The sequence below is a fragment of the Vigna umbellata genome, chromosome 4, assembly GCF_029865625.1.
Source record: "Vigna umbellata cultivar VRB3 chromosome 4, Vumbellata_1.0, whole genome shotgun sequence".
Lineage (NCBI taxonomy): Eukaryota > Viridiplantae > Streptophyta > Magnoliopsida > Fabales > Fabaceae > Vigna > Vigna umbellata.
Genome location: NC_142168.1, coordinates 46717837 through 46789925, shown reverse-complemented (window position 1 = coordinate 46789925; position 72089 = coordinate 46717837). Strand labels below are relative to the sequence as shown.

Sequence of the window (72089 nt, the reverse complement as noted above, 5' to 3'; positions counted from 1 at the left end):
AGAAAAATGTTAACTCACTCATCATAGGCATTTCAAACTCACCCTACATTATGCTAGCAAACCCTTCACATAAGATGTTATCAGTTGACCCTAAAATTTTGTCATCAAGATATACTTGAACAAGCAAGATATGACTTCCTACTTTCTTTATGAACAAGGTTGAATCAACCTTTCCTCTAAAGAAATTATTATCAATAAAAAATTAATAAGTCTTTCATACACAAACCTAGGTGCCTGTTTAAGGCCATACAAAGCTGTAAGAAATGTAAGCTCTAATTCTCTTACCAAGAGGGGGGTGAATTGATTTTTAATAAAAGTGCTTTCTTTTTCTATGTTTTTGGAAATCTTTAGAATGATCTTTAATGCACAAGACAATAATAAAAACAATGTAGTAAAAGAGTCAAAGGATAGAAAACAAACACATATTTTTATATTGGTTCGGCCTAGGGATGGCAAAAAAATTCGCGCCCGCGAATATCCGCGGATAAAATCCGCGACGGATAGTTGATATCCGCGGATATTTACTACCCGCAATCCCCGGGTAGCGGATATTTTAATACCTGCTTATAAACGGGTCGGGTGCGGGTATTATACTATCCGTACCCGCGGACACCCGCTACCAGCAAAAAATAAAAATAAAAATTTAATTTATTTTTTATTAAGTTAAATTTAATTAAAATTAACATTAATTTATATTTTACAAGATTAAATTTAATTAAAATTGAATTTAAATTTATATTTAATTTAATTTATATTATATTTTATATATTTTTTGTAATTCTATTTAAATTTTATTTTAATAATTTATTAAAATATATTTTTTTAATATTTGCGGGTATCCGCGGGTTTTAAAATACCCGCGGATATTTTTTAAGCGGGTATCCCTGCGGGTAGCGGGTGGATTTTTTTTTGTCGGGTCGGGTTGCGGGTAGGCACTATCCGTGCCCGACCCGACCCGTTGTCATCCCTAGTTCGGCCTCAATGCCTACATCCAGTCCCTTTCCATCAACTTGACATTGAAAGACCTTCCACTATAAAGATTTGAGTTTTTACAGAAAGGCTTACAGAGACCAACTCTCAAATGTAATCTCCTATCTAACTCACCAATCTAATATAGGAAAACACCTTACAGAAAGAACAAACCTCTCTTCTGTAGTACCCCTTTGAGACCCTTCTCAAAGTCACAAGAACAACACGTTCTCTTCTTGGTAACACGCACAAGGAAACCACAATCTATGATTGTAAACAAATTTCTGATCAGGAAAGAAAACACCTCAAAGTGCAGTAGATTGATCAGCCAATAACAGTTCAAAGTAATCCTTCAAGAATCCTTCAAAGTTGCAAATCTTTCGTGTCTTGATTCTTGGAGAACCAGAGTACCTGCATAAATCTTTCTTGACTCTCTTATGTCAGATTTAAAAGTTCAAATGATCAAAAGTTGTTAATGCAAAGTGTTACGCGTCAATATATAGATTTTCATATGTCTGACACTTTTTAATCGATTACTAAAATAATGTAATCGGTTATACATTTAACAGAGTTACACCAGAATTACATTAAAACATATTTAATTGATTAAGAAATTAATCTAATCGATTGCACATGAATTGTAAGTCAAAACATTTGAAAATGTGACTGTTATGACAGTTAAGACTTATCATGAAAATAGTTTTCTAATGATGAACTTAATTGATTACATAACTACTGTAATCGATTACTTCATACAGATATGTTTTGTGCATATGGTTTTAACATTTGAAATCATTAGTATGCATACTACAGATGTAAACACTTGTATGATCATAGTAAGTTTGCAAACCAAACTTTCAGGCAATATATGTTTTAAACATAAAGAAACATTTTTGTTACTGTCATGGAAACATATATATAGTTGTCATCATCAAAAACCAAACACATAAGGGATTGGGTTTAGCATTCACATTGCTCCCCCTATCAAAAAAATCTTTCTTAAGTTTATAAACATAATTAGGAAATTTAAAATCCTCAAACCAGGGGGTTGTTAACAACATATACCTCTTCTTTAAAAAAGTCATTTAAGAAAGCAATTTTGACATCCATTTAGTACATATTAAATTTCATCAAAGATGCATAAGCAAGTAATAATCTAATAGCATCTAACCTTGCCACCGGTGCATAAGTTTAATCATAGTTTATACATTCTTCTTGGCAATACCCTTTTTCAACAAGTCTACCTTTGTTTTTAGTGATATGTCCATCTGCATCCAACTTGTTTATAAAGACCCATTGGGTTCAAATGACTTGATAGTTTTCTTCTCTAGGAATGAGTTCCCAAACATCATCCCTTTCAAATTGATTAAGCTCTTCTTGCATTGCTACGCACCACTTATCATCTTGAAGAGCCTCACCAATATTTTTGGGTTTTATGTGAGACAAAGGCAATTGTCATGCAAAAGTTATTTAAATTGCGTCAAGTAGTTACCCGTTTTGAGATGTCTCCTATTATGTTGTCCATAGATAGACCATGTGGTTCTTGATAGCCCCTAGGATCATCTTCTTCTTGTTATACATGAGGAATTTCATATAGAGTGTTCTCATTGATGTACATTTCTTTAAGAGCCTCCCTTAAGTAATTTTCATCACCAGTAAGTGGCTTATTTGACTCAAGAGGGTTCTCCTCAAGGTCTACGATTTCATCAAAAACAACATGCACAAATTCTTCAATTATTAAGGTTCTCCTATGAATAACAAGTAAGGTTTTTCCTCCTCTACACCATCAACAATTATGTAGGGAATAATAGGACCATTTACCACAGCTTCCAAGATGCCCCTGTCAACAAACCCCATGAATAGTTGCTACGCATAATTATCACCGGTAAAAAAAGGGGTTTATTGATGGAGGCACCATCAGCATACACTTGGATATGTCCAACCATTTTCGAAAAGTATGAAAGAATATAAAAGCAAGCTCTGATACCAATTGTAGGAATTGGTATCGCGCAACAGAAAGTTAAAATGAGTGTGTTCGAAAAAAAAATCATAGAGGGGAGGGGTGAATTGGTTCTATTAAAATTTTTTTTTTCCCTTTTAAAATTTATTTGAAGAGAATAAAGTAAAGTAGAGAAAGGATGAGAAGATTCACACAAGCAATTTTATACCGATTCAAACCCAAAACATTCTACGTCTAGTTATTAATCACTCTAAAAAATGATTAACCTTTCACTAAATATTAGTTCAAGATACGATACAAGTGAAAACAATATGAAGTAGAAAACACTTCTTTTAACAGATAAGAGATCTTAACAACACCTTCCTTCGACACACTATGGAATGAAACAACTTGAATCAGCTTGCTAGAGAAGCGCTACCACGTTAGACACATTAAGATTAGCTTTTCCTTCTTCAAGCACTTGATCAAGCACACTTAAACTCTTAGAGTTTCCTTAGAACCAATTTTGTGCTTTGTAGTTGTTTAGATAACCTTCTTAGAGTTTTAGAGAACTCTATTCATAGCCCACGGTTCGAGCAGGGTCATAAACTGAAAAGGCAGCTCTCAACTGCAGTGATAATCGATTACCAAAAGTGATAATCGATTATTTTTTGTCGTTATAAGTTTTCAAAATAATGATAATCGATTATCCTTAGTGATAATTGATTATTGTCGAACCCTAGTCAATTATAACTTTCAGTGATAATCGATTATTGCCGAATTGAAGTGTTTTCTCATTTTACACATGATAATCGATTAACCCCTATGATAATTGATTATTGCCACAAGTAAGCTATACTAAAAAGCAAGTTACAAGGCTCTTAATGGTTTACAAGTGAAAGTAAAAGCCTAATACAAAGTTTTCTACAAAAAAAATGCTTTAACAATGTATGTAAATAATTTTTCATGGTTTCAAGTACATCATCATCAAAATCAATGCAAAGCATCAGTGCTTCACATTGGTAACACATGTTACCTCCTAGGTTACAATTAACTCAAAGAAGACAAAACCACATTTGTGAAGTGGGCCTTGAAAGTTTTCAAGGAAATTCTTTCAAAATTAAAATAAGGCCTTCTTTTAACTTCTCATTAAGAAATATTTTTTTTGTGAAACTAAGATTTAGTGAAATATTGATTGGTGATTACTGTATATGGATCTTCGATCCTGGCTGAATGATACACAAGTTGACCAATAACAAGAAAATAACTTTTCTCATGAAGAAACATCAATATTTGAGGACAAATCCTTTTTAAGAGGGAGGGAAAGATTACATACCCCCTAGCCATGACCAAACACTTTCAAGAAGAGTTGAAGTCATATATGGAAGATGGTCCTAGACTTTCTCTCTTGGGCCATTATGAAGCTTCTAGTAGGGTAAGAATAATTTTGGGCGTTGTAATTTGGGCCAAATAGAATAAGGTTTAGACCACTCAAGTCAACAAAGGGCCAAGGCCGATTGTTGACCAAAGTGGAACGTGAATTTTGGCCCTATTGATCAAAGGGTCAAAGTTTCATCTAACTTGATGGACAAGGAGGAGTGGGTAGTCCATGCCATGTGTCATCACCCTTTTGAAGAGTTTTTGCTCCTAGTTAGTGGCCACATGTCACTCTAGGAATGGAGAGGATTCTCCATAGGTAGTGGCTACATGTCCCCTTCTCATTGGAGAAGATTTTTGCTACTTGTCCTTCTCCTAATGGATAGGATTTTCTCCTTGCTCTCCAAGTTAGCCAAGGTAGGGTTTATAGGTCTAGCTTTTAGAAATTAGGAGACACATTTAGCCTATAAATAGAGGTGTCTCCCACTCTTGTATTCACCTTTGATTTAGAGTAAATTTATGTCTTCATTTATGTGTCATACTACTTTTATTAGGTCACCCTAGGCTAGAGTAACCCAAGTGGCCTCCTCTAGCCACCTTCCACCACCTTCCTCCAAGAGTTGGCCCAACCTCTCTTAGAGCATCATCAAACACCACCTTCATCACCATAAAATAGCCCATGACTGAGACACTTAGTCTCTTCCCCCACCATTGTTCTGCACATTATCAACCTTTCACCATGACCATAGTTTGTTTTCTAGTTTTTTCCAACCTAGCTAGGATATTTCCATCAATATCTTAGGTGCCTCTTTCGAGTCGATGAAGAGGATCTGCCTCCTGTAAATCCTTCGTAGATTGTGTTTATGTGGCCGCAAAGGGGACACTCTCGGCTTCTACTCCTGCTTCTACTTCTACGCCTCGTCCTTCTCTAGCTCTCAATATGTTGAGGTCATCACTTGGGACTCTACCTGCGAGTAGGACTCCACTCAGCCCGGTCAACCTTCACATATCGTTGAAGATGACCCGCACAAATTAACTACTCAATTTTGTCCTGAAGGGTCGTGCATTCCTCTATCGTGTGCCCTAAATTCTAGTGATATCGATAGTGTTTCTTTTTGTCGACATTGCGTGGGGTTGACTTCCTTTTCATGAGTGGGAGAAGGTCTGCACTCAATGCATACTCCAAGATCTTCGCCCTTAGTGCATTCAGAGGGGTATACTGGTAGAAAAACGACCCTGGAAGGAGGTCCTTTGGTCGTGACCTATTCCCCTAATCACTCCTTATAATGGGTTTCTTCCCCTTCTTTTTTCGCCGTTCACCGCTTCTTATTACTTCTTTCGAAACTCCTGCAAGTCCTTCACCCACATGTACTCCACAGTTGTCTCCCTCAACTCCTCCATAGTCTTTGTTGGCTTCAAGCAAAGACTATAAACAAAGGGTCCAAGCCTCAAGGCCGTGATGATGTGATGTAGGGCAAACTCTTGACTAAGGTCTTTGATTTGCCGAACATTTTTTTTCGTATCGATCCATGAATGCTCGCAACAGTACATATTTATCCTACAAGATGTTAATCAAGGCCAGGGTGGTTAGGTTCTATGTTTGGCTCACCACAAATTATCTATTGAACAATGAGTGCACGCTCGAGAAGTTGCCTATGGTTTGATCACAAAGAGTTTAACCACCCTAAGACTTATCCTTTCAAGGATAGAGAGAAGGCTTTACACCATAGTGGATGTAGAAGGCCATCAGGTTGACGAACATCCTCAGATGCTCGTTGGGGTCAGTTGATCCGTCGTACCCTAGTATAAAAATCGCGTACAACGTCGAATATTTTGGGCTTTTAACGGCGAATTCGCAAACGATATCATATCTGGAGACGTTAAATTGACATCGATTTTAAAAAATTCGACGTTAAACTAACATCAAATTTTGTCAATATACGACATTCATCAATATTTTTTTTGTTTTTTCTTAATTAATTGTGATCCTTTTTTACAACTCTACGAGATCTGAAAAGCAGAAAAACAACAAATTTCAATTTTTGGTATTTTATAAAGCAATAACTATGAACGTAGTATCAACAACAAACAACAATAACCAACAACAAACAAGTTCAATCAAACAACAACAACAAACAAGTTCAATCAAACAACAACAACAACAAACAAGTTCAAGTAAACAACAACAAACAAGTTCAACAAAGAAAATAACAAATAAGTTCAACAAATAAGTTCTTCAAAATGAAAATGAAAACTAACCTTCAAAAGGTAGGTTCGTCGAAATAAAGTGTCGTCACGAGTGACAGAGAAAGCAGAATGCGCCTATGAAGGACAAGAGCACGCAAATAAGCGGTCAAAACAAACGAAAATCATACATAAAGTAGTTAATTAACATGCATTTGTATCAAATGAAAGAAATCTTACATGTGATGGTCGTCAAACTTCATTCGAGAAAAGTTTGAGAAGAGAAGAGGGTCTCGCGCGCTAAGATAAAGTGAATGAATTTTCAATCTTCCGCTCAATTTTTTATTGAATTCACCAACCTTTTAACGTCTAACGCTGGGGAATTCGACGTTTTATATCCTTTTATGTTGAATTACATTTCTAAACGACGTTTAATAATTGCATTTATTTACAAAAATGTCACCGATCATTTTTAACATTGGTTATTTAGTGGTTGAACGTTGAACGTGTGACGTTATACGCTGTTTTTGTACTAGTGGTACTTCTAAAAGGTTGGAGGCATGCACCGCTTAGGCATGGGCGTTTTCGTGATTTTTGGAGTGAAAGGTAGTAGACCGACCGTGTGGATCATTTACACTAAGAGATTGCCCTTGCTGGCACCTGTGCTTCCTTCCTGCACCGTCTTGCATAGTTTATCCTTCTACTTACCAAGGATAGGATTACTAGAGCCGCCTGTCACAGATTGTTGGACGGTCTGCTCCTATCGGATGACCGTGTTCTTAACCCGTAAAGTCACCAACTTCTCTTCATGCTTACGCTGCATCTCTTGCATCTAGCATTACATTTGCTCTGATCATGTCCATGGGATCCTATTGGCTACCTGATTCTTATGGTCCTACGATGCTCATATTTCATGTTTTCACCATTGGGTTGTTGTCTATTGAATACTCGTGCCCCACGGTGGGCACCAAAATGTTTCAAGTGTGGGGATCGAGGTCAACAGTTTGTTGTCGTACTTATTCACTAGTGGTCCAAATGCTCGTCCTTAAGCTATCATTCGTACCTATAGTTCGTCCATTATGCCCGGAAGTTACTTGCATAAGGTACTCTAATGCTAAAGTTAGTAAAAATTGGACAACTCAAGCTATTAATGTGTATTAAATGTGAAATCACCTACCTCTTTAATTAAAACCTATATTTATAGAGTTTGGGATGAACTTTTGATTAGCAACAGCGTAATTACAACCCAATTGATAATAATTATATTTTGTCTTGAATTGATTAGTATTTATATCTAGGTTTAATCATTTTCTATATCCCTAATTTTGTTGAAAAGTCTCAAATAGGTTCTAAGTTATTTTTTTTCTCAATTGGGTCCCTATTTTCGAAAAATTAAAGCAATTAGGTCCTTACTAATATCGTTAAAAGAGGGGTTACGTGTCAATTCATGGCAAATGAACCATATTTAGTAAAAGTCATGGTGTAGGAACAGAACTGGTACCAAAGGCAAAAAAAGTGGGTACTTCAGGTGAATGTTTTGCACAAGAAGGTAAACTATGAACATGAAACTCATTTTGGAGTGCCTAATTTCTTTGACCTCATTTTTTCCACTTATAAGTAATGTGGAACCAATTGTTATACAATTTATGAAGAAATATGTGGCAAAGGAATCATATTTAGTAAAAGTCATGGTACAGGAACAAAACTGGTACCAAAGGCAAAATAAGTGGGTACTTCAAGTGAAGGTTTTGCATAGGAAGCTCAACTATGAACATGAAACTCATTTTGGAGTGCCTAATTTCTTTGTCATCATTTTTCCACTAATAAGTAATGTGGAACCAATTGTTATACAATTTAAGAAGAAATACGTGGCAAAGGAACCATATTTAGTAAACGTCATGGTGTAGGAACAGAACTGGTACCAAAGGCAAAATAAGTGGGTACTTCAGGTGAAGGTTTTCATAGGAAGGTCAACTATGAACATGAAACTCATTTTGGAGTGCTTAATTTCTTTGTCATCATTTTTTCCACTTATAAGTAATGTGGAACCAATTGTTATAAAATTTATGAAGAAATACGTGGCAAAGGAACCATATTTAGTAAAAGTCATGGTGCAAGAACAGGTGGTACCAAAGGCAAAATAAGTGGGTACTTTAGGTGAAGGTTTTTCACAAGAAGGTCAACTATGACCATGAAACTCATTTTGGAGTGCTAATTTCTTTGTCATCATTTTTTCCACTTATAATTAATGCGAAACCAATTTTTATACAATTTATGAAGAAATACGTGACAAAACAACCATATTTAGTAAAAGTCATGGTACAAAAACAGAACTGGTAGCAAAGGTAAAATAAGTGGGTACTTCTTGTAAAGGTTTTGCACAGGAAGGTCAACTATGAATATGAAACTCATTTTGGAGTGCGTAATTTCTTTGTCATGATTTTTTCAACTTAAAAGTGATGTGGAAACAATTATTTTCATCATTTCCACTTAAGCCAATTTATTTTCATCATTCTTTCTACATACAACCTTGTACATACAATATTTCATAAATCCTGATATCGAAATGTAGTGCGGACTGCAGTGCAAACATTTTAAACATTGATCATTCTGATATTCAAATTTCATTAACAATAAATGTAACAACTACTTTTCTTTCAACATTTTAAAGAACAAATATGTATAGTTAGCATCAATACATATTGAAAAAGTTCTAAACAAACCATAAATAACATTGTAAAAATCACTATTCCCCAACATTCTACACAATGCCTAAATCTTGCAACACTTGATTTCTCCGCACATTGTCCACATCCAAAATCCATTCACAAACATATTGTTCCCTAACATGTTGCAGTTCCTCCTGCAAAGACAAAAATGCACAACATATCAATAAAATGCAACATTTCTATCAAAGATCCACAACATGAAAATTTTTACAACTTACAGTTGTGTAAGTGGGCATTGTGTTGCCTTCGTATTTCTCAATGTCATCCCACAACTCCATAATTTTCAAAACAATTACTCCACAATGAAATCTACAACAAACAAAGTCCAACAAAATAATAATGATATTTAACATATCAATGATACAATAAAATATTATATTTACAAAAATAAACATTACAAACTTACAAGTTTGGTTGGATTGCAAATGTTGTACCTCCAACGACGGTTTGTTGTCTTCGGAACAATTCAACAAATGTTCAAAAAGCAATGCAAGATTTTGTGCCTGCAAAACAACATAGTCTCCTTAACTATCCAAACTACTAAAAAAATTTATAATTACAAAGTAAACATCAATTACTACACATACAATGACATTGTCAATCTTTTTTCGTTCTTTTCTTTTGTGCCCAAAAGAGTCTAGTGCAAACATTTGCAGTGATGGAATCTTCACAACGTAGCACCATCAATGGTCGTCATGGATAATTGGGACAAACAACTACAAAAAAAAAAATTTTGTCAACAAATGTACAAATAACCATCAACATAGTCTGAAAGTACATCGTATGAAATCTAATTGCACTAACAAATTTGACATTAACAATGTCATCAAATCGAATGATATCGGACTGGAAGTAGTTAGAGTAGTCATTCAATGTCCAAACTTTGCAATTAGTCTTTTTCTTTCTTGAGTCAATTAAAACATAGGTCTGCAAGGAAATCACATAGTTAGCTTTCATTTCTCATGTGAATACAATATTCACAACATAAAATGACTATTATTTTAACCAACCGTATATAATGGACTAAAACATATCATTTTCACTACTCCAGTACTCCTTCTTTCAAAGAACATGAACACGGATGTGGCAAACAAAATCCCCTACAAAACCAACAACTTCTTAATACTACATAATTCAACCAACATATAAACTACAACAACAATAACCACACCAAATTTCATTATTACCATGTTGCCAAGCTGCATCCTAGGTCCAAAAGAATAACACTCCTGGGTGCAAAATGTTTGACCGAAAAATTCATAAACAACCCTTCAAACAAAAAAATCACATATGTCATCATGTCTCATCATCACACTATTCAAAAAAAAAAATTCAACAATTAAAAATTATAAAATAAATTACCTCCAAGGAAGCTTAAATGGAATAACCAAGTTGTACAAGTATTTTGGATTTACATTCAAAAAATGACCATCCTCATTCTGGTGTTGTCGTGCCAAGATGCCTACAAGAGGTGCAACATCCAAAACGTCCTCCTTCTCTTCCTCCAAACAACCACCCACATCAGTATACCTGACTGTTTCAAAACATTGGGCTTCCTAATCTGCTCCACCATGAACATGACCATCATCTACTTTACCATCATCTCCTTCACCATCATCAGGTTCACCATCATCAGCTTCATCATCAACATCAACACCACATGTACCACCCTCTTCAAAAAAATAAGGTTGTTGTCTTTCTTTCTTGCCATAACCTACCATGACAGCCAAAGTTCTTAACTCTTTATTCATTTCAACCATTTTTCTTTGGTTGTCTTCAATTTCTTCATCATCACTTCTTCCCAAGTCATCCCAAACTCATGTACATCATCTTCTGGTATTGGCCCTTCATCCAAATAAAGGGTCGCACAGATGATTGGGTTACCACGGTCCTCCTTCCGCAAAAACCACTCCCAACATATTTATAAACATCCAAATAAGTAATCATTCAAAAACACAAAACACATGTCATGGCTTACATATCAAATAAATGTACAAAAAAATAACAACTAACTTACATCTTTCTTCTTAAACAAGTCTTCTATTTTTTTTGACCTCAACTTAAGCAAAGACCAATTTATTATTCTCGGAAACACAATGTGATGTTGATCGCCCGCTAAACCCAAACGTTCAATGACCCAAAGCTAAACAAACATAAATTAACCAAAACGATATATCATTAAAATTGTATACATTAATTTAATATTGTTTATGTAAACTTTAATTTATAATTATATTAATTTAGTTAAAACATAATTTATTAAAAATATCATAGTTTTAAAAAAAATTAAAAGATAATATATTTTTATTATAACTAAATAATAATTATATTAATTTAAATAAAATATTATATTAAATTAATTAATATGTAAAATTGTAAAATAAGTGTAATATTTATATTATTTATCTAAGTGTAAAATTTATCATTAAAGTAATTGAAAAGTAGTCAGATTGCCGTAACCACCTAGGTTTCCACTTCCAAACCTTACGGAACTAAATGTGATCAAGCTTCTCAGCAAGCGACACGTGTTTTACAGTGATGTGACCTATTGTTGTATGTATGCACAAAGTTTATAGTTTTGATCCGAAATATCTTTGACCAACTTTCCTTTTTTATAATTCAAGAAACTATAGTTATAAGCAGCCATGTTTTGTCAAATTGATACTGCGATGATCTAGAAGTGGTCAAAATTCCTTTATTCTATATTAACATAATGTTTATGAGAATCATGTGCATTCCGATCATGTTGAATCAAAACTGGTTTCGAATTAAAATTAATATGGATAAAATTTTATACACTTTTTAGAGTAAATTTACTTTTACATATAAAATATTTAAATATAAATTATTTTACTTCATTGCAAATATAATTTAGTTTCAAATAAATTTCAGAAACACTTCTTCTTTTACTTTCCAATTATAAAGTATTTCAATATTTTCAATTATACAATCATCCTTTATATAATATATTATATTATATGTATTATTTAAACTCATCTTGATATTAATAAGAAGTACTCGAATTCACATGTGTAATTAATACTCAACATTTTAGATTAAATATAAGGGTAAGAAAAATGATGTACATAATCTATCTTACCTACACATTCTCATTTTAAATAAGTGAAATAACTATTATATATTTAGTACTTTAGTTTTTAAATTTATAAAATTATAATTTCTTTATTAATATTTAACATTAAAATTTTATAAAATTTTGATATCTAATTTTGAATAATATTATGTATAATTTTTCTAAAAAATATTTAATAAATATTTATAAGAAAGACACTCATTATTTAATAAGAGAAGAAAAGAACACAAATAGCATAAACATCAAGTATTGGAGATATACATGATTCTTTTACTTTTAGAATAAAAATGAGAACAATTATAGTCAAACTCAAACATAACTCACTCGTTGTTGTCACTAATCTAATATGTAAACTTTGTTTTTAAATTAATTAGTTAATAAATGTTAAAAATCATTAAATCGAAATTATTTTAACCGTAAAATTCAACACAAAGTAAAAATAGTTGATTTGATTTAAATTACATAATTAAATTCAACCTAATCAATATTTTCTTTTAAAATTTGATAATTTTTTATCATAGACTCAAACATTTAAAATAAAATAATTAATGATATTAATAACTATCACTACTATCACTATTATTTTATAATAATAATAATAATAACAATAATAATTATAATAAAGTTGAAATATTCTAAAAAAATTACGAGTTCAATATTTTCATATTATATTATTTAATAAATTAATTATAATGTTATTGAAATTGTATTTCTTTATCTAATTCCAATTTTATTATAATAATATTATTTGTCATTACTATTATTATGAAATGAATCAATATTATTAATAATAACATTTTGTAATAAGTATAATAAACATATATAATTAATTTTTAAAATAATATGTCTAAACTTTTTAGAATATTAAGAAAAATAAAATTATAGAAAACACATAATAAAAAGGAGACAAAAGTTGTTTCATTATATTAATAACTTGGCTTAATTGATTATTTGTCCCCAAATTTAGCCTTTAGTGTTTTTTAGTATTTACTTTTAAAAAATATTTATATTACTTATAAATGTGTTATAATTGTATAATTATATCAATCAAATCCTATCAATCAAGTTGGTATGTGGCAAATCATTGAGCCAACGTAATAAAAGCAAATTTAAAAAAATTATTTATCACGTTAATTTAATGATTTGACACATCATCGATCATTTCACTCCGCTGTTACTAAATGAATAGAATTTAATTAATCATATTAAAATGCAAGCATTTTTTAAATCATATGCTAACTAAATACTAAATAGGGGAAAGTGGAGACCAAGTAAATAATTAAGTGTAATGATTTCTACAAGATAGGAGAAACCATAGATAAGAAGAGGTAAAAAGAAATTTAACAACTATCCCAATAATTGCTGTTCCAAAAAAAATAAACTATCCCAATAATTTTCTTGGGTATAAGAATACAATTTAGACCATCTTTCTTTCTTTGGTATCAAGGAAGTGGTCAATTCTCTCCATGACTTTCCGAGGTGTTGAGGTTGGATATACAAAGAAGGTTTCATTGTAAGAGCATAACAACTCAGACACAACTCCTTCAAAATTTTCTTTCTCTCTTCCTACAAGTAAACTCTCACGCACACAAACAGTATCATTGAATTGATCTGTACCTGCTACTGTTTCACCTCTTGATGGCTCCTTCAGACTCTGAAACTTTGGGGCACCATTCTCAGATTCCGACCTTTCTCTATTCCTGTCCCTCTCCGCCGCAGAAGAAGATGGAAGCTTCAAGCTTCGCGGTTCCTTCTCCCAGTGAGAAACGCAGCATAGAGATGTTTTCGCCGGCGTTCTACAGTGCTTGCACCATCGGAGGAATTCTCAGCTGTGGCCTCACGCACACCGCCGTCACGCCTCTTGACGTTGTCAAATGCAACATACAGGTCTCCTCAAGTTCTCTCCTTATGCACTTTTTTCCCTGCCACGCCATTGCATTTCAAATTTTAAGCTCTCATGACATAATTTATATTCTTAAAAAATAAATTTACTTAAAGCATTTTATTATTTTGAATGTAATTATATGTTACATTCTGATTAAATCCATACAAGGGAGCCCAGAACCACGTCAGTCACACAGCCTTCGATTTTGGATTGTTTACTGTTATTTTCATGGTCCTTTTTGACTTATAATTATGAAAATGTCATAACAATGTTTTTGTGTTTGTATTTTATATGGAATGGAATCCCTTAAAATAAAGTGATATATTCTGTAATTAGAAATAAGAATAAAAACAAAACAAAAAATGAAATTTGAGAAAGTATTTTTTATTTTAATTAAAAAATGCCACTTTCTAAATATTTGTGTAAAAATGAAATAAGTTTAAAACTAGCTAGTTTCGACAGCAAGAAATAAGAGTTTGTAGTCAAAAGTGAGAGCAGAAAAAAAAAAAGAAACAAAACTAGCTAGTTTTTATGTGTCTACAATTCTATTGCGTCTTTAATTCTAGCTATATATAAGTTTCGGCAACCACGATTACAGCCACAGTTTTTGTATGACCAATTAGTCTTTCGAACATTGCATTCGTATTTATTTTTAAAAGGAAATGATGGTAAGCTTTGACGTGATTTGGTGCTTTTGGTTTCTGTTAACATTAAGTTAGTTATCATTTTCAGATTGACCCTGTCAAGTACAAGAACACCAGCACAGGATTTGGAGTCATGTTTAAGGAGCAAGGACTGAGGGGGTTTTACCGCGGATGGGCACCTACCCTTGTTGGTTACAGCGCACAGGGTGCCTTCAAATATGGATTGTATGAGTACTTCAAGAAGTACTATTCTGACATAGCTGGTCCAGAGTATGCAACGAAGTACAAGACATTGATTTACCTAGCCGGTTCAGCATCTTCTGAGTTGATTGCTGATGTTGCTCTTTGCCCATTTGAGGCTGTGAAGGTCAGAGTTCAAACTCAGCCTGGCTTTGCTAGAGGCCTAGCTGATGGACTCCCAAAGTTAGTCAGAACTGAAGGTGTCTCAGGGTATGCTTATGATGTTATAATTGTTGTTAACTTAAATCTTCCCATTGTTTTGGTAAGAAGGTTGACTGAAGCTGTGGTTCTGGATTCCTTGCAATTACTTTTCCATGCATTCTGTTAGGAGGTTGAAAGTATACGAGAGACGTAAGAAACGTGAATAGGCTAACTGCCTTGGCAGTTAGGAAGAGCGGGAAATAACTTCATATAAATAGTTTAGAATAAACGTTTTATACAGTTTTGGATTAATTGTGAATTCTGACAGGAATTATCATCCTGTGGGGGAGGTTAGGCTCTCTTTGTTTCTGATATTCTGCACTTTGGGTTATTGTTAATAAAAGGAGGAGGTTATTCATCAGTTTATATTGTGTGCTTGGTGTAGTCTGTGTTTGTTTGTGAAGGTTTCTTGAGAAGAAACCTATCAATTTGGTCCGACCTGCCGGATCCCAAATTGAGTGCAAAATCCAAAAAATGGAGGTAACCACTGAAGGAAGACTGGAGGCACTGGAGATTACGATGGAGGGTATGAAGGAGGAGTCCGCTGCTGTACGAAGAGATTTGCAACAACTAATGAGAATGATGGGGGCTCAGACGAATAACAACGACGGGCAGTCGGATGGAAGTCAAGCATCCGTAAATGGGAATCAGCGGAGGCGCGAGGAGGAAAATGGAGGTAGAAGGAACGGCGATCAACCGGAGGTACAGAGTAATTGGAGGAAGAAGGTGGACTTACCCACATTCGAAGGCGTAGAACCTCTCAGTTGGATCAATCGAGCGGAACGGTTCTTTGATATTCAGAAAGTGGCGGAAGAGGAGAAGGTAGATCTCGCCTACATAAGCATGGAGGGTAGCGCGAGTTACTGGTTCAAGTTCTGGAGAGAGAAGGCTACCAATCGTTCGTGGGAGGGCCTGAAAACAGCCATGATCGGCCGTTTTGGAGGCGGATATCGGGGAACTGTGTTTGAACGATTGGCAACGCTGCGACAGGAGGAAACCATCGAGGATTATGTCCGGGAATTTGAGATGCTGGTGGGGCAAGCACGGGGTGTTTCTGATGAGCAGATGTTGGGGTATTTTCTCGCTGGTCTGCGTGAGGATATTAAGGGACAGGTCCGTATTCACGATCCTCAAGAATTAACGGTGGCGATGAGAATCGCGAGGGATGTCGAGGACGCTGCACGAAGAGCCAGAGGAGGAAGTTGGAATGGGTTCAAGAGCAATCAATCGGGGCCGCGAGCGATGGGAGTGGTAGTGCGTAACGAAATTCCGAGACCCAGCATGAATCGCCCAGGAGGAATGGAGAGTGTCGGTTCAGTGAGGAGAGAGGGCGTCGTGACAAATGGCAGCGTGAGATCTAGCAATGTCGGGGGAAGTGATAACAGGGGAAGATTGGTGAGGAATCTTCCCTACCCGGAGTTCTTGAAGAGAAAAGAAGAGGGACGGTGTTTTCGTTGTGGGGGTCCATTTGCCCCTGGACACCACTGTCCAGAGAAGAGTTTACGGGTGGTACTCCTTGCGGAGGATGAGGAAGAAGATGATAATGTAGAAATAACCGACGTTGACCAGAAACCCATGGAATTGTCGGCATGCTCGGCGGAGGGGATAACGCAGCCCAAAACAATGAAATTAGTAGGGAGGATTGGAGAAAGAAGCGTACTAGTACTCATCGACAGTGGCGCCAGCCACAACTTTATTAGTTGGGCACTGGCGGAGGAGCTGAAGTTGCCAATAACGGACACACCCCCATATAATGTAAGTCTGGGTGATGGACACCGAAAGAGAACACGGGGGTACTGTGAAAAGGTAATGATTACATTAGCGGGGACCGACGTTGAAGAGAGGTTTCACTTGTTTGAGTTGGGAGGTGTGGATGTCATATTAGGGGTGGAATGGTTGGCAAAGTTAGGAGAAGTAATGCTTAACTGGGGGAAGATGACTATGGTGTATAAACAGGGCAACGAGAAGGTGATTATTAAAGGAGATCCCACTTTGACTAGACGAGTGGTGGGGCCCAAGTCTTTATTAAAAATTACAGAGGTGGAATCATGGACCTTGGTGTGGGACCTAGGTCACGTGGAAAAGAAAGAGGATACAGTAGTATGTCAGGGACTGTCTGAGAAACAACAGGCAGAGATGGAGAAAATTCTGGACTCACACTCCCGTGTTTTTCAAGAAAGGGGTGGCCTACCGCCAAAAAGAAATATGGTGCACCGCATCACCCTTAAAGAAGGAGAAGCTCCTGTAAACGTTCGACCTTATCGTTATCCGCATCTATTGAAAGAGGAAATTGAGAAACAGGTTGCTGATATGTTGAAAGCAGGGTTAATTCGTCCAAGCATCAGCCCATATTCAAGTCCCGTTATTTTGGTAAAGAAGAAAGATGGAAGCTGGCGGTTTTGTGTGGACTACCGGGCCTTGAACAGAGCAACGATACCAGATAAGTTTCCCATTCCAGTAATAGAAGAGCTCCTGGATGAGTTGAGAGGGGCTACCTATTTCTCAAAAATAGATCTAAAAGCGGGATACCATCAAATTAGGATGGAAGAGGAGGATGTGTGTAAAACAGCGTTCCGAACACATCAGGGCCACTACGAATTTTTAGTGATGCCCTTTGGCCTCACCAACGCACCTTCAACGTTTCAAAGTGCCATGAATAGTTTACTACAGCCATATCTAAGGAGGTTTGTTTTGGTCTTCTTTGACGATATTTTGGTGTACAGTTCTACTTGGGAAGACCACCTGGAGCAAGTGAGTTTGGTGCTGCATAGGTTACAGCAGAATGAATGGGCGGCCAATAAAAAGAAGTGTGAATTCGGGAGAAGACAGATTAGATACTTGGGGCATCAAATTTCAGAAGAAGGGGTTGAGATGGACCCAGAGAAAATTAAGGCTGTCTTGGAGTGGGAAGAACCGAAGAGCCTAAAAGCTTTGAGGGGATTTCTTGGCTTAACCGGCTACTACAGACGTTTTGTACAGGGGTATGGAAAAATTGCAAAACCATTAACAGAGTTGTTGAAGAAGGGTAACTTTGTATGGTCTGATCAAGCCACGGCTGCCATGACAAGGCTGAAGGAAGCTGTTACATCTGCACCGGTGCTGACATTACCAGATTTTTCCCAACCCTTTCATATAGAATGTGATGCTTCTGGGGGAGGAGTGGGAGCAGTGTTAACTCAGAAAAAAAAACCAATAGCCTTTTTCAGCAAGGCTCTATCAGATAAATCTTTAAGCAAATCAATCTATGAAAAAGAGTTAATGGCTTTAGTAATGGCTATTCAACATTGGAGGCCATACCTGTTGGGACAGAAGTTTATTGTACATACTGACCAGCGGAGCCTAAAATATTTACTCGATCAAAGAATAACAACTCAAAATCAACAAAATTGGATAGCAAAACTATTGGGCTATGATTTTGAGATTGTGTATAAGGTGGGAAGTACTAACAAGGTGGCGGATGCCCTGTCTAGAAGAGGAGAAAGAGGTGGGGAAGAAAAGGAACTGCAGATGATTGCTAGACCATATTGGCAGGACTTTCAAGAAGTCCTCAAAGAAGTGGAGCAAGATGAAGGGCTGAGAAAAGTGATATCCGAAATTCAAAAGGACCCAAATTCGCATACGGCTTATACGTTAGAGCATGACAGGTTGCATTACAAAGGAAGATTGGTAATATCCGCCCAATCTGTGTGGATTCCCAAATTATTGGCTGAGTTTCATGTGACCAACACAGGAGGTCATTCAGGGGTCTATAGAACTTACAGGAAGGTGGCCCAATCTCTGTATTGGGTGGGAATGAAGAAGTCCGTTACTGATTTTGTTGCTGAATGCTTGGTGTGCCAACAGCACAAGTACTTGGCAGCTTCTCCTCAAGGGTTGTTACAGCCCTTACCTATACCTCATGCTGTTTGGGAAGAGGTGAGTATGGATTTTATTGTGAAGCTGCCCAAATCACAAGGTTATGATGCAATATTAGTGGTGGTTGATCGCTTGAGTAAGTATGCTCATTTTTTGTCACTCAAACACCCTTATACAGCACGGACAGTGGCCGAGGTGTTTGTTAAAGAGATAGTGAGATTGCATGGGATTCCAGTTTCGATTGTCAGCGATAGGGACCCCTTATTCCTCAGCTTGTTCTGGAAGGAGCTGTTTAAGATGCAGGGCACCCAACTCAGGATGAGTACAGCTTATCACCCTGAAACAGATGGTCAAACAGAAGTTTTAAATCGGATTGTGGAGGGTTATTTACGGTGTTTTTGCTCTGAACAACCAAGAAGCTGGAAAGCAATGCTACCCTGGGCCGAGTACTGGTATAACACCAGTTACCAAGGAGCAACAAGATGCACCCCTTTCGAAACTGTTTATGGCAGGGCTCCCCCATCTTTGAGTAGATTTGTACCAGAAGAAACACCTGTGGAGGCGGTGGCTCAGGAGCTAAGAACAAGGGATGAAGCACTTAAGCAATTAAAGTTTCATTTAACTCGAGCACAAGATTTGATGACACAACAGGCGAATAAAAAGAGGAGGCCAACAGACATTAAGGTGGATGATTGGGTCTATCTTAAGATCAGACCTCATAGGCAGTCTTCCATGCCAGTGAGACTGCATCCAAAGCTGTCAGCCCGGTATTTTGGGCCGTTTCAAGTGGTGCAACAAGTGGGTGCAGTGGCTTTTAGACTCAGATTGCCAGAATCTGCTAGGATCCACTCAGTGTTTCATGTATCCCAACTAAAAAAGGCAATAGGTGACAAGACGGTGGAGAAGGAATTGCCTTCTGAACTGCAGGGAGAAGGCCCCACATACTGGCCTGTGAGGATTCTGGACAGCAGGCAAGTACAGCAAGGAGATGAGCTGTTAGAGCAAGTTCTGGTGGAGTGGCAAGAAGGAGGAAAAGAGGGTGCAACATGGGAAGACAGGATCACAATCCAAGATCAATATCCTGATTTCAACTTTGAGGACAAAGTTGCTGAAAAAGAGGAGGGTAATGTTAGGAGGTTGAAAGTATACGAGAGACGTAAGAAACGTGAATAGGCTAACTGCCTTGGCAGTTAGGAAGAGCGGGAAATAACTTCATATAAATAGTTTAGAATAAACGTTTTATACAGTTTTGGATTAATTGTGAATTCTGACAGGAATTATCATCCTGTGGGGGAGGTTAGGCTCTCTTTGTTTCTGATATTCTGCACTTTGGGTTATTGTTAATAAAAGGAGGAGGTTATTCATCAGTTTATATTGTGTGCTTGGTGTAGTCTGTGTTTGTTTGTGAAGGTTTCTTGAGAAGAAACCTATCACATTCACAGTCAGCAACTCAAAACAAGATGAAAGAGCTCATAATTTATCTCAATAAATGGACACACATTTGAGATTCGAGTAATCTGATCAACATCCAATGGTTACAATGAGCTGACCTCGTGAAGGTGTGGAAAAGTGAACTATACTGAATCCGGCACTATGAAGTGTACATTTTACTCATAATAGATACTATTAATAGGATTAGCTTTTAATAAAATGTCATTTGATTTCAGGCTGTACAAGGGAATTATACCTCTGTGGGGAAGACAGGTTCCATGTAAGTTCCCCATCTTATACTTCGCAGTTGGACATAAAGTGCCTTTTTGGCTGAATTGGCTGCTCTCGTCATTTATTTTTCTGTTTTTAAAGATAATTCCAAAAGTAAAAATGTCTCTTTGTTTTTGTCTGTTTCCTGTTCTCTGTATATGTTGCAATTTGAGTCTCAATTTGACAGCTAAATGTTTAGCTTATATGCTAATTTTTCTGGAGAATACTAGTTGGTATTTTTCTTTCTTACTATCTTGTTAAAATTCGGAAGGATTTTTATTGCATTGTCGTATATATGTAGTAAAAGAATGGGGCAACAAGTGAAATTTAGGTAGTCCAGATAAGGAACTATCTGAAAGCTTGTCAAGAGTCTCTATGTTGTTCCTTTTCTTTTTGCTGGTTTTCTGCCAACTTGTCAGTGTACAAAATCGTATCAATGATACCTTTTGTGTGTGTTTTCTACTCTAAAATTTCCTTCGGAAAATTGCTAATCAGTTACCTAAACCATTACTTATTAAGTAAATGATTTTTTTCCTTGCAGATACAATGATGAAATTTGCTTCTTTTGAGAACATAGTTGAGAGGATCTACAAGCATGTCATCTCCAAACCAAAATATGAATGCAGCATTTCCCAGCAAGTAGGTGTGAGCATTGTCGGTGGATACATGGCTGGTATATTGTGTGCTGTCGTCTCCCATCCCGCTGATAATCTTGTCTCTTTCCTTAACAATTCCAAAGGGGCAAGCGTTGCTGATGTAAGTGCCAGATTTTATGTACTTTTAACGCTTTAGACTTTCTTTGGTATTTTGTCTGAATAACCTGCCTAATGGGAAACAAATTCAAATAGGAAAAAGAAAAAAGAATCATTCATGTTAAGGTGTCATAGGTTTAATGGAAGGAGCGTATGATTCTGCAGTACTGAATTTTTTTCCAAATGCAGGCTGTAAAGAAGCTTGGACTATGGGGTATGTTTACCCGTGGTCTACCTCTTCGTATTCTTATGGTTGGAACTCTCACAGGAGCACAATGGGGAATATATGATTCATTCAAAGTTTTTGTGGGGCTGTAAGTTTGCATCATTTGCTTGTTGGTTTTGATAAATAGGTTTTGTTTGGTTTATATAATGTCATTAATTAGTATTATATGGTAATGAAATTCCTTTTCTTCTTATCAGGCCAACCACTGGTGGTGTTGCTCCTGCTCTTCCTCCTTCTGCTGCTTAGCTTGCAAAGGTGTCAAATGGAAAACACTTACATCGTTCTGTTTCAGGAACTTAGAAAATGTAGGGACCATATATAATAATCAGGGAATTTCTGAAGGTGCTAATTATACAGAGAATTTTTATACAAAATGAAGGAAAATGCCTGCAACTGTCTTTAAAATACTGGCCAAGGAATAAAAAAGAATATTTTTTTTATAGAAAATTGTTTTTATAATAAATCCTAAAACTTTGTATTTATCATTTCCAAATTCGTGTATTAGCAGTGACTATAGAATAGTCGTTATGGATATGGTTTTGTAAGATTTTTTTATCAGTTGTGTACTGAAAATATGCCTCTAACAGTAAATATCATTATTATTGATTCACAGCATGCAGTGACTAATTGGAAGTCACGCTTTCATTTATAATTACCTCCCTTATCCCCAACAATATCCTTTGCTATTACTAAGATTATAAAGATATTTGTTGTTTAATTACGTTCTAGTATCTAGGTGTGTAATACATTGAGTACGAAAAAAAAAAGGTAGATTAAAGTGAAAGGAAACTTTAAAATTTGAATGTAAAATCAAATATTTTTCATAATATAATCAATATATCTTTGATTCAATTTAACATAACATAAATAAATAAATTGGCTAAACTAATAGAATAACCCCTCTACAAACGAGGTCCTCTTTTTCTTTAAACCACCTCTTCTAATTGGTCCATGGATAACTCAAAAGCAAACTATCGGCTCTCAAAACCACTGTTGAGTCTATCAAGGAAGAGGTTCATTAGAGAGACACAAACACCAATGAGATATGAGTCAATTATATAAGGGATTGACACCACCCTCCACCCAAAACCTTAAGGCAATGAGTTAATGGGTCTTTCATCTTTATATAGTGCTCTACTTTCTCATTTTTATTCAATGTGACTCACACTTTGATTCCCAACAGTTTGTCGTATGTCCCTCGCCATAAACCCAATCCCCGGTCGACCCTATACAAAAGCCTGCTCATTTTCCATTTTGAAACATGTACTTTTAAAATCCTACACTTATATATTGTCATCCCATAAATAACACCTTCATCAATTATGTTAGGTTAAGATAATATCATCTGGGAACTCTTTGTTTTGAAGTTTAAATAAAAATGTTTAATGAAATAGTATTTATCAAAAAGACAATCTAAGATAAATTATCAAACATAATCGATTTCTAAACAATATTCTAAACGTAATACACTATTTTAAATTATATGATAAAGAGACTACGCTAAACCCTATAATACACGGGTTATGCTAAACAATATAATAAACATTTAACGTTTTAAATTCAAATATATGAATAATATTTTTTGTTTGTTGTGTTGTTTTTCTTAATCTATACAGATCTCTCAAGGGCAATATGCTTTATTCAAAAGTTTTGTATTGATTTAAAAAAACATTAAAAGATATGAAGGCATTTTGAGAATGTTTCTTCAATACTTTATGTAACATCCCAATTTAGCATATCCCAAATAAATTATAAAACCTCCTAAGTTGTGGAAGCTAAAAATTTGTTATGTAACATCCCAATTTAGCATATCCCAAATTTAATTGTCCAATATTTCCTCAGTTTTGATATTTTGACTTAATTTGACTAGTAATTCTTATTTTAGTTAATTTGAATTATCTGAGACTAATTATTTTCATTATTAATTGCAGGGAATTGTTTGGAATACTATGTTTTTAAGAGGGCAAGAACATGAACAATAACTCTCTACATAGGCGTTTTAGATTTAATTCAATTGTAAATTCATTTTTAGTGTATTTTTGGACAGATTTGGACCATTGGGCCATTTTGGGTCAAAATAGTAAAAGCCAACTTGTGGGCTAACCTTAGACTAGGATTTTATGACCCAAAGGGGGCAAAACGTCCTCGTTCTCTGTCATTCTGTTTCTAGCACTTTTGGACAGCAAAGGGAGAGCTCCCCCATTTTTGGGGTCTTGGTTTTCATTTACATTTTCATGTCTTTTTAATTCTAGCAATACAATTTTAATTCTGAATTTTGTTTTCTTCTCTTTGGAATTTGGATTATGCACATTTAATTTCCCTTTCATTCTCGCATTGCACTTTTTGTTTCCAATCTCGTTTTCGTTTTCATTTGCGTTTTTAATTTCGCTTCCAGTTTTCTAACCCATTGCAATTTCGTTTTCCATCTTGTTTTTGGCATTTCATTTTGGGCACTTCGCTTTTATGAATTGAAAGTAGTTTTCATTGCTGCATTGAGTTCCTTTCCAACACTGCTTTAATGTATTCGATTATGTTTTGGCTACTTCAATTTAGTTTAATGGAACTGTAAATCTGTGTGGTTGGTAATTGGGGATATTGCAATGCTTGCTTGAGATTTATGGATTTTAATTTATGGTGTTGTTCTTACCTTGCATGATGCCAATTCGAATTTGTGCTTGCACTTAGGTATACGCTTAGTTACCTAATTGGTGTTTGATTTTCGCTTAGTTAATTGGATCGTGGGTGGAGATTTCATTGGGTTTATGCAATGTGTTTGCTTAATTCACGTTTGTTAAAACCGGATTAACCTTCGCTTAGTTGGTTAATTCGTGTTGGATTAGGGGTGAAAGTGGTGTTTAATTGTTGTTAATCTGTGATTGAAAGCATTGTAATTGATCTAATTGCCAACCGTTTTTAATGTGTGTTGAATTCATGTTTTAATTGCTTCACTTCAGTACACAAAATCCCTTCATAAAACCCCCCACCAAGTGTTTGATCTAATGACTAAACCAATATTTGGTCTTTGAGAGACGACCTAGAAGTCACTTCCTAGTCTATACTACATTTAGTTGCATATTAATTTGATTCGGGTACGACCCTGATCACCTTAGGTTCTCCCGAAGAGTAAGCCACTCCAACAATGATATCACAACCAAACAATATTAAAACAAGCGTCGTCCTTCCATACTTCACCGTACCAAAACTTGTTCACCAAAACATGACATCTATTCATAAAACAAGACAATTTAAGTGGTCCTCCACCGCAGCTTTGGACCTATCTTAGAACGAACCACTTCATCACCAACAATAACTACAATCATATGAAATCTTAGCACAAACCATGCCAACACCGACAATCACTACAATCATATGTCACCTTTCATACTTTATCGCTCCAAACCTGTTTACCAAAACAGGCGATTCAAGTCGTCCTCCACCGTAGCTTCGGACCTATCTCCCTTGCTTCTTAAGGACTTATGAGTAAAACTTCGATGTTTTTCACATCGAGCACTATACTCAGCACGAGCCGAAACCCTACGAACTAGACATTCATCCATTTCTAACCCCTTGAAAGAGGAAAAAGTAGCATTTGAATCTCAGTCCCTTATATCGTCCATCACAGGCGAAGAGACTCATCTCCTCTACTGCCTCTTAGACACAAAGAGATTCACCTTTCTATCCTCTCATAAAAGGAAAGATACAACTCCAGATTAACGAAATGCGACAATAAGACATAACATTCAACATATCTTTCAGTTTCACCCTAAACAAACAACATCACTCCACCACAAAAGCAAACCCAATCATCTGATCAACCGTGTCTCAACCTAGGCAAAGCATTACACCAACTTGGAAACATCATAAACAACTTGACAATCAGAAAACAACTCAAAAAAACATCGAACCAACTCGTTAACGTAATCAAGCAGGACGACCACATCCAAAACTAGCACGACAATATACCCAAAGTGCATAGTAATAATCCTAACACACCCACACCCCAAAGCAATCGTCTATAACACACCCAAACAACATCTTTTTATCAATTTCTAATGTATACACCATTAGAGCCTAGTTTCCCAAATTAATTCCATAATTATTAAAATCACATAATAAATAAAACAAAAGTTCTTAATTACTAAATAAAGCCCAAGTCATTACTTAACCATCCAAAAAAATTACAATGAACAAACAATCCTAAATATTCCAACAAGTAACTTAAACAATTTATCGTACCAAAATAAGTCAAAACAGCTCCTAAAATCTCTACACCTAATACCAATTTTTCCAGCCAATACCATACCCAAAAACGCCAAGTTTCAAGTATCAAATCATTCCAATTTACATGCTAAATTGCATTATATTTTTCATAATTCAAAGAAGACACCAAAACAGATTTTTAACCATCAAATATTATTGCTTCTAAAACAATTTTCAAGGACTTAAAACATTGTACTAAAAATAAATTTAATCATTCATTACCAATGCGCTAAAACTAATTTTCCACGATTAAAACATTCTAATAAATTCATTTTCCAAAATCCCACTGCATGCAAAAGTCCTTTCATGCGTCACTTTTTTCTTCTAAAACATGCATTCGTTTTTAAAAGTTTTTCAACAACCTTATTCCATTTACAGCGTTAAACTTTCTTTCCAGAACATACTTCAAAGTCCAATGGCCTTCACCAATGTAATTGCACCAAAAATACATGGCAGCAGCAATTCTAATTGACAAATAAAAATAAATACTGCACCGCATAGAATCCAAGATAGGAATGACAACAACTAGAGTAAATTGAAAGGCACAAAATCAAAGAAATTTTCTACGTTAAACATTTAATAAAATTAATCATGCATAATTTTATTTTTTAAAACAAAATCCAGCGTCACCCCTCTTGTTTTCCAACACATGCATAAATTCTCTATCAAAACAGAACACTCATATATGTTCAAAACAGCCCACCATGTCGAAGTCTTGTAAGATAGAAATATTTTTTTCTTCACCAAACAAAACAAATACCATGGCAATAAACTATAACATTCATAAGATTTCACAAAACCATGCGCCAATGTATGAAAGAATTTGGATAAAAGCCCAAAAAGTACTTCTGCGCCACAGTAAAAGGACAATTATAATGAAGCATTTTAATGGGAAGAAGAACGTGGCAGGGGTGCACCACATAAAAGAAACAAGGAAACTAATTAGAATTAATTAAAGGACTGCGCATATGGAAATAAATTATTATTAATGGTTTATAAATTAAAATAATAAGGAGCTGAACAAGAAATTAGTTTAAGGTGAACCCAAAATGCACGACATGCATGAAATTTTATGGATGCATTCTAAAAGAAAAATCGCACTGAATAGAAAAAGACATAAAGAAGGCTACGACTTCCATTAAACAACGTGGACAGAGCAAAGACACTAAAACACCACGATGACCATAAACAACCCATTCAAAAAAACTAGAAGTAGGAATTCTACAGACCCATCAATAATGCCCTCTAATCTCAAGAATCTCTAATTGTTTCCAATAAATCCATATATATATATATATATATATATATATATATATATATATATATATATATATATTATTTTAATTTTTTATAAACTATTTTAATTAATATATTAATTTCACTTTTCCTATTTTAATTATTTTTTATCAATCACGTGCACAATAAATATTATAAATAATAATATACATTACACTTAAAAAACAATAATAAAACTAATAAATATATATATGTACACAACAAAAATAAAAAATATAACCACCAACCCATAAAAACTAGCTATAATCATCAATGCTATAATTCACTAGAGTAATACTTATCTTTCATTATTTTATTTCATGGTACCCATGTCCATGTCTTTTCATATAATTAATTTTCTTAGGTCTTACACTTTCTCTGTGTCCAATCTGTATAAGCATCACAATATCTTCTACAAAAGCAAAGTAGCATTTGGTAGATTTAGTGCAATAGCCAAATTTTGATTTCTAATATTATGCACCTTTTAACACATGAATGCAGTATAAACACATAGAATTACATAAGTTACTGCTCTATTAAGTCTCAATCTTCCATTTACGTGGTTTTTACTCATTTTAATAGTGGTTGTTGATACATTTCAGCTTTTTGGAAAGGATTTGTGTACACATGTCCATTCCTTAGAGGGCTACTTTCTGGACCACCTTAGTAGAGACATGTAAAGTTTTGGTTTTTAGGGGTTTTTAAGAGGCATCCTTAGCATATAAATAGAACTCGAGAGGTTAGTGATACAGTCTCTTGTTCGTCCAATTTTGTTGTTGTTTTTGACTTGCAGGGTTGTAGATCGGGACAAAGAACGAGCTTGTGTGGGTTGATGGCATGAAGAAGAAAGGGGTTGAAGATGAATGTGCGGGTTTGAAGCAAAAGAAGATGATGAACAATGCATTGACCGAGGCGTATTCGGTTCCAATAGAGTGGTATTCGAATCCACTCCTGCGAAGGATTCTCAAAGACGCTATATTCGGTTCGCATGGAGTGATATTCGGTTCCAGGCCTGAGATAACTTTCACGAAAGAGATGTATTCGGTTACCATGGAGTGATATTCGGTTCCCACTATGCAGAACCACTTCGAACAGCGCTGTATTTGGTTGTTTTTTGCGTATTCGATTCCATGTTTGTGCGCCTCACTTTGACGTCCCGTATTCGGTTCCAACTTATTCATATTCGCTTCCTTCGAGCAGCAAGGTTGGCGTGGAGGTGGAGGCGGCCTGATGTTTGACGAAGGTGGAGTTTCCATGGTGGTGGACGACCGATATGATTTGAAGGTGGACGATCACCCTTGGCCCATGAGCCGTGATGGTGGAGGATGGAACTCCATCCCAGGCTCCTTCAAGCAGTCGAAAAAGGTGGAGAACGACATGAAGCAACATAATGCAAAGAGGAGTCAATCATGTCAAGTGCATGCATTGAAGTCCATGAAGGTGGGTGAAAGATGAGCACCCTTGACCGTTTGTTTATGATGCAGGTGTTCAGTGGTTGGAGGTATTATGAGCGTGGTTGAGCTACGTGCGTGAACCTAGTGGAGATTGCCAAGCTGGTGGAGGTTGTCGTGTACGCTACGCGAGGTGGTGGAGGTTCATCAACATCATTCTGTAGTTGGTATTGTATGGCAATATTTGTGTTTTTGTTTTGTTTGTTCATAACGGAAGGAGTTAATATGAGTTTGGAGTGTAACAAACCCTTGTTAACAAGTTTTGATACAGTTCCATTGTTAGGAAAGAGGTGGCTGGCTGGTTGCTTGTGAAGGTGGGGGATTGTGGTGCATCATTGAAAGGGCAACCAAGTGGTAGATTTTAATGTAACATTGAAAACTTTTTGAAGCTCTGTGTGCATTGTTGAAGCATTTTATTATATAATAATTTCTGTTTTTATTTTTGCAAGTTTGGTTTGGTTTAGGGTGATAGTTATCTTTGTAAATTCCCATTTGAAATTAGCATCTACACAAGGAGATAGTGTTTATCTTATTGGAGAATTTGTGAGTGGCATTACATTGAGTGGAAACTTTTTGCTCAATCCAGCTTCAAATCTTTATACATCTTCAATGTCTTCAAGAGGTAACTATTAAACATTCTTTGTTTTTAATAAATATATGAATACGTGAATGAGTCGTGGTTATTTGTATCTTTATGAGGTTCAATATATGAATGCAATGTATTATGTTGATTTAATATATTAATATATGATATATGAATGTATGAATATATGCATGAACTATGTTTACTAAATATATGTATGTAGTTGTTAATAAGTTTATGTTATGTTGAATGTATTATAGTTTATTTAATTGTGTGTTTTGTTGAATGTATTATCTTTTATTTAAGTGTATGATATGTTGAATGTATTATAGTTTTTTTAATTGTATCTTATGTTTAATGTATTATAGTATATTTAATTATAGTGTGTGTATCTGTTTAAGTAAATATGGAAGAACAATTAGATCTCTCCTATTTGGATGGTCAAGACACTACAGGAAAAAGCGTTATTATCGACGGTTATTTACCGAGGGCCTTTAGACCTTCGGAAAAATTTTGTGGACATAATATACCGAAGGCATGTAGGCCTTCGGTAATGTCAGTGATAGGTTAAATCAGAAATTTGGGTTTTTTTGCCCCAAATTCTCAAATTTCAGAATTCCCCCTCTCCCCTTCTCTCGTCTCCCCAATTTTAGAGATCCCTCTCTCCCCTTCCCTGTCTTTGCCCTAAGTTGAGGTTGGTCACCGTAAGCCATTGTTGTGTTCCTAACGCGGAGGTGGGTTCGTTGGTGGCTAGGGTTCGTGGCGCTTGCGGTAGGGTGGTGACTCGTGGAAGTTGGCGTTTACGTCAGGGGTGGTGGCGGTCAGTCGATTCAACATTGCGGTTTCACGGTGCACGTTTGGTGGTGTGGATGTTGATGGAGGTTCGTTGGTAGGTGGCGCTCTTTCATTCCCTACTCTCTATTCCACCACTGCTCGTCGTGCTCAATTGCCACAAGAAAAGGTCGTGTTTTTGTATGATGTGAGATTAGTCTTCAACTTACTGACTAGTTGTACTAATGTAATGTTGTTGTATCCTGTGTTGAGTGCATAATTGCTTGTGGTAGATTGTATATTAGATTTGGGTTGTATGTGAGGATGTTGGCTGGTGCATACTTCATCTTGGGTGTGAATGCTTTAGTAGTGAGTAAATGTTATTTGATGAGTGTTGCCTGTATGTGATATTACAAAGTGCCTTTGTACCTGTCGTGGTGCCTCATTAACCTATTAAGGGTGTCTCTGTTGTGCATCCTTCCTGTCTATTCTAGTGGTTATTTATGGGTTAATAGTTAATGTATTTATGGATTAAAGTTGACTGAAATTAACTAGATGCTATCTTGGGCAGTTTATTTGGAGACTGGTACAATTTTGATTGGTGACTGATGTTTTTTATTTCCTGTTTCTTAGAGATAAGAAATATAAAAGTGAATATGTGTACTATGTTCTACATGTACAATGATGATAGAATGTGGAATGATTGGGTTAAATCGTGTAAAATTGTTGCTGGAGTCATGAAATAGATGTTTTAAATGTGGAAGTGATAAATGCCAAGATTTAATCCATGTGTATTGTAATAATGTGCTTGAAAGTGAAGAGAGCATGGTGCTGTGAGCAATATTGCGTTATTGGAATGTTGTCCTGTCACTTTTAAATGCATTAAATCAATTGATGGATGATAATCAAATGATAAATGTTGTAGTATAGGTAAATAAAACTGAGTTATAGGTAAGTTTGAATAAAGTTGCATGATCGATGTACTGTGTCTCTTTATATGTATAGTTAATATAAGTTGGCTATGGATGCTTTGGTTGTGTGTGATCGGTGCAATCATAAATGTTGTGAGTACTATAATATGACATGAATGGTTAATCTTTGGATTTCATATTAGATGCTACACATCAGTTATTGTGACTGCATGAACTCTGTTGTTGAATAGGATAATGTTGACCATGGAATTTGAAGGTTATTTCATTTGGAAGTGGCAATGAATTTGGGCAAGATTAATAACCTATTGAAAATTATTCCAGTTGTTGAATGGTAGATACTAGGTTTAGAGGTATGTTTGAAAAGTAGTAAGTCGTTGGTGTTAAAAAAAATTTGAATTAGCCTAGATGATGTGGGCCATATGGTGGGATTAATAGGACATTGACAGGGGAGGGATTTTGGTACATTGGAATTAATAAGGGGTAGGACCCTTTGTGTACTTATGATGATATAGATTTAATGTAATTAATAAAAGGCCTAGGTAAGTACGTAAACAAATGAGGTTGATGCCAATGGCTGGATATAGGGGTTAATGGGGTAGCCTTTGAAAGATACATATCTATGTTGGACATGAATAATAAAATAATAAGATAACATGATATTGGGGGAGAGAATGAACTTTTAACACGCCCCACAACTGCTACTAATGTTTAATGGAAAGCAACTTTCTTGACATGTAGTTAGTTAACAGATTATAGGTTTAGGTCTAATTCCATCTCATTTTTAGCTCCTACCTATGCCTATATGGGGATGAGCACATTGACACCTACCTCTAACTAGTGCGTCTACTAGTATCCACCTTCACACCGTAAATTTCCATTCCTCTTTTTCACTTTGCAGCTCTTTTAATTCATTTTTTCATCTCTCTTATACCTTCCATATCACTCATCATAGACATAACAGTGGAACCAACTGTGCTCCCATGCAACCAAACGTACAACTTTTAATTTCCTCTTCACTGTTTTAAACTTTGTTTTAATCATGTTCTAGCCTTTAATAACTGATGTAGACACATGCAATACGAATAATTAATGTTGTCTGTACATCCAATGTTATATGAGGTTGCCTCAAGTCCAACGAAATGATTAGTACTCTATTTGCTAAATTGAAAAGGGAAAAAAGAAAACTGTACACTCTTGTTAACTTTCATATTAACTATAATAAAAATCAAGTTCTTCCATTTGAATAGAAACATTAGGTGTATTATGAATCAAAACTCTGTGTGAGTCCATTGGTCCAAGACTTGAAGCAAACACCACAAACCTAAACTGTCATATTACACTGCCTCAGACAGTTTTCTATATTCATCTAACTTCCAACAACTTTGTTAACTTAGACAAAGACAGGACATAATTAAGCACTTTGGGGATTGTGCTTGATCTTGTGATATAGGAATAAGCTGCCAAACTTTACTTAACATTTGTGAATAAAAGTTCTTTTTCCTCACTTCTGACTCCACACACTTCTTGAAACCAAGATCAATGACTTTAATCTGTGAGCTAGTAAATTTCAGGCATACCTATAAGATACATATGGTTGTATATACTGTTATGTGCAGTGTGGTTTAGTATCACGAGTTCACACATTCTAAGGTGTATATTATTATTCTCGGATGAAGAATCTATGCATATATAGAAAGTTTCTCTTTTCTGTATGAATCATCCTGCAGGTGTATTCATAACATTAAATACTAACATGATATGAATTATTATAGCCCTCTTATATATGTATTTGTTTATTTCAAACTGCAAATGTTGAACTTAAGATCTACTCTATTTAGTAATGAAGTCCCAGTGAACAATGTAACTAAGAGTCATATGTGACCTTGGTGTAGCTTTCTGCGTATATAACAACTTTGAAGTGACTGTTTGATGCATATATAGCCTTACGTGATGTAGAGAAGCATCATGGTTGACAGAGGGATCTATTTTGGATGTGTCTATATTTCTTCTGTGAGTGAATTTGTGAAACAGTTGATGGGTGTGCCCCCTATCACTTCTCCCATTCAATTTTTAGTTTGGACTTTGCTTGCATCAAGCTATGTTATGTAATTCTGGCCTCCATCTTTGTCAAATTACTCTGTCATCCACTCCCACACTTATGTACTGTAGTTATATTTTTTTTTTGCTCTTCGGTAATTACCGAAGGCCAAAAGCCTTCGGTAATTACCGAGGGCCAAAAGCCCTCGGTAAATGTTAGCGACAAGAGATTTACCGAGGGCGCTTTGGCCGTCGATAAGCCTTCGGTAATTGCCTTTTACCGACGGCTTTTGGCTGTTTCCGAGGGCTTCTGGCCTTCGGTAATGCCCTTCTTTTTTGTAGTGAGATATAAACGATGATGTGGTTGGTCTAGAATTCAATATAGTGGCAATGTTACATCAATAATTACAAATAACCACCGCATTGTTCGCACTAACAATGTTATGCATTGTTGGACATGCGTTGAATATATTGAATATGTGCTCGAGTGATCCAAGTAGTGTTAGCAATTTTGTACCCGACAAAGACCGTCGCAGGGAGCAGTTAATGTCCTACCTTATGCATACTAACCGGTGTCGTGAAATATTCAAATGGGTCCAAATCCATTTATTAATATTTGTGAGAGGCTAAGAACAATTGGGTATGTTAAGGACGCCATTCGCTCGACAGTGGAGAAACAAGTAGCTTAATTCCTTCATATAGTGGGTCATAATGTTAAGAATCACAGTGTATGATTTTTCTTACATCGATCTGGAGCAACTATTAGCAAAAACTTTCATAATGTGTTGGATGGTATTATTAGTCTAGAATATGAATTTTTAGTTAAGCCATCAAGAAATGAGGTCCATTCATATGTCCTAAGCAACAATCGTTTTTACCCGTACTTTAAGGTAATAATTTGAAAAATTATTAAGATGATGTTTTATGAAAACATAATGATGTTTTTCAATTTTTGCATGACTTGTTAATTTTATGTTTAAGATTGTTTAGGGACCATAGATGGAACTCATGTTTGAGTAAGGATGCCAAAATCAGATGCTTCGAGATATCGGGGAAGAAAGGATTGGCCAACTCAAAATGTTTTTGCCTCATGTGATTTTGATATGAAATTCACATACGTTCTAGCTGGATGGGAAGACACAACAACTGATTCAAGAATTTTAAAGAATGCCCTTGATCGTGATGATCCATTGGTTATCCCCCAAGGTAAGTGTCTTCATATGTTATGATTTCCTGTGTGGAAATTTGACATGTACAAAGAGGTTAATGAGACTTCCACCACACAAGAGGTGGAATAAGTTATGTAAAATAATGACAGGAGGTGACTGAACTCAGCTGTCTATGACTCATTATGGTTTTAGTTGTATTACTATTACAATATTCCAAGAATTTGTATTGTAATTATGACTTCTTCTTTTGTAACATTCTGCAATATTAATGATAGGTTATGTTTCATTATGGTTTGTGAATAATGTTGTTATTATTAATATTGAAATCTTGTTATGACTTAACTTGTTATTTATCTTATTTTTTTGTTTTCTTGAAGTTATTTGTAAATGGCATCATCATCATCCAAAAGACCTAGAAAAAGTCGTAATGAAAAGAACCCACAATAGAGCCAGAAGCTCCATCACATGTCAGACCATCTATTGCAGAAGTATTAGATCACCATCGTTTCTTCAGTGACAACCATCAGATGGAACATTATGCCACTGATTTCTACACAAGAAATATTGTTGTTTCAGTAATCATGAATTTCGAATCATTTTCCAGTTCAGGCTTATATTTTCAACATCATCTTTAATTTCAAGGAGTGGTAGAATTTCTGATATTGGAGGACCATTCTATCTGGATTTGATCAAAGTCTTTTATTCAAATATGAGGATTTCTGGAAATGAATATCTTCTCAATGAGGACAACAAAAGAATAATTAGATTGAAACCTGTTGATTGGTTGAATGTTGCTCATATAAAGTATGAGGGTTAAAAATTGTGTTATGCAAATATCCCAGATGACTTTCCCTATGACCGGGAGATGACATTAGCTACTATGGTTAGACCAGAAATGTAGGGTCAACGTGTTAAAACGGTTGATTGTTTGAATATTAATGATAGACTTCTGCATTATGTTATTGTGCACATGTTGACTTCACGACCTGAAAATTTTGCAAAGTTATTGCATGAAGATATCTTTATGTTATGAGTGCTTAAAAATAATATAGCTATCAATTGACCTCATCACATCATGCAACATATGCTTAAATGCAAGGCTGGGGACACACCCCTACCATACGGTGTCCTTATCACCCAAATCATGCAATATAGTGAAGTACATGTTGATGTCGATGTCAGCAGTCAGATTGGGAGCAAGCAACATTTTTCAACTAATTCTTTGAAGAGGTTGAATATTGTTAATGTCAACGATGTTTGGCAACACGAGGTCGGTTATGATGAAGACGACGAGCAACCACAACATCATAGTCCTCAACATGAGCACCCTGTGCAACCTCCTCCATATCCTTCAAATCCTAATATGATGACTGAAATGTGGGACGGGGTACAAGACTTGCAACACATAATGGAGGACATGGAACAAATGCAGGGGTGAGTTCAACGTATTGAAGATAACTTGGCAAACTTATCCCTCGACATGAACCGACAATTTGTTAACCTGAATCATAATGTTAATTTAATTATGCACCATTTAGATGATTAAGTTAATTACTATTCCATGACTATATTACACAACTTATTTGGTTACATTGACTTATGTGTTTGATTTCTTATATTACTTATATTTCAATTCCACTTGCTTTCACATTAGTCATCAAACTTTTATTTTTTGTCAACTTAATGAACTGCAAATCAGATGGATTCTTGAATCATTGATGAATTGGAAAAGGGAATTACTCAAACAAGAAGACTATGTGCAATTCTTGAATGACAAGTACAGGCCACAGAGCGTCGAAATGCGTTGTTAGCGACCATAACTCATTCATCTAATCCAACTTTAGAAGAAATTCATAATTTATTACGACCTATGAACATTCGAGATGATAATTTACTCAGATAATGCTTCGATTTTCTATCTTCACATCCATCTCATATAAGACGTCTACTAGGGATGCCAATACAATATCGTTCTAGCTTACATATCTCACCGAAACAACTAAATCATAAACTATGACAAATATATTTCTATGTTATTATGTTGGCACTTTTTTTTTATCTCATGTAATATTCTAAATTTGTTTAATTATTTCTTTCTTTAAAAATATTCAATTTCACTTTGATAACAAATAAAATCATACCGCTTGGTAATAAATAATATTACAAAAATATTAAAATAAAAAATAAATTCATTTTACTAAAATAAAATCATTTTACAATATTAAAATTATTTTTAATAATTAATGTTAATTTTTTACTCTTTATAAACATTTTTACAATTAAATATAACATTCACAATTATTATTTTATATTACTTCAATAATTAGGAACATTTTGGTAATCTTTAATATCTACCAATTAAACAATTTTTTTATTTATCACTTGTAAACTTTACTTTCAAATCCACACTCATTTACATTCAAATTCACTCAAATAAATAATAATTAATTCACCCTCAAATCTCCTCAAATCCACTGGATCATGAAAATTATCTCCGATGGAGATGTGAAATCTGTAATAATTTTTAGAAAGTGTTATAGGTTAAATATATAACAATATATAAGTAAAAAATATTATAGTTAATTTTTTTAATGCAAAATTTCAATAATTAACTATTGCTATAATATAGAGAATTTAACTGTGTCCACATTTTCTTTTCTAATTTTATTTTTTAATAACTATTTTATAAATTCAAATAATTATTCATAATAACAAAATATTTTTCAATTTTATATTTTTAAATTTACATAATTATTCACAATAAAAATTTATTTATATAATAAAATAATTATTCAAATAAATTATTTTTAATAAAAATTATTTTATAGTTTAATAGATTTTTACTTAAAAAAGTGGATAAATATGTATTTTCACTAATATTAATAATGAAATTAATATTTGATCAATGAAGTAAGATGAACATAACATATCACAAAAAACTAAATACACACTAATGATTTTTAGTAAACATAATAAGAAACAAAACACACATCATATTATGTTTTATTTAATATGAAAAAATAACTTAAAAACAAAATTAAAAAATTTCTCCTCATTTAAATTTAAGTTATAAATTTTTTTCTAATTTTGTTTTCTCAGTCTCAAAAACAGCTATAGTTTATTTGTTTCTGCATCATAATTACTCACGTGTCAAACACATGCTGCGACACTTCAGCCTGGTCTCAAGAGGTTACCTTTGGATGCAGGCACTGAAGCATAGGCCACTCGCATCACCGTGGTTTCTCGTAGAAGCCATCAACAAGGAAAGTAAAAGTCGCAAAATGGCGCCAAAGAAGAAGCCAGAGTCCGATCCCAGTGGAATGTTCTCAGGCATGGTGGTGTTCTTGGTTCCCAAAGGAGTCCAAGTCCGTCGACTCCAGGTCATACAAGTTTCAAGTTTCACCGGCTAACAATGGATATCATTGTACATTTTTCATTTTCAAAACCCACCTTTTTTATTCCATTTGAAGTTTCAAAGTTTGCATCTTTTCTATGTTTCTTCACTTTTTTCCCGTGTATCAGATTTGGAAGGAGAGGTTGGTGCAAATGGGGGCTGTGATAGAGGAGCGCCTCTGCAAACGGGTCACTCATGTTTTTGCTATGAACTCAGATGCGCTTCTTCAACAACTGGATAGGGAACGTTTGGCACGTTTTAAAGGGGTTGGTTTTTTCTTCATTATGTGATCTATGAGTGCATAGTCTGATTATGTCTCCTTGGATATGTAAGGACAACGATAGTATCCGTAAAATAACCCCATTTTTGGCGTTCAATTCATCAGAAATATTGATTGGTATTTCCGTAGCGGTTTATTAAGAAGCTTGTGTACTTTTGGAGGGCTAATAGATGTATTTATTGATGATATAGGGTAAATGTGGTCTCGGTTTGAGTTTTTCTTTCAAGGATCAAAGTGGATATCTAATAATAGTGTTTGAAGGGTCTTGATCTTGTTTTGATCTCTTTTTTTGTTTTAAGAATTGTTGTGTTGTAGTATTTCCTCTTAAATGTATAATGTGAATTTCCGTTTGTATTTGGAGTGTCCCTTTACATGTCTTTTGTTTAGTTTGTTATTTAATTGTTTTCCGGTTAATGATGTAACGGTGATTTGTGCAGAGAGTTCTCATTTATCAATGGCTCGAGGACTGCTTGAAATCAGGGGAGATAGTATCTGAAGATATGTATGTGCTGAACTTGAACTCTCAAGGAAAACCTGAAAAGTCTTGGGACCTTCAACCATGTCAGAGCGATCCTCAGCAATTGCATAATAATAAAAAGACCAAATACACGGAAATTGTAAATAATGAAAGTAACGATCAGGGAGGAAAAAATGTTTCACTTTTATCAACAAGCAGCCATGAGGAAGGTGATAGTTTAAGTTATGGAAATACAAGACCTCAACACCTTGATTCTGAAATTGACGATGTAAGTGCTAAGATCTATCCACCAACAGCTTAACATTATTTGGTGACAATATTTTACTCCAAAACAAGCATTTTTCTCAGGCTCTCTTAAGAATAAGATTTTGACTAATATAATTAATATTTTTTCTATCTTTTGATTCATATAACTGTGTCTACTGTTTGTGATAGGATATAAGGTGATAGGATATAATGAGTATAGGATAGAAGGAAGAGGAAATGAGAGCGAGGTTAGGAGGGAAGAGTTGTTTGACAGTTAGTTAGTCAGTGGGAAGGCGAAGGGAGACTTTATAAATAGGGTGTGTGTTTTGTACAGGATTGGCTATTCATTTTGTATTCTTTTGATATAGATTGGATATATGTTCTAGGGGATGGAGAGTGCTCCCTAGGAGGGAAATATTGTTCATTTGTTCATACTTACATCAATAATACACATTCTATTATGTTCTCTTTTCTATGTGTGTGCGAGTTGAGGAGTGTTGATCGGCTTCTTGATAAAAGCAGCCTATCAAGTTTGGTCTGACCTGCCGGATCATCAAGGGAGCGTTGTCAGATCATCAAGGGAACACTGTCTATAGAGGAAGAGGTGGAAGCATGAGAGGAAGAGATAATACCTAGGAGAAGTGGGCCAACGAAAGGGAAATGAGGATGGCAGAATTTAGAAGAAGTTGCCAAGAATTGAAAGAAATGATATTGGAAGACCAGAATCAAGAAAGGGACTCAAAAGGAAGGGAGGAATCTCTTGACAGAGCAAGAAGGGGAGGGAAAGAGAAATTTCTTCAAGACAACAAGAAAGGAAAGAAAGAAGTAAAGAAGGGTAGGGATGTTGTGAAAGACAGTCTGCCAAACGTCAAGAAAGCCAAAAAATTCTTTTAAGAAGGAGAATACTTGGCTAATGATGAAGAGAAGATGGAAGAAAGATATCCATAGAGTAGTGCAGAATGGAGAGAAGAACTATCCAAGAAATAAAAGAAATGCTGCAAAATATCAAGATTCAGATAAAGGGCTTACAAAGAAGTGAGAAATCTGTCATGGAAGGAAAGAAAGAGGGAAAAATGGGGACGGATGTTGTGAAAGGTAGTCTATTAGACATCAAGACAACCAATAAACCCTCATATGGAGGAGAAAATTCAACCAATGGGGAGAAGAAAAGAGAAACAAATATCAGTGAAGAGGGAAATGCTGTTACCATTACATCAGGGAGTAAAGTGTCAGAAGCTGCTGTTTCGAGTGTTGATGGTTTTGCAGGAATTAGAGGGCAAGAAAGGAGAGAAGAAAATATACGTGAAGGAACATATGTCAGTGAAGAGGGAAAATTCAACCAATGGGGAGAAGAAAAGAGAAACAAATATCAGTGAAGAGGGAAATGTTGTTACCATTACATCAGGGAGTAAAGTGTCAGAAGCTGCTGTTTCGAGTGTTGATGGTTTTGCAGGAATTAGAGGGCAAGAAAGGAGAGAAGAAAATATACGTGAAGGAACATATGTCAGTGAAGAGGGAAAATTCAACCAATGGGGAGAAGAAAAGAGAAACAAATATCACTGAAGAGGGAAATGTTGTTACCATTACATCAGGGAGTAGAGTGTCAGAAGCTGCTGTTTCGAGTGTTGATGGTTTTGCAGGAATTAGAAGGTAAGAAAGGAGAGAAGAAAATATATGTGAAGAGGAAGGCAATTACGAAAACTGTGATGGAGACATGGGTGTGGCTGCTGTTGAGAAAGTTGCAGAAGTTGCTACTGTAAGGGTGGATAACTTGGCAAATGTTGGTAAGGAAAATACATTAGGTGAAGACCATGATGGGAAGGTTGTGACTCTTGCTTCTCCAAGTAAAGTTGCAAAAATTGTTGATTTTAGTGGAGATAGAGTGGTAGGTTGTGGTGTGTATGTCAAAATAGTGAAAAAAGGGGAAGAATTGTTGAGGCTTGGGGTTAAAACAGTGGTGTCTGAGAGCAACTCAGTTGAGTCTGTTTGCAGAGCAAGAGAGGAAAGAAGAGAGGAACTTCTGCAAGACATCAAGAAAGCAAAGAAACACTTGGGTGGAGGAGAAAATTCAATCAATTGGGAGCAAAAAGGAGAAGAGGATGCCATTGACTATAATGGAGCTAGGAAGGGTGAGGAAAAACCAGTTTTTCTGTGGGTGAAAAGAGAAGAGTTGACCACTTATGAAGGGATTGACATCCAAGGTTAAACAACAAGGGCAGCAAATGTTTCTGAAGTTCAGAACACCAAAGGATCAACAAAACTAAACCCAAATAGTGAAGAAAATGTAGTCCAGGGGTTCAAGACCTGGCATAAAAAATCCAAGAACCTTTCATGGAAAAATCTGGCAACAACTCTACTGAAGATAGTTGAAGGGAACAGGAGAAGCATGCTATGTGAGAGTTGGGCAGCAGTAACACAGATGGGGAGTGTGGAAATTTTACATGAGAGTTTGCAAGTAGATGGAGCAGTTGCCGAAAGTGTTGTTGCTACAAGAGCCGATGAAGTCAGAGATGAGGTTTTGAGGATTTCACAAAGTGGGCTAAAAGAATCTAGGAAGAGTGGAAGTCATTGGAGGAGGATTTGCCACCACCCAAGCCTCCATACCTAAATTGGAGGGCAGTAGCCAATGGGTTCCCTTCATATGATAACACGATGATGAAGAGGAGCCATGAGATCAAGCTTCACAATTCCAACCTTGAGGACAAGGTTGTTCTGCAGCAGGGTGCAATGATAGGATATAAGGTGATAGGATATAATGGGTTTAGGATAGAAGGAAGAGGAAATGGGAGGGCAGTTAGGAGGGAAGAGTTGTTTGACAGTTAGCTAGTTAGTGGGAAGGGGAAGGGTGACTTTATAAATAGGGTGTGTGTTATGTACAAGATTGGCTATTCATTTTGTATTCTTTTGATATAGACTGGATATCTGTTCCAGTGGAGGGAGAGTGCTCCCTAGGAGGGTGATATTGTTCATTTCTTCATACTTACATCAATAATACACATTCTATTCTGTTCTCTTTTGTGTGTGTGCGAGTTGAGGAGTGTTGATCGGCTTCTTGATAAAAGAAGCCTATCAGTTTATGCCACGCACACACACTCAATGCTACACTAACATGAGTGCCTTTGCAGTCATCTTCATCATACTGTCCACCTGATCAAAACAAAAACATAACAGAGATATTTGGGAAACTTGTAACCATATATAGAGGTAATGCTTCTGTAACACCTAGTCTCCTAAATATTGCAATCTTTTTATATTGTTTGCTACTCCAGTGCTCTTATTTATTGTGGTATCGCTGTTTGAAGCATTGGGAGATGATCGAAGGTCCTTTAGCTATTACAAGGCTATTGCTGTAATTGAGAAGTTGCCATTTAAAATTGAAAGTGCTGACCAGATAAACAACCTACCATCTATTGGAAAATCATTGAAAGATCATGTAAGTGAACTATGTCACTGGACACTCTGTCTTGTAGTTTGTCACTTTGAAAGACTATATATCTTTAATTTCTGAATCATAGTTCCTAATAGATGTATTGCTCTTTTACCCTATTTTCTCTTCTGAAATTTCTGTTGTCTTCTATGGTATTCTCTTACTTATTTTTTATTACTAGGAATAAATGTGCATGGCATTATCTAGTTGTACTGGAAATCCATTCAGCATGTTAACATCTATGAGATATGATTCTTTTAGAAAGTTTGTTATTATTTGGTCATTGAATTATGGTTATTTTTATTATAGCATTTGTTTGGTTCAAGTATTTAGTTTTGCAGCTGCCTTCTCCTTTGTCTTATGAAATTTCGTTTTATTCATTTGTAGTGAGTCTACAATAATAGCTGAGTGATATTAATTTGGTACTCAGAAAGACATTAATACTTCTTCTTTTGTAATGATTTAGAGCTTACTTTTACATTTGTTTAGATAGATAGACAAACAACTATGTTTATGTTGTGTCTTGTCAGGAAAGAAAATTCAAAACCAGAAATTTAGATCAAATATCTTATGCAGTATTATTTCAACAATTGTTAGTACTGTACACCAACATTCACAAACAAAGGAAGACACTTCCTTTCATACACGGCATTTCCTGTTTACACAACCAAAGACTCTCCGTACCAAATCCACCACTCAATGCGGTTGTCAATTCTTCCCAAGATGGATTCTTGGACTTTGTCTCCAAAATTGAATTAATGACTTGCATTCCATGTTGATGAAAGCCAAACATAACTTTTCCCTTGGAGTGACATTCTGAACCTCAAAATTTCCCCATTCTTAATATCCACCCTTGTGGATCATTCCCCTCAAATGTGTAATTCCACCCTTTTTATCCAGGGCCTCTGCATGTTGTCTCCTTCCTCACCAGATTTGCTATCTTGAACAAATCTTTCTTCTTTCTTTCCTTCGTTGTTAATCGGGTTTTCATCTCCTTCAGATAATTTCTTTTTTTTTTCTTGAGATCTCGCAACATTTCTTTGATCTCCTTCATATCTTGCAAACTATCTTTCACAATAGCCAAATCCATCAACATCTTCGCAATCACTTTCCTTGTTCACTGCCTCATTTTTCCAAAGAACTCACCATTTCCAATAATTTCCCTCCTCTTCCGATGCGGCAGGTCAGATCAGAATGTTGTGTTCTTTGTTATAAAGGAAATAACAAAACCAAACACTATGTACATTGAATATTTGTCATGATATTATTTTCAAAGAAAGTATAAAGGAAACAAAGGTCTTCACATACGAAGGGTGGTATTTCCTTTGTCACAGGGTAATTTCCTGTTAGCTCTACCAAAAACATCTCCCTCACAACCCCCAATGTAACTATATAAAGACTTTCTTGGAAAGTCTCCTCCACCAACACAACTACCTGCCTAACTACCTTTCCTCAGTAAATTTGCTTCTATAATATACATTCCATTTCCTCTCCTTATTTTTTTGCCTATCAGAAAGTGCTAGGATCATCACAACATCTCTACTCTGTATCAGTGCAGACACATTTCTCCCCTCATTCTGAATTTGTTTTCCTTTCAAACTCCTCTTCTAAGTACACATTTCTTAAGGAACTTAGCATAATTTGGAATGTTTATCTCCACTTTATTTAAAGTCTCCAGTAGCTCACTATCAAATTCTAATTTCTTCGACTAAATGGTCCTGGAAGGAAAAGGAAGTGAAGTCTGTGGTGCGCGGGCATCAAAAGAAGGTGGTGGTGGATACTGCTGCTGATGGTCTGCAGTACGAACTGGAATCTGCTGCTGCTGTTGTGCAGGTGCTGAAGTCTGATGCTGCTATGCTGGTGCAGTTTCCTAGGTCAGCTCTCCACCACTCCTCATGGTAATGGAACTACCTATCCTAGGAAACAAATCCTTGAGATTGGGGGATTGATATGCTAGTAATAAAACCATGATACAACAAATATATAGAATTAAAACCAATAGTAATGAAATCTAAACTTCCTAAAATATCTCAACAATATATGTTCATAATATTTTTTTATGTATAGTTTAATCTGAAAGTGGTTTTCCAGAATTTCTTGAACACTAGACTTCTTATCCTCAGCTGATTTGCTACTATGTACAGATCTTTCTTCCTTCTTCTCTTGAACATTAACAAAATACTCTCCTTCTTTATGCAATTTCTCACTTTTCTTGATTTCTATGTAACAGTTCTTTGATTTCTTTCATGTCTAGCAAACATCCTTTCATAATAGCCATATAAGCTTTCAGCTACACAACCACCTTTACTTATTTGGCCCATCTTTCCTACGTGCTTAGTCGATTATCCACTCTTACCCTTTGTTTTCAGATCTGACAGATCAAACCAATCTTGTTACGTGCTTAGTTAGGAAAGAAAGAACCCAAAACCAGATACATAGACCAAATATCTGTGTAGTACTCTTTCAGCAGTATTATACTCCGACATCCACATACAAAGGAAGACACTTCCTTTCACATAGTGTTAGGTTCCTAGGTAGAGGAACCCAAGAAAACTACTGTAAAACACGAAAGCTCACTGAAAAGATCTGGTATTATTGATTCTAGGCACCCAGAATAGCCAGAATGCCTCCAGGGGACAAAGTTCCCTTCACACAGGATGGTAATGATCCTGGCAACAATTCTCTAAAACATCCAAAAACATTCCCCTGCCTACAAAGACTCCCCACTATATAAAGAAGGTCTCACGCACCCTAACAATCCAAACTAACAACTAGTTTTTAATCTGTTTCCTCCTATTATACACATTATATCCTATCACATAGGGTATTCCTTGTTTACTCAGTTGAATATAGTGAAAACTCCCTTGTGTTCAATATACACATAGGGTCCTTTATTTATAATAGAACAAATATGGGCTAAGCTCAAAATACAAATAAGAAATAATAACAAACTAACTAATAAAGATAAAAGATAAAGATAATATGTCTAACATACCCAACCAAAGGCTCTTTGTACAAAAGACCCCTAACAACCCCCAAAGTGAACTATTTTCACCAAGTCTCTCTCCTGAAACTACTAACACCATAATTACTTTTTTTTTTTAAATTTCCTTATATAACACACATTCCACTCTCGTTATTTTTCTGTCTAACAGTTTACTATATGCAGATTCAGGAGATCATAACTAGTGGGAAGTTATCCAAATTAGAACACTTTGAAGCAGATGAGAAGGTATTATAACCATTAAACCTCGGTAGTCAGAGATCTAAAATAAATTGTATTAATAATGCATTTTTATAGCTTTAATGGTTCATATTATATCTTTACCCATGATCCTTGTACAACTGCAATTTTTTATTTCTTTTCCATAATGTTAAATTATATGTACATTGACTCTAGTAATCATTTATCGTAGAGCTTGATAGCTCTTAGAAAGTGGATTTAAGACTAATTCAATCCTATAAGTTTGTTAAATTAGGTTTGTACCCATCTATATATTGTAATTTGCCTATATCTCTCTAGTCATAGTAGGATCTCAAACATGTTCCCTCACACCAAGGACTAGATGTCTCAAATATATTTGTGGATGGTCCTAGATTGTTAATGCTGCAACCTTTCGTTCAGTGAATCCCTCTCAAGCAAATTTAAACATTTTGAGCAATCTCTCTCAAGCCTGGCAGGTGATGAACTCTGCTGGCTTAAATGGTGGAACCTCTATGGGACTCTGTCAATGGGTTAGACTCTTTTTGCCATGCACATGTTAAACATAATATCTAGTGGGATGCTATTTTCTGAACCCACGGTTCAGTGTATCTTCATCTAGACAGTTAGGAATAACATCACTAACCCTGGGTCTCTTTTCTGTTCCTACACATGTTGGACAGAATCCCGGGCTCGGTTCATTATCTTCCAACACTTCTAATTTGTCTTCAAGATCAAACATTGGGATTTCATTACCATTGGGTAATCTTCAAGGGGCTGTTTGTATGGGACCACAGGTGTCTAGTATTAGCCAAGGAAACCTTTTAGGGCCCCAAATGGTGCAAGGTGGGGGTTCCCATTCTGTATTAAGGGCATTGGTCCATATCTTACATTATAAATAAACTACCTTATGTGTATGCAAAAGACACAAGGGATATTTTCTCCCAATCTTCTCTATTTCTCGCATGATATCTAGAGCATAGGATTAGTTCCAGCCAACTCCACGGTCTCCAGCACAACTCATCGCCGCTGTCCCCGCCGTCGCTGTTGCCGCTGCCGTCGTCGCCGCAACCGCCGCCGCCGCCACCGTCGCCGAAGTTCCAGAATCGACCGACGACCACACCATCAGAATCGTCTCGGCTGGGCGACCACCGTGGTACAAAGATCGCGGCGAACGGACCACCCACGCGCCTCCACGCGGCGCCGCTTCCCTCCGCGTCGCCGGAGAGTTCTGTCGCTGATCAGAACCGTCGTGATCGCCTCCTCGTCCTCTTTCTGGATCTGTGGTCGTCGCGTCAATCGGAGCACTTTGGATTTTTAGGGTTTCTCCTTCTCCATGGCATCTTCCTCGTCTACAAACACCTCTGTTGGTGGCTCATATTCTGATCCTTCAATATACACCAATTATGTGAATGTACACTTGTCCATTAACAAGTTAGATGGCACAAATCATGCAACATGGGCGTCTGACATCAAACTTTGGTTGACGAGTCAGGGGTACTTAGATCACCTTACTCAAAATGTGACTACTGCTACCACGGATGACACTTCCCGCTGATTGAAAATTGATGCTCAGTTATGCATTGTTATAAAGTCCACCATTCACTCCTCACTGAAACAAATGTTTCGATCATATGAAACATGTTCAAAAGTATGGGCACAAGCGAAGTTGTTATACACAAATGACACTCAACGCCTTTATGGTGTTTGTCAGGACCTATTAACTGTTATTGGTCCGCGCAATCATGGTCCCATGGCAGAATATTTGGGTAAAATTCATGCCCTTCTTCATGATTTTAATGATATATTACCTCCTGCTTCCACTCCTGCTGAAGAACTGAAACAACGATCAAAGTTCTTCATGTTGTTGGCATTATATGGACTCTCTGATGATGTCTGTCATGTCCGTGATCAGATTTTGGGTTCTCCTGTCATACCCAACTTTACTTCTACTTGTTCTGCTCTTTTGCGTATACCGAGCAAACCAGTCACTGAGACATCTCCTCATATTGATGATTCCTTAGTTATGGCTATCCAACGTGATGATCGAAGTCGGTCTCGCAAGCCAAGTAAAGGACGTACAAAATGTGACCATTGTGGCAAGTTAGGCAACAAAATTGATCGATGTTATGCGCTTCATGGGCGTCCTCCTCGACCTGTAGCAATGGCTAATTCTGATCCATCTCCCCGATCACCGTCTGCAGACCTTCCTACTTTATCTAATATCGTAGAAAAACCTGCAATCTTTAACGAATTTCTTAGATGGTATGAGGATCGTCAGCACTCTAGTTCCACTACATCTGCATCGGTTGCACGTACAGGTACACCTTTTGTTGGTCTGACTCACTTTCACTCCCTTAGACCTTGGGTCCTTGACTCAGGCGCCACCGATCATATCACTGGTAACAAGTCCTTGTTTTCTTCCTTGTCATGTCCGGATAATTTACCCTCGGTAACAATGGCTGATGGGTCTAGAGTCTCATCTCATGGTGTTGGTACTGTTGATATTTTTCCATCCATATCCATTGATCATGTACTTTATGTTCCTGGGTCTCCCTTCAGCTTATTGTCCATAAGTCGTCTAACTCGTACCCTTAATTGTGTTATTTCATTTACTAAAGATTCGTTTGGTTGCAGGACCGGAGTTCGAAACACATGATTGGCACAAGATGTAAGTCTCATGGCCTATACCATCTCCGCCCTTCTCCACATGTTGGCGTAATCATGGAGTCACCATCCCTTCTTCATGCTCAGTTAGGTCATCCTAGTCTTGCCAAACTACAACAACTTATCTCGAGGTTGTCAAAATGATCAAGTTTGTCGTGTGAGTCCTTTCAATTAGGAAAGCATACTCGTAGTTCCTTTCCTCGTAGTGTCTCACAACAGTCGTCGTCCCCCTTTTCATTGGTTCATTCTGACATTTGGGGACCTAGTCGTGTTAAGTCCACTTTAGGTTTTCTGTATTTTGTTACTTTTATTGATGACTATTCCAGATGTACTTGGTTGTTTTTAATGAAGAATCGTTCTGAGTTGTTTCCTATTTTCCAATCATTTTTCAATGAAATAAAAACACAGTTTGGGGTTTCTATTCGAAATTTACGCAGTGATAATGGCCGTGAATACCTTTCTCAACCGTTTAAACATTTTATGGCTTCTCATGGCATTCTTCGCCAAACTTCATGTGCTTATACCCCTCAACAAAATGGGGTGGCTGAGCGCAAGAATAGACACCTTATTGAAACAACTCGTACTCTTCTAATTCATGGTCAAGTACCCTTACGTTTTTGGGGTGATGTTGTTCTCACGACATGTTATCTTATAAATCGCATGCCATCTTCCGTCCTAGATAACAAAATCCCTCATTCTATCTTATTTCCTTAAGATCCTCTACATCCATTACCTCTTAGAGTTTTTAGGTCTACATGTTTTGTTCATGATTTTAGTCCTGGTCTGGATAAGTTATCTCCTAAGTCTCACAAATGTGTCTTCTTAGGATTTCCACAGTCACAAAAGGGCTATAAGTGTTGTTCCCCTTCCCTCAATCGTCATTTTATCTCTGCTGATGTCACTTTTGATGAATCTTCTTTTTACTTTTCACATCTATCTTCTAGTTTTGTACCTCCACCTGCTACTGTTGATATTCCTATTTTCTGTGATCCTCCTGGTGATGCTCCACCCATTTTGTCTCCTCCTTCTTTAGACTCTCATTCACCACAGGATCATCCTTCACCACCACCCCTTCAGGTTTATAGTCGCCGCAATTGTCTCCCTCATGACTCACTTCCTGTGCCGCCTCCTTTGTCTCCTCCGGCTCCAACAAATGAGTCTGATCTGCCTATTGCCCTCCGTAAAGGTATACGCTCTACCCGTAACCCTTCTCCCATTATACTATTCTTAGTTACCACAAATTATCTCTATCTTTTTATACATGTCTCTCCTCCATTTCTTCTGTGTCAATTCCCAAGTCTGTGGGTGATGCTTTAACTCATCCTGGCTGGCGTCAAGCTATGCTGGATGAATTAAGTGCTTTACAGAAAAGTGGAACTTGGGAGCTTGTCCAATTACCATCTGGAAAGTCTGTTGTTGGTTGCAGGTGGGTGTATGCTATCAAGGTTGGCCCTGATGGCACTATTGATCGTCTAAAAGCTTGACTGGTTGCCAAAGGCTACACACAGATTTTTGGTTTGGATTATGGTGATACTTTTTCTCCAGTGACAAAAATGACCTCTGTTCTCCTATTCATTGCCATGTCCGCTCTTCGCCAATGGCCTCTTCACCAACTTGATGTCAAAAATGCTTTCCTTAATGGTGACTTGCATGAAGAAATTTATATGGAGCAACCGCCTGGCTTTGTTGCTCAGGGGGAGTTATCTGGATTGGTATGTCGTCTTCGCAAATCCTTATATGGCCTAAAACAGTCTCCTCGGGCCTGGTTTGGTAAATTTAGCTGTGTTGTTCAACAATTTAGTATGTCTCGCAGTGAAGCGGATCATTCAGTGTTCTATCGCCACTCAAGTGCTGGATGTATCTACTTAATAGTGTATGTTGATGATATTGTTCTCACAGGAAGCGACTATCTTGGCATCTCTTAGATGAAACAACACCTTTGTCATCATTTTCAAACCAAAGATCTTGGGAAACTCCGGTACTTTTTGGGTATTGAAGTAGCACAATCCAACACCGGTATTGTCATATCTCAGAGGAAGTATGTGTTAGACATCTTGGAGGAAACAGGGTTAATGAACTCTAAATCTGTTGAGACACCTATGGATCCTAACATCAAACTCCTACCAAATCAGGGGGAGCCTTTCTCAGATCCTGAATGGTACAGAAGATTAGTTGGTAAATTAAACTATCTTACTGTTTTAGCATGGTGAGTCAATTCCTAAACTCTCCATGTGAAGACCATTGGGATGCAGTTGTATACTGAAGTATATTAAAGGATCACCTGGAAAAGGTTTGCTATATGGTCCTAACAACGATACAAAAATCGTTTGCTATTCAGATGTTGATTGGGGTGGTTCCCCTTCTGATAGGAGGTCTACTTCTGGATATTGTGTCTCTATTGGTGGCAATCTGATATTTTGGAAAAGTAAGAAGCAAAGTGTTGTGGCAAGGTCCAGCGCAGAAGCATAATATAGAGCTATGGGATCAGCTACTTGCGAGCTTGTGTGGCTTAAACAATTACTTAGTGAATTGAAATTTGGAAATGTCACTCACATGACACTTATATGTGATAATCAAGCTGCTCTCCATATTAGCTCTAACCCTGCCTGCCATGAGAGAACCAAGCACATTAAAGTTGATTGTCATTTTATTCGAGAAAAAATCATATCCGGAGATATCAAGACTGAGTTCGTTAACTCAAGCAACCAGTTGGTAGACATATTCACTAAGTCCTTACGAGGACCTAGAATTGATTATCTTTATAACAAGCTTGGAACGTATGATTTATATGCTCCAGCTTGAGGGGGAGTGTTAGATGTTAAGATGTGTGTTTCTGTTAATTGGGCTCAGCCCATTCTGTATTAAGGACATTGACCCATATCTTACATTATAAATAAACTACCCTATGTGTATGCAAAAGACACAAGGGATATTTTCTCCCAATCTTCTCTATTTCTCACACCATGAACCAAAATGCAATGAGTTGTCTTGGTCCATCAAAAGTCCCTTTTGGAAATGGCACAATGATTCCCACTCCAGGGATGTCTCAACAAGCACAATGAGGGATGTCTCAACAAGCACAATCAGGCATGCAGCCCCTTGTAAACAGTGGTGCAGCTAATATGCGCTATGGTCGCAGCAGACATAAGGTGGTTTGCAATCTGCTCAATCCAAATGTAAAGGTCTGGCAGGAAAGCTTGTTTGGGCAAAGAAAAGGACTGTCAGTCTTTATCTCCAAACTAGAAGGTTACAGGGATTCTTATGCCTCTAAAACACTTGCAGCAAACTGGCTGTCTGTAATGGAAATAGTTCGGCTTATATCTGAGGACCACATGAATAACAAACATGTAGGAAAGGCAGATTTCTTAGTTTTTCTGACAACAAACCCACATGGCTTTCTTGGTCAGCTGCAGTGTGTGCAGTTATGCAATTACCATCATAGACATTGCAATTATCTGTTTCTGACAGCCTTCCACTTGATTGGATGATTCAACTTGGGGATCTGGTTGTATTTAAGTCTCAATTGTCCAATCACCAGCAGCAACAAATGCAGAAACAACACCAGCACTTGCAATCACATCAGCAGCATCTTCCACATTTGCAACTTCCTCATATGCAGCAGCAACAACTTCCGTGGCACCAACAACAGCAGCAGCAATTTCCTCTGCTAGAACAGCACCAACAGCTTCCTCAGGTCTAACAGCAGCAGCTTTCTCAGTTGCAGCAATAGCTTCCACAAATCCAGCAACCAGCAACGTAGCAGCTACCTCTACTTCCACAAAAAATTCTACAACTACACAACAATAGAAGCTTCCAAAATTACTGCAACTGCAGCCTCTGCAACAACAGATGGTTTGGGAACGAATGGGTCAAACCTATGTTCAAAGCCGTGGGCAGTCACAAGCTGGTTTCTCATGGACAAGGGTTTCATGAGTTATCTCAATTTTTCAGTGGTTTCCCCATGGCTAACACACTGGTATAAAATGAAACATCTGTGTTATAATGTCCTAGCTTTCAGTCACAAGTATTTTAGCTCATAATGTGCACTCTCTAGTATGTCCTTATTACAGAAATGTTAGAATGTCCATTTGATGTCACAAATGTCTTTCTGCATTGCAATCTTGAGGATGAAATTTACATGGAAGTCCACTTGGGTTTAAAGTCGAGGAGAGAGGTGTGTAGACTAAGAAAATAACTTTATGGATTGAAACAGTCTCCTAGAGCATAGTTTGACAATTTTACTATTGTGGCAAGATCAAGTGCAGAAGCAAAATTAAGAATCATGACCATTTGTGAAATACTATTGTTAAAGATAGTTTTAGAAGACCTAAAGATTTATTAGGAGAAGCCTATGAGACTGTATTGTGATAAAAGTCATCACTAAATATTGTGCATATTTTAGTGTAACTTGATAGAACTAAGCCTGTTGAAGTAGATAAACACTTCAATAAAGGAGACATTGGATAATGGGACATGAACCATTTGTATCCTTTGGAAATCAATTTGCAAATGTATTGAAAAAAGGGCTAAGTGGTGCCACATTTTAATCTATTGTTGGCAAGTTGGAAGTGAATGACATCCACTCACCAATTCGAGTGGGGGAGTGTTGGAATTCATTAATTTATGTTGCATTTAATATTTTCTTGTTCAATTTTTTATTACATGATTAGGAGATTTAATTACATTCCATAATTAAGAGGAAAATTAGAAGGATTAATAGTTTGTTAATAATATATTTATATTTATTGTATAGGACCATTGATCCTAAATTGTAGGGATAGATTATATCCATCATAAATTATAATTCAGTTATGAAGTCTTTATATTCTATGAATAATATTAAAAGCATTTTTTTGACATATTGCAATCTTACTTCCTTCTTTCCCCCTTGTTTAACTATAGGTACGGACAATATCATTATTTGGTGAAGTATGGGGCATAGGACCATCCACAGCATTGAAATTGTATGAGAAGGGACATCGTTCATTAGATGATCTTAGGAATGATGGCTCACTTACAAATGCACAAAAGTTAGGGCTGAAATACTTTGATGATATCAGACAACGGATTCCACGCCATGAGGTTTGCAACATTATTATTAAAGTGATAACATTCCTCCCCACCCCTTCTTCCCCCACCGAAAATTTATTTTGTTAAAACCTTTATAACCATTTTAATTTGATAGGTTCAGGAGATGGAACACATTTTACAAAACGCTGGGGAGGACGTTTTACCTGGGGTGAGTGAGCCGTACAAGTATTTGTTGGAATGAGATTAATGAGTTTCTATCTTGTCATAGATGTTTCATTAGAATCTTTCACTTGAAATTTCTCTCTCATTATCTGATTTTTTCAATTAAAATAGATTTTTCCCATGTTGCCATGTTCTTTGAAATAAAAATGGGATGTAGATGGAACACACCAAATGATAAACAAAGAAAATAAAATACTGAACACAGAAACCACTTAAGATACAATAATGCACTTGCTGTCCTATAGACGAAAGTCGGCTTCATATTCTTTATGCACAAACTGCAAATAAGAACATACTTGCCTTATTTCTTTGATACCAAAACTTGAAAGGTTTATTCTGAAAGAAAGAAGATTCTTATTTAATTTATTCATTTGAAAAAATACATCATCCTCTATATATAGGGAACACTAATCCTACAATAATAATTACTGAGAGATGTCCAGTTAGGATAGGCTTCAGAGACATCAATACCAGATGTGCCAAGAGAAGTATCTAAGAGTACCAAAAGTAGTATAAGTATGCGATGGTTGTTGTATGATAGGGACAAAAGACTCAAGAGATTCAAAAGACTCAGCCTTGAAAGAACTCTCCTCCTAATGCTGATAACACATGTAAAAAGTTTTAGTTTCATTAAAAGTGACATCTATGGACGTAAAACACTTTCAACTCAGAGGATGGTTACAATAATATCCCTTTTTATTAGATGCATAGCCAATGAATTTAACAAGCACATTGAAATACCTAACTATGAAGAGTAGAGAGAAAAGAAACATATGGATAGAAGGGAGACATGAGCCTTTGATGATGTAACCATCCTCTGAGTATTGAAATACCTTGAGACACATGACCAACAATATTGAAATACCTTGAGACACATGACCAACAATATTGAGACAAATCTTACTTTTTATGGACAAAGTACATGATCCAGAGGGCTTACTCATTGATTCAACCATTGCTTTCAAGCGCTCGAGTTCCTCCTTATAAGCTTTCATATCAAGATCTGGTGGTGGTGAAGGACTAGATTGTGAAGGACTAGATTGATTGGTGGCTTCCTGTATTGAGGTAGTATGATTTACCCTTCTTTAAGTAGACCCTTTATTTTTTCTCATGCGCTCGAGAACATTCTTTCTTCCATGGATTTTGAAGCATGTTTCCTTAGTATGTCCAGATCTTTTACAATATGAACAATAGTCCCCATGAGTACCTTTTTCAAACGAACTTCCCATTTGTTCCCATGAGAAGAACTTAAAAACTTAGATCTACTCAAATATGGGCCAAACAGGACGTCACCGGAACTAGGCGCGTGGGCTACACACACTTGTGGCGGCGCGTGGCCGCGCATAGAGGCTTGTTTCCCAGAGCGACTTTCGATGTTGTGGTTGTCGGAGTTGGGCGCACCTAAGGAAGCCGTCGCAGTGGTCGGACAGCGGCGGCGGGAGCTACTGTTGCAGCGGAAACGGTGGGGGCTCTGACACCAAGTTGAAAATAAGAATATTTTATTGTTCTCAAACATATCAATTACATTCTTCTTTGCTCTATTTGTAACAATCTAATATTCTAAAATAGGGAAACAAAATAATCTAGAAGATTACACATCTATTTTCTCTAATTAGGAAGATTCTATAGATATCTTCTTTAATTAAGAAGATATTTCCTCTAATTACAACACTTTTCTTCATCCGTAATCATATCATAAAGTGGCAAAATCCAAGGGATCAAAGTGTCAAACTTGACCTTGACCAAGGAGAACCATATTCTAATCTTGGGAAATACAAAAGGTTAGTTGTTAAACTAAATAATTTCACCGCCTCACGTTGGCTTTTCAGTTAGGGCAGAAAGTTAGTTATTAAAATCTCCTTGTCAAGATTGTCAAGATGCCTTCACATGGATCTTATAGTATATTAAAAAGGCTTTGGGAAAAGGCCTCATTTTTTGAAGATATGGGAAATATTCAAATTTTTGGGTATTCTAATGTGGACTGGCTAGGGTCAGCAAACAATAGATGCTCAACTTCAGGGTATTATGTTTTTGTTGGAAGTAATTTAATATCATGGAAAAGTAAGAAACAAAATGTTGACAAGATCAATTGCAGTAGTGACATTCGTCACTTGTGAGCTCATATGGCTAAAGCCACTAGAAGAAATCAGCCTTGAAAGTTCTCCAATGCACCGTGTATGTGACAACCAGATATCATTATGCATTGCCTCTAATGCTCTCTTTCATGAGAAGATCAAGCATATTGAAGTAGATGATCATTTCATAAGAAAACAACTAGAGTTTGGAGACATGATCACTTGATTTTTAGATTCTAGTGTAGCAAGCTAGACCCACCTGACTTATATTCTTCAATTCAATTGAGAGTGTTATAATTATAGAAATAAGGAACTTATCTTATATATAATCAAGAATATCTAGATTATATATGCATTATTAAGAATGGTTTTATTTATTTTTGTATAATAACTTTGTTATTAAAGGATATCAAATTTCCTCTACCTATTGTATTAATTTTAATCCCTTTTTCTCGATAGAAATAATACATCTGTGTTGTCTCAATAACGGTTTCAACTCAATGTTTTTATCTTTCCTAAAGTTTAACAACTCACATAATCAGAACAGAACTCTCAATTTGTTTCTGCTACAGTTTGCATTGAAGAATCATGTTGAAAACTTGCTCATGGTGCTGTTATGTCATTTAGGTTGTTATCATCTGTGGGGGATCATATAGACGTGGGAAAGCTACCTGTGGAGACATTGATATCATAATAACACATCCCGATGGACAAAGGTATGGCTTGATTTCTTATAACCTTTATTTGTGAAGAAAAATTGCGTTTAAATATATGGAGTTTTTTCTTAATCATAGTACAAGCATGCTATAGCAGAGTGGAAAAGCCTTTGGCTGCAAAAAGATTCAAATAATGGAGTGATTTTCATTAGCTGTTATTACTGCTGCCATTGGCTAACCATGGTGCTCTTACCATGATAGAAGTTCCAAAATCCCAGTTTTAACTACAATTTGCTAATGCATTCTTTTCTTCAAGAAGCATAATAAACAAAGAAAATCAGACAAGAACACAGAAATAAGGTAGAGATGAAGATGTCACAATCTAGCCTATTGATGAGTCAATGAAGATTCGTCACAAAAATCTCAATCTTTGATTAGAATCATTGTTCTATGACAAGAACCAAAGGAATCCTCTCAATGAATTCAAAATTCAAATATTAACTATAAACAACTTTAGGCTTAGATATCATGTTGAATATAGTAAAACTAGGTATAAGATTATTCTCTCTTATGTCTAAAACACATATAGGGTAATATATTTATAATGAAGAATTATACAAGTATATATGGCAACTAAACATAAATATGGTAAATAGAAGATATTGTTAAAAACAATATCAACAATGCCAAAAGTCTAAGTTTTCCTAATTAACATAAAACGTAATATATCTAACATTTATGTTTCCCTAATTAAAATAAAACGCAATATATCTAACAAAATCTCTAAAACAGATTTATTTTAAATTGATTACACCAGTTCAAACACACCATCCAAATCAATTTGTCAGTCATCATAATAAACACACACAAAAGAGATTTAAATTATAACTTAAAACAAAAGGTAGTTAGTTTTCCTTACCTTTTTAAAAGCTCAAACAGTCCTATAGAACCTAGACCGTTCTCACCAAACACAACTCTATTTACACCTACAATCCATAAAATTATGATTAGGGCAACCCATTAAAATCACTGAACAACAAAGAATACAATAAAGAACTCAAAGAACACATGCATTGACTACCAGTCAACACGCATGAGGAAGGTACAAAACCAGAGAGAAGAGCAAAATTTAACTTAGTCTTATGCAAGATTTGATTGGACATAATTGAAGCCCTTGCCACAATGATCACTTAGACACTATCTGATATTCAAACAGATAACTCAAGGGTTAGAAAACTAAGAGAGATGGAAGAGGATTCTCAAAGAATGTGTTTTATTAGAGAGATAGTATATGTTTTAAGTAATGAAACTCATTAATCGAAACTGTATTTATATCTTTAACTTTTAATATTAAAATAAGTGAGTCTCATTATTTAGAACATCCTATCACCTCTCTTAAGATTGAAACTGTAAAATAATTCTAGAGGGCTTAATTGATCCCTTTTCACAATCTTTTATTTATAAGAATAAATTGATACACAAGTACATAATAAATAGGATAACCCTAGACACAATATAATCATGATAAATAGGGTAATCCTAGACACAATATAATCATGATAAATAGGGTAACCCTTGACACACTATAATGATGATAAAATAGGATAAATATCCTAACACTCCCCCTCAAGCTGGAGCATACAAATTGTATGTACCAAGCTTGGAACAAATAAACTCAATCCGAGGACCCTTTAATGACTTGGTCAATAAATCTGCGAGTTGATCGTTTGACCCAATAAACTCAGTACATATTTCTTTGGTCAACAACTTTTCACGAACAAAATGACAATCAATTTCTATATGTTTAGTCCTCTCGTGAACACTGGATTTGATGCAATGTGGAGAGCAGCTTGACTGTCGCAATACATCTTCATAGTATGGATGTCACAAAATTTAACCTCTTGAAGGAATTGTTTCACCCATATAAGTTCACATGTTAGTGATGCCATTGCCCTATACTCGCTTCCGCGGTTGATCGAGCTACTACATTTTGTTTCTTACTTTTCCATGAAATAATGTTTTCTCCCAGAAAAACACAATATCCTGTAGTAGACCGTCTATCAATAGGTGAACCTGCCCAATGTACATCACAATACCCAGAGACCTGAATGCTTCCTTTATTTTCATATAACAATCCTTGCCTGAGAGCCTTCTTTACATACCTTAGAATGCGAATGAGAGCATTCCAATGGTCAACACATGGAGCCTGCATGAACTGACTAACCACTCCAACTACAAAGGATAGATCTGGCCTTGTAATAGTGAGATAAATCAGTTTTCCAACCAGCCTCCTATACCTCTCTGGATCGGAGAATAATTCACCTTTTTCTGTCCTTAATTTCTGGTTTGGGTCCATGGGACTGTCTACCGGTCTACAATTAATCATGCTTGTTTCTTGTAATATATCAAGAGCATACTTCCTTTGGGAGATTACAACTCCATCTTTTGATTGTGCTACTACAATGCCTAAGAAGTATTTGAGACTTCCAAGATCCTTGGTTTGAAAATGTCTACATAAGTACTTTTTTAGTTGAGATATTGCAACAACATCATTTCCTGTAATGACAATATCATCAACATATACTATTAAGTAAACACATTTCCCGAGAGAAGAATGACAATAAAAAACTGAATGGTCTGCTTCACTGCGTTTTAGCCCAAATTTTTGAACAATGGAGCTAAACTTTCCAAACCAAGCACGTGGGGATTACTTGAGGCCATATAGAGATCGATGCAATTTGCATACCATACCAGACTCCCCCTGAGCAACAAACCCAGGAGGTTGCTCCATATAAACTTCTTCCTCAAGATCACCATGTAGGAAGGCATTCTTGATATCCAATTGATGAAGTGGCCAGTGACGAATGGCTTCCATGGCAAAGAAGAGATGAATAGTAGTTATCTTGGCTACAGGAGAGAAAGTGTCGCAATAATCAAGACCATAAACCTGAGTGTAACCTTTTGCAACAAGCCGAGCTTTGAGCCGATCAATTTCACCATCAGGGCCAACTTTAACTGCATACACCCATCAACAACCAACCGCCTTTTTTCTTGGGGGAAGGGACACCAGCTCCCAAGTATTACTGTGGTCAAGAGCCTGCATTTCTGCAGTCATAGCTTGTCGCCATCCAGGATGATCAAGTGCTTCTTTCACATTCTTGGGTATAACAACATCGGACACTGAGGATAAAAGAGAAAAATAGGAGGGCGACAATCGATGATAGCTTAGAAAATTATAAATGGGATGAGGGTTTCGAGTGGAACGAGTACCTTTTCTGAGGGCAATAGGCCATGCTGAATCATTTGCACCAGGAGGCGTGGGAGGAGGTGACAAGGGAGAAGAATCTGAAGTGGGAGATTTACCATTGTTTTGGGGAGGTGGACTATCCATTGGGGCCCTGTGTGGGATGATCTCAGTATGTGGAGAAACATGTGTAGAAGGATTGTGATCAAGACTTGGAATGACAGAGACAATGGAGCTATTTGACTCAGCCATTGGAATAGGAAGGACCTACTGGAGGATAGAAACATCCTGAACAAATGGAGAGAAGTAAGGAGTCTGTTCAAAGAATGTGACATTGGCAGACATGTAATACTTCTTAGTTTCAGGAGAGTAACACCGGTATCCTTTTTGAAGTCGAGAATAACCTAAGAAGACACATTTGAGAGCGCGAGCGAAGAGTTTGTCTAGACCTGGAGACATGTCATGAACAAAACATACACAGCCAAACACTCGAGGAGATGTATGAAAGAGAGGATCATTAGGAAACAAAATGGAGAAAGGGACTTTATTATCAAGAGAGGAGGAGGGCATCCTATTAATAAGATAACATGCAGTTAAGATGACATCCCCCAGTGATGGACAGGAATATGGGCACCAAGCAAAAGGGTACGAGCAGTTTCAACCAAGTGTCTATTTTTTCGTTCTGCTATACCATTTTGCTGTGGTGTATGAGGACAAGTAGACTGATGTAAGATACCATGGGAACTCAAGATGGCAGGAAAGGAGGATGAGAAATACTCTTTTGCATTATCACGTCCTAATATTTTGATTACTTGACCAAATTGATTCTTGATTTCATTCAAAAAGGAGGTAAAGATAGCTAACAATTCAGAATGATTTTTCATAAGATAAACCCAAGTACATCTTGAATATTCATCAATAAAGGTAACAAAATATCTAAAACCAAAGGAGGAGATACGACTAGGTCCCCATATATCAGAATGGATGATGGAAAAACTAGAATTACATATTGATTGAGACCTTTTAGGAAAGGAAGATCTAACATGTTTTCCTAATTGACATGACTCACATTCTAAGGTTTGGAGACCACTAAGTTCAGGACTCATCTTTTTTAATTTGGACAAATGAGGATGGCCAAGTCGATCATGTAGCACTTTAGGATTAGGAGCAGCAACACAGGACACCCTTGGACGAGATCCAAAATGGTATAATCCGCCAGCTTCATATCCTTCTCCAATCTGTCTCCCCGAACCACGCTCCTGTATAACGAAAGATTTATGATCAAAGGTTATTGAACAATTTAACATTTTAGTCAATTGGCTTAAGGAAATTAAATTAAAAGGACAATTAGGGACAAAAAGGATTGAGTTGAGATCGAGGTAGGGAGACAAAGAAACATGACTTACTCCTTTGGAAGAAGTTTTAGATCCATTTGCAAGGGTTATGAAATGAGGTTTTTCTCGAAAGGAAATAGATGAGAACAAAGAGGTATTACCAGAAATGTGATCAGAAGCACCTGAGTCAATTACCCATGAATTTTGACCTTCCATAGATTGAGAAACGCAGGCTGTTAATGTATTGGGAGATTGAGATGGTTGTGCCAAGCTGTTAGACTTTAACCTTAAATACTCTTGATATTCATCCTCAGAAAACATAGAAGTGGAATTTTCAGTCTTCAAAGTGAAAGTTTCAGTCTTCGAAATATTGGCGGTTTTGGAAGGAAACCATGTAAGGAGTAACAATTCTCTTGAGTATGACCCATCCTTTTACAGTATGTGCATTGAGGACGTTGAATATCGTTGGCATAAATGCTTTGGGCTTTCTTCCAAAAGGAGTGACAAGTTTTGAAAGCCCTCAAAGATACAAGAAGTTTGGGTTCCACTGATTGCCATAACAGGGCACACAACTGGAAATCTGCTTGTTTCCCCTGATCAGCTTTTTCAGTAGGCACTGATTGCCATAACAGGGCACACAATTGGAAATCTGCTTGTTTCCACTGATCAGCTTTTTCAGTAGGCACATGGCTTCCATCTCGCTCAAGGTGGTCATAATGCCCTTGGCCAAGGAACCAGATTTCAACGGCAGCAGACCATGATAGATAATTTTTTTTCATTTAGCTTCTCAGAGGTAATTGATGGACTTCCGGAAGAGGAAAGAGTACTATTTCTGAAGAAGACGAATAGTACTAGCGAGGAACAAGAAAACCCTAAGGGTTTAGACGAAGGAAACTGTGACATTAATGGACGATGGTGGCCGGCAACGGCGGGCAGTGGCCGGCAAAGGCGGGCAGTGGCCGGCGGCGACGGTGGCCCCAGATGGACGACGGTGGCCGGCGGTGGACGGTGGCCGGCGGCGGGCAGCGGCGGACGGTGTAGGGCGACGAAGAACTATGGCGTCGGACAGATATATATATTACGAGACAGAAACCAGAGCGGGATCGACCCGCTCTGAATACCATGTTAGAAGTGGACTTTAAGCCTAACTCAACCTCACAAAACCTTTGCACTCACTTATATACACTGAATTGGCCTTATCTCTAGTCGATGTGGGACTTCAAACACACCCCATCACACCGAGGTATATACATCTCGAGCGTGGGAATAGACATGTTTAATAGGTGGTCTGATAGCGGCACGATAGCGGGTGGAACAATATGCCCAACAAACAATAAATTATCGCTAGGATAGGCTCTAACCATGGCTCTGATACCATGTTAGAAGTGGACTTTAAGCCTAACTCAACCCCACAAAACCGGCTTGTAGGGTGAGTTTTGCACTCACTTATATACACTGAATTGGCCTTATCTCTAGTCGATGTAGGACTTCCAACAACCTCTAATACTCTAATTTCTAGGGTCTCACATATGCCTAACTTATTAAATTTTAATAGAATTGTGAATGGTAATGTATCAAAATATTCTCTTGGTAAAACAAAATTCTTAAAAAAGTCTTTTAGAAGCATGGATTAACTTCGAATACTGTTTTTACTTGGATTGATTGAATGATTAAGCGTGTTCTAAATTCTTAAAGCAATTTATGTTAAACTTTGTGCATTCCTTAATTTCTTCCGTGCTCATTTTCATCTCTATTATTGGAAAAATATGTAACATTCAACAGCTAAGACATTACATTTACTCTTTTTGTTAAGGAGAGAACACAGTTGACTAACATTTGCACATATTTATCATTGTTTGCTTTGTGGAAACTTCTTTTTTCATGTTAGAGGTTAAACGGATCTGTTCATTGCTTGCAGTCACAAAGGATTTTTGCCAAAGTTTGTAAAACATTTAAAGGATATGAATTTCCTAAGAGAGGATTTAATTTTCAGTATTCACAGTGAAGAGGTAATTTTAGCATTTTCTTGTTACCTATAAATTATGTGTTTATTTGGTTGATTGATTAAGCTTTCCTGGAAAACATTGATAAAATATTTCCAGAGATCATTATTCCATTTGTATGTTGATATCTCATCAAAGATAAGGGTTTGATTGCTTGCTTGCATATAAATATGAAAAGCGGTAATAGTTTGTTGAGATGTAACTTGTAAATTGCATTTAAGCTCAACACGTGACATTTTTCCTTTGTTTGCACATATGTGCTATACAGTTCATAGGTTGAAATTTTACATTTTAATAATTAGAAGGATTGAATAAGCTACCTTGTAGTACTACACAAATTTTGAAATGATAAGCTATTAGGATAATAAGGAAGGTAGGTGCGAACAAGTTTTTAATTTGTATGATTTATTATTCTTTGGAACTTTGATTGATCCTAGCTATTGATTACCCATTCACAAGGGATACAAATGTTACCAGCCTCCAACAAAATGATTCTGTGTCTGTTGATGTCACCTCTGATGAAAAAATCACAATTTTTCAACCTTATCTTTAGGGGAAAAACTCATGTATTGAAGATGAGAATAATATGAACCTCTATACCTTAAATAACAAGTATACTCATGAAGAGAAGGTATGTTATTCAATCACCACAAGTCCATCAATATGAACCTATACCTTAAATACTTGACATTAATGAGGAGCAAAATAAGCTAGCCGTTGAAGATCTGGATCTTCCAACTGTAGTAATTAAATGTTTAGAGCATGTACTCAAGGAAAGGTGTTAGAGCTTTTACCCATTGTCACAATTTGTGTCTCATGACAAACTATCTAGTAATCACAAACTTTCTTGGTCATGTAAATACTATCAGTATTCCAAAAACTATGGAAGAGTAACTAGAAAAATGCTCTGAATGTTGAAATGGGATTTTTTAGAAAAGAACAAAACTTCGGAGTTGGTGGATATACCTAAAGGAAAAATTATTGTTGGATGTAGGTCGGTATTCATTGTTAAATACAGGGTAGATGAGATATTAGAAAGGTATAAGGCAATGTTAGTAGCTGTTAGATGCTTCTAAGATATTGGTAGTTATAATATATTATGTTAGTTACAATTCATATTTTCTTTGTATTACCTTATGTGTATTTTCTACTAGAGCTGTCAAAACGGGTAACTCGGCTCGACCCGGCCCGGCCCATCACGAGTTGGTCACTTAGTGAGCCAACCCAACCTGACTCACTTATTAGCGAGCTGAAAAAATTCGAACTCGGCCCGACCCATCACGGGTTGGTGGGTTAAACGGGTTGGCTCACTAGCTCATTTAATTATAAGTTATTTTTAAAATAAAAAATTTACAATTTTTGTTAATTCAAATCTAAATAAACGTCACACTAAAATGATGTTAAACTCCAAAGACAATTCAAAATAAATAAAAAAAAAGTATCATACAATCCAAGCATAATCCAAAAACATGTACAAAAGTCAAACAAATAAGTTTTTAATATTGATAATTTTTGTATCACTTATCCATTTATAATATTAGAGTCTTGAATAGATAAATCTATAATATTTTTCCCTCTTGAAACATCTTTATCACTCTCTACCATATAATAAAAAAAATACTAATTAATAATATTGAAACACAAAATAATAAACAATTAAATTAAATTAGGTGAGTTGGTGACCCAACATGGCTCACTACCGGTTCAACCCGGTGAGCCGGGTTGAAAACTAGCCCGCATAAAAAATTATATTTTTTTCAAACCTAACCCGACTCAAACCCGTGGTGAGCCAGGTTGATTCGTGGATTACAACCTATTTTGACGACACTATTTTCTACATAAAGGGAACTACTTCTATATATAATTTGCACTATATTCAACATGGTATCTAGAGCTAGGGTTTCCAGGTAATCCATATACAAGTTTTTCGTCGCCGTCACAACTGCAATAATTAGCAGGGCTACCACTAGAGCTGTTACCACCAGTGTTAGGGTATAAGGTGGGAGGTAATGATAAGGGTTGGGAGGTAATGAGAAGGAGAAGAAAGATAGGAGGGAAGTGAGGCCGAAACGGTATTGACCGTAAAGGCCGAATGATGGAAGGCATGGAGAGGTAAGGCCGAACGGTGTTAACGGGGGGCGGCCATGCTGAACGGTGGGAGGCAGGAAGCGACCAGGCCGAACAGTGGGAGGCAGGGAGCGACCAGGCCAAACAGTGGAAGGCAGGGAGCAACCACACCGTTGAAGAATCACCATCTTAGTTGCGCAACGGTTAGGGGGGCGAGAGCTAATTACAGTAAAACGAAGAATATTCAGTATAAGTTAATTACAGTAAATAAATATATATCCTTGGAAAATATTCAATATAAAATATTTATAATTAAGGATATATGCTAGGATAATATACGGGGGATATTTATATTAAATATAGAGATATTTATATTAAATACTGATATATTCTAGGAAAATATTTAGTAAGAGATGGAGTGGGAAATAATTAGTATAAATAAAGCTAGAGTCTAGGGTTAAGGGAATGCTTTTGATTATTGAGTTTTGTAAAGGAGGTTATGGTCCAGAATAGTTGATGGAGGGTATGCTCCTAATTATTAGAAATAATTGACGAGGTTATGCTCCCAATTATTGTTTGTTTTCTATTTGATTAAGTTATTCTTATCAATAAAAGAGGTTTATTCATTCATCTTCTATTGTTCTTTGTTTGTGAGAGTGTGTGAGAGATTGTTCTAGTTACGTTCCATACTCGGATACGTAATAATTGGTCCGACTTGCCAGATCGAAGGAGGAGAGTGTGAGGCCAGCCGGAGGGACAGAGAAGAGTTAGAAACGTCATGGAGGGGAGGATGAGTGCAGTCGAAGTCAAACTAGAGCACCGTGGGGTTAAATCAGGAAAGCATGCAGGTGTCCATACGTAATGGAGACAAAGATGGAAGCAATATGCAAGAATTTACAAGAGCTGATGAAAATGATGGTAGTACGAACCCATCACCTAGATGGGAAGTCAAAAGGAAGTCAAGGGTCAGTCAATGGGAAAGTCAACAAGGAGGAGGGCGAGAAGGATGAAGGACCGAACGGTGGTGGACCGAAAGGTGGGGAAGGAGGTGGATCGAACGATGAGAGGGGCAATGAACCGAACGACGTTGAGCGCTAAGAGGAACCTTCGAGGTGGAGAAAAAGGGTAGAGTTACCCGTTTTCGAAGGGAGTGATCCACTGAACTGGATCAATAGAGTGGATAAATTCTTCAAGTTACAAGGGGTGTCTGAGGAGGAAAAGTTGCATCTGCCATACATCAGCATGGAGGGTAGTGCAGGATTCTGGTTCAGATTCTGGAGGGAGCAAACCGACAACCGAACATGGACGGGTCTGAAGGAGGCAATAGTGGTACGGTTCGGAGGCAGCAGTCAGGGACCAGTCTTTGAGAGACTGGCGGCCATTAAGCAGACAAGCTCAATGGAGGAATACATCCAGGAATTTGAAATTCTGGTGGGACAGACAAAAGGAGTGACCAAAGCACAACTGATGGGATACTTCATGGCAGGTTTACAGGATGGAATTCGAAAGCAAGTGCAATTGCTTGATCCAAGAGAGTTGATGATAACTATGATGATGGTGAGGGACGTGGAGGACGTCCAAGGGGGCATGAAGACTGGGAGCGGAAATATGATCAAGAATCAATCTGAGAGACCGAACGATTCAGATACGCGATTGGAGCCCAGTCGCCCTAACCAGAGCCGAACGATAACTGTTGTGGAGTGCCGAGCGGCAATCACGGAGAGTGTGGGTTCCGGACGAAAGGAAAGAAACCTGAGGAATCTGCCCTATGAGGAATATGTGAAAGAGAGGGAAGAAGGAAGGTGCTTTAGATGTGGCGATCTGTTCGGTCCTGCTCACCACTATCCGGACTGGAGCTTGAGAGTCACGATATTGGCGGAAGACGAGGAGGGATGGCCACACCCGAGCCTCTAGATCTGAATTGGTGAGGAGACATGAGATCAAGCTCCCTGATTCCAACCTTGAGGACAAGGTTGTTTTGCAGCGGGGTGTAATGTTAGGGTATAAGGTGGGAGGTAATGATAAGGGTTGGGAGGTAATGAGAAGGAGAAGAAAGGTAGGAGGGAAGTGAGGCCGAACGATATTGATTGTAAAGGCCGAATGATGGAAGGCATGGAGAGGTAAGGCCGAACGGTGTCAACGGGGAGCGACCATGCCGAACGGTGGGAGGCAGGAAGCGACCAGGCCGAACGGTGGGAGGCGGAGAGTGACCAGACCGAACGGTGGGAGGTAGGGAGCGACCAGACTGTTGAAGAATCACCATCTTAACTGCGCAACGGTTAGGGGGGCGAAAGCTAATTACAGTAAAAGGAGCCACAATAGGAGAGAATATTCAGTATAAGTTAATTAGAGTAAATAAATATATATCCTAGGGAAGTATTCAATATAAGATATTTATAATTAAGGATATATGCTAGGATAATATACGGGGGGATATTTATATTAAATATAGAGATATTTATATTAAATGCAGATATATTCTAGGGAAATATTTAGTAAGAGATGGAGCGGGAAATAATTAGTATAAATAAAGCTAGAGTCTAGGGTTAAGGGTATGCTTTTAATTATTGAGTTTTGTAAAGGCGGTTATGGTCCAGAATAGTTGATGGAGGTTATGCCCTCAATTATTAGAAATAATTGACGGAGCTTATGCTCCCAATTATTGTTTGTTTTCTATTTGATTCAGTTATTCTTATCAATAAAAGTGGTTTATTCATTCATCTTCTATTGTTCTTTGTCTATGAGAGTGTGTGAGAGATTGTTCTAGTTACTTTCCATACTCGGATACGTAACAACCAAAACCACCATTCAAGTAGGTGTCCCCACCAACCGAATCGTGTTTCTCAAGTGACCACCACACCGCAACAATTGCATTGATTAGCGCATCAATGCACCCTCACACACCGTTCACAGGCGCACACATATGACCTGAAACAGTCTCTTAGTGCATGGTTTGAAAATTGAGTAGGGTTGTTCACACTAACTTGAGGGGGATTGTTTTTTCATGTATTTTTTCTCTCTCTATATTATGGACTCTTTTGTTGCTACTACTTGTGATCCATCCATATGTATCAATTATGTCAATGTGAAACTCTCCATTGACAAATTAGATGGATGTAATTATGATACTTGGACATCAAACATTAATATTTAGCATAAAAGTCAAAGCTATGTTGATCATCTTACTCAGAATGTGGCCACTATTGCTAAAAATGAGCTTTCTCATTGGTTAAAAATTGATGCTCAATTATGCATTGTACCCAAGTCTATATTCATTCATCACTGAAACAAATATTGTGTTGTAAAGAAATACTATTCCTTTCAGTCACATTGTTTTGTAATTGAGAAGGTGATACTGTGTTGGGATTTCCTGGTTTCTAACACTTTGTTTTCTCTCAAACTTTAATAGCAGTTCTCAATCCCATTGCTACTTCATATATCTTTATCATTCTATAATTTGAACACAATATATCTAGATGTACCTTTTGATGAATCAATCTCCACTCAATATTTTGTTGTACTAATCTACCTGGTAGATGTTTTTGCAATATTTCTTAATTCATTGGTAATTTCTTTGTTAATTTTTATTTCTTTAGACAGGGTTCTGATTCTGGTGTGGACACTTACTTTGGATTTTGTACCTATCCTAGGCAGGAGTTGCGTCGTCGTATTGATTTGAAGGTGACAATCGTAACTTCAAAATATTGGGTTTTCCTTTTATATTTCCTTTGAAATTTAGCATGGTGTATTTTAGTTTTATTGTTGAGTTTTTTTCTATTTGATAGTCTTGTGACCAAGGTTTCTATTTTAGTCTTGTTTTTTTATAGAAAGTTGAAGATGTTTATGTTTTGTGATTGTATGATCTTATGTATTTGGTGTAATTTGAACTTATATAATAGTCATGTGTGTTGAACTCAGTTATTTTAGAATTATTGAACTATTGTTTACTATTTTCACTAAATGTGGTGATGAAATTTTGAATTGGTATGGTACTATATACATTTTTTTTCATATATAGTAGACTCTTACGAGTTTATAAATTGAGTTTACTGGTCAAGTTTACATAGACTATAGTATGATAACTTTGGTTGTGACTATTAATTATTTACCAAGTTATCACATAACCAACCATAGGATATTGCAATAAAAATTTAGAAGTAAAATTCCATCTTTACGGTTGTACATTGTTGCATAGCCACCTTTAAAATGATTGGTTTTAATGTGTTTGTAGGTGTACCCAAGACACATATATGCATTTGGACTAATAGCATGGACAGGAAACGATGTGCTCAATAGGAGGTACAGTTCATTCTCTATGCACTAAACTTTCTATTTCTAGAATGGAGCAGCCACACACACTCATGAATGTCTTGAACCAAGTGTGCTTCTTTCTTCCTTCATCACTGGCAATCACCTGTGCCAATATGTCCAGCCATTAGTTCAATCGTTCTCTTCGAAGTTGAACTTGCCTCGATGTTCCCTCTTCCAATCTAGTCCCCCAATTAAGTGATGATTGTGAGGGAGGATCCGTCTGAACAAGAACAATAGATCGAGGAGGACAATTGTGTAATGCATAACACCTAGAAATCATGTGGCCTAGCTTGTGAGGTCACACTTGTGACGCCCTTTTCATGGGTTGTTAGAGCGATTATATATCATCACATTGAGATGCCAAATCAGATGAATTTTCGGTAGAAGGAGGTGTGTCATTGATGGGTTTACTTGGCACATGCAAAAGGGTGGAACAAGTTGGAGTAAAATTGGGTACCAGTGGAATCCAAAATCTCATAACAAACATGGGAATATTCATCAAGTCCATGTAATTCTAGCACCATGAAGAACTTTGAGTGTTACTCTATTTCTTAGATAGGAGTAGAGGTAGGAGGTAGTACCTCATTAAATTCATGAAAAGAAATATGAGACTTACTCAAATAATCAACCATTGAGCTTTAACGTTGAGGACCAACTACATTGAAAAATCTATTGGACAAATCTTTGACTGGTGCGTGAGAATGTGTTTGGACTGTGGCATGGTGATCGCTTGGTCAAGATGAACAAATTTGTGTGATCATTTGTTGAAACTAAAACTCCGACTATGGCAATGGCGGCAGATCGGCATATGGAAGTGACGACGGTTGGATGGATCTGGTGGTGGTTGGATGGATCTGGTGGTGGCGGATGACTTTATTTATTTATTTTCTTAAAGATATTTTCTTCTCTTAAGCATTTTATAATAAGAAAAAAACGTGAGTTGTGCTAATAAAAATTCGTAGTTAAAGCAAAATAACTCACTGAAACATGACCTATTATTTTATTGCTATCTAGCTTTTTATTGTTTTCTTGCGCACGATGTTTTCATAACCTTAGCTTATTATCTATTTGATGGGCCTTGTTCGGTGTCTTGTTTATCTTGGGTCGTCATTTCTTGGTCATGCGTAGTTAACAAGTTTATGATGGTTTTTCTTATTGTGGGTGTTTGAGGGCAGGTTGAGGTTGCTAGCAGAATCTAAAGGATTCCGGCTTGACGATACTGGGTTGTTTCCAGCCGCACATGGTTCTGGCAGCAAACGGGTATGACATAAAAGAATCGTTTACATTTGCGTCATGATTTGCTTGAATTCTCATATATACTTTTGTACCACTTCAGGGTGCAAAAGGTAGTGCAAGTTTGAAATTTAATACTGAAAAGGAGGTATTTCATTTCCTGGACTTTCCTTGGCTTGAACCACATGAAAGAAATCTCTAAATATACGTACGATTTGTAAGAAATGTTCTGCTTGCTCTCTGCATTCAACTTTTAGGAATATGGTGATGCATTTAGCAAATGCCTTAGTTTTATTCTCAGGGTGCTGCTTTGTAAATAGACACTTGTAAGATACAATCGCACTTCTGACTTTTTTGTACAATGGCACCATAAGATGAGAGCAGTTTTGCTGGAAGGACTTATTTAAAATATATTAAGTTAATTGTCGTTACTGCAGTTTAATCATTGATCTTAGAAATTGTTCTACCGTTAAACATAATTTCAATTTAATATTTACATACGAAATTTATTAAACTGGTTTCTCTGTAACGTGTTATCTCTGCAACCGTTATCTCCTTTTACATTAATAACTCAATCTTTAATTTGGTCTTTACCTAGAGATCAAATTAAAAATGTGCTACATGAATGGATACAAGTTATGAATAAGATAGTGATCAAATCAGTAACATTTCATTCATATATGGGTCAATTTAAGAACCAAATTACATATTCGCTGCTCATAACCAAACTAAATTATACGACTGACTTTGTTACACCATATTATTTGGACGTAATTTTAATGTATCCCTTCCCCAAAATGTATTCATTCCCATAAAATTGATGCTATTCGACCTACAATGCTTCGGTGGTGGAACTCTCCATGACCTTATCTAGGATGTAAGCTTTATCTTCTATAGCTTTGAGAGAATTATTTTTCCTCAGCAACTTTTAGCATATGGGAAATATTACCGGAATGCAGAGTCTTCTGGGTTGTTTTGTTATGTATAATTCGTGACTATACATTTTGTAAGAAAAACTAAATGTTTTTCTAAACAAATGAAATGGGTTAACAGTATATTTCGAAATGTTTTTTTCTGAAAAGACTTCTACGACAAACTAAAATACAAATATGAAATTTACTTTTCTATAAATTAGAACTAATTTGTATAGAAAATAATTTATAGACGCTCTATTATTAATAAATGACGTCTAATAATTGTATTTATTTACAAAAATGCCACCGATCATTTTTAAAGTTGGTTATTCAGTGGTTGGACGTTGAACGTTGTTTTTGCACTAGTGATGAGTGAAATCATTAGACAAGTAAAGCACTACAAAAAATAAGGGCATTACCGAAGGTCAAGAGCCCTCGGAAACAGCCCAAAACCGTCGGTAAAAGGTAATTACAGACGACTTATCGACGGCCAAAGAGCCCTCGGTAAATCTTTTGTCGCTAACATTTACCGAGGGCTTTCGCCCTTCGGTAATTACCGAGGGCAAAAAGCCTTCGGTAATTACCGAAGGGCAAAAGCCTTTGGTAATTACCGAGGGCCAAAAGCCTTCGGCAATTACCTAACGTGAGTAATTATCGAAGGGCAAAAGCCTGCGGTAAGTTGGAGGCAGATCTAAGGCACAATTGTATTTCTTATGAAACCAAACTGTCCACAACACAAATAGACCTGCATAACATTTTCCAACCACATATAGACCTGCATAATGTGCATCTCAATGATCAGAAAAACAATATAACGTTTGAATCATCCATTAATCCATAGAACATGTATTTATATTTAAAACATAAAACAATGTAACATAATGATGTTCTAACATCCAAATCAGCCAATTGATCTAACATCCAAATGATCTAAACTCCAAATGTTCTAATATCCAAAAGTTTCTATAACAACTAATAACAAAATGAAACTAATAATGTACATAGTTATCATCAGAATGATCTTCATCATC

At 36.4% G+C, this 72089-nt stretch overlaps 2 protein-coding genes and 1 pseudogene across 5 annotated transcripts; all 3 read left to right on the top strand.

Annotated features, from left to right (window-relative positions):
- The first annotated feature begins 13676 nt into the window (after window positions 1-13676).
- Window positions 13677-22408, top strand: LOC124824342 (mitochondrial phosphate carrier protein 3, mitochondrial-like). The gene is made up of 6 exons (XM_088112248.1): window positions 13677-14179; window positions 14910-15271; window positions 20785-20828; window positions 21360-21574; window positions 21760-21884; window positions 21994-22408. Exons 1-6 carry the CDS (start codon window positions 13931-13933, stop codon window positions 22040-22042), a joined length of 1044 nt encoding a protein of 347 aa, XP_087968374.1. The 5' UTR covers window positions 13677-13930; the 3' UTR covers window positions 22043-22408.
- A 15021-nt stretch (window positions 22409-37429) lies between these two features.
- On the top strand, window positions 37430-70586 carry POL{LAMBDA} (DNA polymerase lambda (POLL)). 4 transcript variants are annotated; one of them, XM_088112443.1, is made up of 14 exons: window positions 37430-37654; window positions 37797-37934; window positions 38386-38694; window positions 41798-41876; window positions 41975-42105; window positions 45269-45331; window positions 52871-53050; window positions 53154-53207; window positions 55924-56012; window positions 62449-62539; window positions 68201-68281; window positions 68832-68899; window positions 70087-70171; window positions 70248-70586. In XM_088112443.1, exons 1-14 carry the CDS (start codon window positions 37433-37435, stop codon window positions 70344-70346), a joined length of 1689 nt encoding a protein of 562 aa, XP_087968569.1. In that variant the 5' UTR covers window positions 37430-37432; the 3' UTR covers window positions 70347-70586. The 4 variants fall into 4 exon arrangements, 3 of the variants coding, with proteins under 3 accessions (XP_087968569.1, XP_087968570.1, XP_087968571.1); XM_088112445.1 differs by having other exon boundaries at window positions 37515-37698; XM_088112444.1 differs by lacking the exon at window positions 62449-62539 and having other exon boundaries at window positions 68197-68281.
- On the top strand, window positions 48294-51975 carry LOC148200396 (mediator of RNA polymerase II transcription subunit 25-like; annotated as a pseudogene).
- Window positions 70587-72089: the final 1503 nt, after the last annotated feature.

Excerpts from the sequence above, each read along its gene's own strand:
- LOC124824342 (XM_088112248.1), top strand. The coding sequence starts at position 13,931 with ATGGCTCCTTCAGACTCTGAAACTTTGGGGCACCATTCTCAGATTCCG. Across the intron at positions 21,575-21,759 it reads AAGGGGCAAGCGTTGCTGAT|GCTGTAAAGAAGCTTGGACT; the intron begins GTAAGTGCCAGA and ends TTCCAAATGCAG. Across the intron at positions 21,885-21,993 it reads TTCAAAGTTTTTGTGGGGCT|GCCAACCACTGGTGGTGTTG; the intron begins GTAAGTTTGCAT and ends TCTTCTTATCAG.